At 41.7% G+C, this 72,089-nt stretch overlaps 1 protein-coding gene across 1 annotated transcript; it reads left to right on the forward strand.

Moving 5' to 3' along the window:
• The first annotated feature begins 11,505 nt into the window (after positions 1–11,505).
• On the forward strand, positions 11,506–38,848 carry MAL2 (mal, T cell differentiation protein 2). The gene is made up of 4 exons (XM_059995100.1): positions 11,506–11,707; positions 25,628–25,798; positions 33,819–33,974; positions 36,611–38,848. Exons 1-4 carry the CDS (start codon positions 11,576–11,578, stop codon positions 36,680–36,682), a joined length of 531 nt encoding a protein of 176 aa, XP_059851083.1. The 5' UTR covers positions 11,506–11,575; the 3' UTR covers positions 36,683–38,848.
• Positions 38,849–72,089: the final 33,241 nt, after the last annotated feature.

Genomic DNA, 72,089 nt, shown 5'->3' on the forward strand with positions numbered 1-72,089 from the left:
CAATGAGAGAAAGGCAGTTCCTTAAAAGCAAACTTAGGCTGCTGGTACCAGGAGGAGGGACAACGGATGCTGAATGGTCCCGCAAAGACCTAGGTAGTAAGGTGCTCAGGTAGAATCTGTCTCTGCCACAGCTGTCCGGGATCCCCATACCTAGGGTGATGTATGTAAAACAGTGCTGCACAACCTCTTCACAGCCTATTTTCAAACACTTCTGTTTGCATTGAAAGGATTAAAAGGCACAAACCAAGGTTAAAGTGTCCAGAAATCATTACGACGCAAACACTACGACAGGATCAGAGGTACCACACCCTTTCCTGGCCTGTCCCTCAGGCCCCGGCCCCCATCTGGGTGAGACTGTTTACTTCCCCGAGAGAGTGCCCTTTTATTCTCACAAGATAATGTTGACTTTTGTCCCAGTACAGAAACTTTTTGTGGGTTTCATCCTATGCTACACCTCCTCCCTCTTACGCACCGCTCTTCATCAAATCCCATGACCCTCTCAACCCAAGCTTCCATTTGGCAGAGTTGCTAAGACCAGGGAATGATTCCTTGTATTCCTTGTGTGTATTATGTGTAGGTGCTGCTCTAAGACTTCACGTGTATTATCTCATTTACCGCACAATGTGGGATTTTGTGCTGGTCAATTTTAGCTAAGCTGGAACTTCATTTCCTAGAGTCCTTTACTCATAGAGTTCCAGGCCAAGATTGGCCACAAGAAAGATCTGGGTGAGACTTGGTGAGGTCCAAGTGAAGCGGCAGCCACTGTGCTCTGTCATCATTGATTAGAGGTGATAAGGGGCAGAGGCAGAGGTGCTGGTGGATTCCAGTCTCTTCTTGATTTTTCCTCTTCCATGCCAGCTCTCCATCCCAACTGCTGGCCCTGTTGACCAAAAGGGACCACAGGCTAGGGTTGCCAGATTTAGCAACTAAAAATACAGGGAGGTTGAGCTAAATTTGGATTTCATACAAGCAGCCATTTATTAAAAAGGTTTAAGTATTGATATGTCCCATGCAATATTTGGGACATACTTATACCGAAAAATTATTTGTTGCTTACCTGAAATTCAAATTTAACTGGGCAACCTGCAGTTTATCTGGTAAACTGTCATAGGCCTACCTCAAGGGTCACTCCTAGAACTCACAGAGGCAGCAGCCACAAAGAGCCAACAACCTCCCATAGACTTTTACCAGCTGGAGGTGCCCAGCTTCTGGAAAATTCCTCCTCATTCACCCAAGCCGGGGAAGCTGGTTAACAACTTTTTTCTGATCTTTTCTGACCTTTATTCCCCTGATTCTTCCCACGGTGTGTAAGAGTTCCTGCAATGCAGTCTTTATTCCATAGCACTCACTGGTATCTACTCCCTGATTAAATGCTAACACTCGTTCTGACATTAGGAGGAAGGTGCTATTATTATTCCTTTTCAACAGGAAGAGAAACTGTGACATGACACAAAGAGGTAAAGGTACTTGCCCAAAGTCACACACCTGTTAAGCAGTGGAACTGCGATTTAAAGCCAGGCATTTTGATTGAATAGCTGCCTTAATTACCATAATTGATTATCATAGCAGAATTTATATATAGAGAGAAGTATTATATAATTTCCTTAAAGGTATATATATAGACAGATACAATATACATTATGTACATTTAGTATACATAATATATACATACAAAATATAGAATATATAGCCTATATGACAGATAGCATGCATTTCAAATCTTATATTTCACATGCATACAAACTATGTAACTAATTAGATATAGATACAGATATTCAGCTTATATATAGAATTTAGCTCCAAAACTTCATAGAAACTGATTTTTCAACTCTTTTCACTGGTGGATATCAAAATGCCACCTGCGTGCAATTGAAAACATTGAACCACCCACTTCTCTTGCCTCTTCCGGAATGGTGGGATAGAAGCAGTATTGTTCTGGAATCAGTGGTGTGCTGGGGCCAGCCTATACCTGCTCATCAGAGCTGACTGCCAATTTTTTAAGAAACTTGCAGGCTGCTTATTACATATAGCCATAATTAAAATTTAACTTATATAAACTTACAGGTAGATAAATTATGCTAGAAAAACAGGTAACAAATACTCAACAATTCCTAACTATTTTGCTATTTTTTATTATCTATGCTCTTGAGATTACCTCCACCTATCATACCTGTACAGGGAATATACAATGTGCTGCTGCACACCTCTTTATAACTCCATTTTCAGTGATTTCACATTGGTAATTTGAAGTTGACCCCGGCAGAAATATTTGCACCGTGGAAATCAGCATGGGCTACAAATCAGAGCTCCCCTCTGCCCTGGATGGTTGTTAAACACTTACCAGCACACTGGCTAGAGGCCATTCTGGGAACTAAGTCATGCTGAAAAAAGCCTGCTTTTGGAGGGTGGCACTCCGGTTGCTGTGTGGAGAGGAAGAAAGTGATAACAGGTGAGTCTGCAGAAGAAACCAGATGTGATCTAAATAGGTTGTCATTCTGCGGAAGCTAGGCAGAGAGAAATCGGAATCCTGGCTAGGAGCTGTTGAGATGAGAACTTAGAAAAGCAAAAAAAGCAAGAAGCTCTAAAGAACTGGGTGGGTGGTGAAACCACAGAGAAATGATTGAACTAAGTAGATTAGCAGGTTTTATAAGGTGGATCCTAGGCACAGACAGGGAAGAAGCATTAAAGGGCAGGGAACAGTGATCTCCACATTTACCCTACATCATTTGGAACAAAACCCTATTTTTCTGTAATTCTCTCTTCTTTCTCTATTCAAAGCTCTTAAACCTTTGGTGTTTGACCTCACATTAAAAAAGAAAGAAGCCAGATTAAAACAATTTACATGAAGGTGCAATTAACATTCTTTAATACTAGAGCAGACGTTACACACATACACTCATGCATACACACCTCTGTACTCACACACACCCCACATACAGGTCAGCTAGAAATCATTCACTGGGAAAAACTATTGGATATAGAATTAGTGGCCTATATGTGGGTTCCCAGTTGTTTATTCATTCCAACAAGCCCAGATATGACTCAGATGACCCTAAACCTTGAGCCGTGAACTTGTAAGCTGCATGAATAGCACTGGCTTTTATACATTTTTAACTTTTAAGCATTGATTCTTCCCTGGTATGTTTCCCCGCTGCAGTGGTGCAGAAACTTAGCTTCAACTGTATCCTGCCTGGTTAGTATTTATGGGGGGTGGGAAACAATCTCTGCTCTGGGTGCTGGGGTCCAGACCTTACAGTTCCAGGTATATGATACAGCAAACTAGCAGTAGGAGTTTCAACATCAGGTTTATGCCTGGGAAAACATCAGTCAGTCCTTCAGCCAAAGGTTGAAGCCCAAGCCTTGCATTTGACTAGGATTGCTCACCCTAAGAACTGAGGTGTCACCAGCTACTATGGAGTTTGCAGGGGGCCAGCTCCTTTCCTGGGAGGCTAGTCTGCAGAGTACTGTTCTTAGACTCATTTATCCTTATTTCTCGTTGCCATATAGCCTGGAATGTAAGAGATTCTGGGAATGTAAAAGATGAGTTCATCAACACATTAATGAGTCTCTATTATATGGAAATTCAAGGATTTTTTTTAAAGAAGAAAGGTCTTCTGCTGCCTATTTCCTAGTCATTTTAGAATATCTCATCCTCCTACCAGAACGATTCTTAGCAAATTAATACCCTTTTATGAACACCTAGAAAAAGAATAAAAGATTTTTTTCCCCAAGTGCCAACTTCTGATTTATCACTGATGTCTGTCATGGGTACCAGGTAGTAGGTAGTATAACACATGCCAAATATTTGTCATGTTACCTAACTTTTCTGTCAATTGTTTTTCCTCACTTCAAAAAAATGTATTTTTTAGGCATCTGTTTGTCTCCTTAAAAACCGCAAGCTACAGATTTCTACTATAATCTTTCAAAGGGCTATGCCTTCATACGTGCAATAATTAGAGGAAAATTAGCTTAATAGGCTATATCTATCCTTGGATAATTTTTTAGTAAGGTCAGATCTGATTATGTCTAAGATTTGAAGAACATTGATGGTACAAATTCCCTGGGGAAAGATTTCTTTCCCACTTCCGGTGTGCTGAGGTGCTCAATGCAAAACTGGCCGTTCAAAATGGTTTTATTGGGGTTTTTTTCTCTAAAATATTGGCAACCCTGCTCTCTCTTGTCTTTGTAAACATTAACCCATTTCTCTACTTTATGGACTGTAAAGTCATTTTCTATTGGAGAAATTTAAACAATTACCAAAATGAAGAACCAACATTTTATATATATATATATATATATATATATATATATTTCGGGAATAATTTCTATGATGCATATATTATTACTAACAATGTTTAGTACTTAATAGTGGCTTACTATATGTCCAGTACTACAATAAATGCTGTACGTATATCAGTCAATCTGCAGAATAATACTGCCTCCCTATAGAAGTGTAGTTAAAAACATAGAGACCAGGGACTAATGATAATAAATGACATTCTGTAAAATGTAAAATTAGAATATTTTCCCATAAGTTTAATAAATTTGTATACCCTCCACCATGCTTAGCAAAATAATTGAGCGCTCACTAAATATTTATTAGAACTTCATATTTGTAAGCATTCTACAGTTAGAAATCATATCTTCTATTTCATTTTACCTCACAATAACCTCAAAGGTAGATAAATACAGGAAAATCACCCACATTTTATGGATGAGGAATGAGCCTCAGGAAAGTTAATTGATTTGTCCAAGATAAGCAAGTCTTTTCACTCCAAAGTTCTCTAATTTTACTCCCTCACCCCACTGCTTGCCCATTTATTGTTGTATGGTTTCAACATTTGAGTGTCAATTTATTCTTCACTTAGAACCCTGAGTTATCTCTTTAAAGCTGTGCTTCATAAGTTTAGTCCTGTGCTCTAACCTTGGACTGTCCTTATAGAGTTATTAGGATAAAGTTCATAGACTTAAGCACGGCCTAGAAGGGCCTGGAAAGAAACCAGACCTTTCCCTAACTCCCTGGCTTCATCTCAAAGTCCGTGGATTTCACTCAGTTTCTGAACCCCAACCCCTTCTTCAAGGAGGGTCTTCACATATGCTCTTTCCTTTGTTTCTAACAACATTTTTCTCCTCCACCCATAGGTCAAGCCAGCTTTTATTCAGCTTTCAGGCTTATGATTGTGTCACTTGCTCATCAAAGATTTCCCCAACTTCCCACATTAGAAGACTCTGTAATTTACTTGCATACACTCAATACATAAAGAGAACATTTGTCAAGGTCTTTTGGGCTGTGCTGTAGATGAAGCAATTCCCTATTTGGTCAATTTCCTGAAGTATGAGTTATAGTGAGAGAGAGAGCCCACCTCCCACTATGGAACCCTCACGTTCTTAGATTTCCTTTCAGCTAGAGTGCAGATGAATGGACTAGGTTTAGCAAATTATATACACCTGCTTCCAGGTTCAAATGAGAAGCTAGTAACCCAAAGAAGCATTAACAAAAGAGGATTTATTCCAAAAATGGTGAGAGTGGCTATGCTGACATCCAGTTTTGAGGGATCACAGAGGCATCAAGAGCAGTGGTGCTGATGGTAGAATCCTTGATCCAGTTCTGCCAATGTAAGGCGTGCCAAGTCATGGATTCCAGCGATTAATGGATTCGCAAGTAGTGCCCTCACTGGACTGGGTCTGCAGCTTAATTTGGGGCATGGCTTTGTCTATGCATCCACCTTTATTCCAATCCACTTTCTGAGAGTGGTTTCCCAAACTTCCTGCCAGATCTATAAACTATCACATCTTTTCGATAAATTCTATTTCTGTGTAAGTCAGCCAGGTTCGTTTTCTGTTGCTTGCAACTTAGGACCCTGAAAAAACATTCTTGTTCTTTATAGCCTTATGATTTAAAATAAATACTTATTTCAGTGATGTCTGCCTCCTCCACTGAACTCTAAGTTTGAAGAAGACTTGTATTCCATCTATTGTATGTGCCACTGTATCTCTAGTGCCTAGCATGGGTTGGTCACATAGTAAATAGAAAATAAATTTGCTGAATGAAAGAGTGAATTAGCATGTGCAAAGCACTGTGCCTAAATGATAGAGAGGGTAGGAGACAGTAGGGCATACAAAGGAAAATCACAAACATGATCCTCAATAGGAAAGATTATATTTATAATGAATTAACGTGTGTGCATACACAGACATCTATCTATGAATGTGCGTGTGTGCATATGTATATGTATATGAACTAATGAATGACGATTACATAAGATAGAACATGAAAGATGTTGGAAAGATAGGTCAAAAGGAGAACTGAAGGCATTGTGAAAGAGCTGACTTTCAGGAAGAAGCTTGAAGCATAGATTCAAAGGTTGTAGGAGGGATTATTCAAGGGACTGGACAATCAGAGGTGTGAACAAAGGCACAGAGGTTGGAATATACAGAGTTATAAGCAATTTGCCATTTACCTAGAATTTGCATCACTTATTTTTAAAACTTTGTTATACGGTGCACAAATATTTAGGAGTTTTAAGTCCTCAAGATAAATTGACCCTTCTATCATTGTGAAATAACCCTCTTTAGTTCTGATAACTTTTTTGGCATTGAAACCTATTTAATCTGATATTAATATAGCCCCTCAGGTTTTCTTCTGATTACTCTTACAGTGGTGTGCTTATTATACAATATTATTGAAAAGCATTTTTACTGCAAATAGAATTTTAGGTTGACAGTGTTGTTTTTTTTCCCTCTTTTTTTTTCTTTTAGTAGCTTACGGGTGGTGTTCTACTCTCTTCTTGCTTGCATTGCTTCCAATGAGAAGTCTGTTTCCATTCTTTGTTTCTCTGTATGTCATGTGTCTTTTATGCTGGTTACTTTGAAGATTTTCTCTTTTTTAAAACAAATTTGTTTATTTTTATTTTATTTATTTTTGGCTGCGTTGGGTCTTCATTGTTGTGCTTGGGCTTTCTCTAGGTGCGGTGAACAGGGATACTGTTCGTTGCAGTGCGCAGGCTTCTCATTGCGGTGGCTTCTCTTGTTGCGGAGCATGGACTGTAGGCACGCAAACTTCAGTAGTTGCGGCACGCGTGCTCAGTAGCTGTGGCTCTCAGGCTCTAGAGTGCAGGCTCAGTGGTTGTGGTGCATGGGCTTAGTTGTTCTGCGGCATGTGGGATCTTCCCGGACCAGGGCTCGAACCTGTGTCCCCTGCATTGGTAGGTGGATTCTTAACCACTGTGCCACTAGGGAAGCCCTGAAGATTTTCTCTTTATTATTGTTTTTAAGAAATTTGATTTTTTTTTGTAGATTTTTTCATGTTTCTAATTCCTGGGGTTCACTGAATTTATTAGATTGAATTTATTAGATCTGAAACTAATTACAAATATATTAAAACATTTGAGAGTATCCCACTGCTCACTACGCTGTCCATTTTTTAGTCTTTTTTTTTACTCAGTGTGTTTCATTTTATGTTCTATTTCTATGTCTTCATATAAACTGATATTCCCTTCTCTGCCTAAACTGCTGCTAATCCTCTGCAAAGTATTTTTCATCGCAGACACTGTCGTTACCATATCTAGAAGTTCAGTTTGGGTCCTTTTTACATGACATGCTCAATCTCACTCTATTTTTTTAAATATGGAACACATTTATAATAACTGTCGTAATGTTCTTTCTACTAATATAATCATGTGTATCATTTCTTGGTCTGTTTATCATGGTTGATTCTTATCCTAGAATCTAGCTAAGGGGTATGAGACAAGTGAAAATATAATATCAATTTAGTGAAGCAAGTGTTCTACGTGGAGTGAGCACATCAGGTTAGGGAAACACGTTGGGTAGGAGGGAACCCTACATAATCTTCAGTAGCCAGAGAAATGCTGCCATAATGAGTTTGCCTTTAGGACCCAAAGGAATTATCCAGAAAATAGATATGGGGTAGGGTGGTAAGAAGAAAGCATGTTCCATTAGAGGGAAGACAATGTGTAATGGTCTGGAGGCAGGAGAGTTATTGGAACTGTAGGTGGATTAATAGGTCTGGTGGAGGTAAGAGAGTGCATCAGAAGCTATACCCCAGAAATACCTTGAATGCATTCCAGGGTGTTTGAAATAGATCCTGAGACAGTAGGGAATCCTAGAGGAGTTTTAAGTAGAGGTGTGACTGCAATCAACTTTGTGTTTAGAAATCATTCTGATAGCAGTGTAGAAAATACAAGAGAGGGAAACAAGACTGCTAAAGTATTCATCGTGAGAAGGAATAGCATCCTGAGATAGAGTGAGAACATGGGAATGGAGAGATCCCAATGGATATATCCTGGAGAATAAGATGGTAGGACTGCCAGACCTTATAACTGGTTAAATATGTGACTATCAAGGGAAACACCCAGATGTTTGTGTTAGATAACTGGATTGATGGTCCTGTTTTCAATGAAACAGGATCACTGTTAGATATCCTAAAACTCCTTGTAAAGTAAGTAGGGAAGGTTGGAATGGCTTAGATTTGCTTTCATACATTGAACTTCTTGTCTACTTGTGCCAAGCACAAAGACAGGCACAGTGAAAGAAGGTATGGGTTAATAAGTGAGAAAAATAGTGGGGAGAGGTGGTGGAGGAAATTGATACCTCAGAATCCCTAAGTCAAGATTAGATAACATGAATTAATAATGGAAACAAAAGTCTTAATTATGACATATTTTCAGGCAGTGTGAGAGTAGAATCAAAGAGCAGATGCAGATGATGGATTGAATCCATGCTGCAGAACATGGGGCAGTGTGGAGAAATTTATAGTAAAGTATAAAATGGGAGGCAATATCTGGGACTATTACAAGTATCTCTAAAATGCATTCTCATAAGCACGGGATGGATAGAAACCAGAAAAGCCAGAATGGGGCCAATGAGAGAATTAGGAGGGAATGAAAGGCTGGAGGCCCATGGACTGAGAAAGGAAGAAGAGTTAGATGGACAGAAGACGTCAGCATTCAAGGGAATAGTGCTGGTGAAGCGCCAGGCAATAAGGTGGGTCCAGATGTGATTTCAGCTCATTGAAGGTAGCAAGTGGTTGTAAGGCAAAATCGTTGAAAGTGTCATGAATAGGAATGATGACATTCCAAAAAATGGGGTCCAAAGGAAGTCTGTGAGCAAGGTAAATGTCATGTTGAAAGTCAGTAAACCATGGAAACAGGATGGGGAAAGAGCAGAAAAGTGAAGCTGTGAAGAGCTCACAGTCGACTGTGTGGAGGAGGAGAGAGATATGGGATGAGTGCTTTTCTTTCTTTGATTCCAGAGCTGTTGCCCTCCATTAGAAGGAAATTGGTATCATCAAGAGTAAACAGGTTTTGGGGGCTTCCCTGGTGGCGCAGTGGTTGAGAATCTGCCTGCCAATGCAGGGGACACGGGTTCGAGCCCTGGTCTGGGAAGATCCCACACGCCACGGAGCCACTGGGCCCATGAGCCACAACTACTGAGCCTGAGCGTCTGGAGCTTGTGCTCCACAACAAGAGAGGCCGTGATAGTGAGAGGACCATGCACCGCAATGAACAGTGGCCCCTGCTCGCTGCAACTAGAGAAAGCCCTCGCACAGAAATGAAGACCCAACACAGCTAAAAATAAGTTAAAAAAAAAAAAAAAAAGAGTAAACAGGTTTTGGTAGTGGTCATGAGAGTGGAAAATCATTCTAGAGAGGAATGCATTTTTATTATTGTAACATTTTAAAATAGTATGTTACAATAATAGGAGAGGCTTCAACGATATTTTTTTTTATTCCACTGGTCATTGTGGAAGCAGGTAGAAAGCAGGTAGAGTCGGGGATGGTGGGGGATGCATGGTGCAGCAAGGAGGGTGTTGGAATGGACACAGTGAAGTTTTCCCCTTGGTGGTAATTTTTAAGACAAGCACAGTTGAGGCTTTTCTGAGTCACTGAGCACTTCTGGGAACTTCAAAGTCATTGTAGGCTTATTCATTGAAATTCTGGGGGTCCATCACTATAGCTGCACATTTTCAGGGTAAAGAACTTGAAGAGGTCTTCCTTTTGGATGTACTTTGTTTATTGAGAGCTGTTGGGCAGAAAATAAAATAAAACAATCACGAAAGATCATTCCCTGACAATCTGGATCTAAACACAGAGAGGGTTCATTGATCAACAAATGAAATTTCCTATTAAATAAATACCACACATTGAATGTCAAGAAGTGATGATTTTTAGAGGTGGGGAAGACCAGAGATTTACACAAAACGTTTCACTCACACCCTGTTTTGTGGTATCTACCCTGATGCTACCACCACACCTACGAGTTTCGCTTATTAAAATAATAAAGAGGTAGAATGACTAAAATCTGATGACCAGCGCATACAGCTGAACACAGTTCCTCAAAGGCTAAACCTGACAGACAAGATTATTATTCAACTTGGAGAATGTCTGGTGATGTTGCCTAATCTTTTTTCCAACCTGCTCTACATGTGTATGCTGCTGTGTGTAGTTTTGCTTATTTTCAGCTGATCTTTGAGAAAATTAATCTCATCTCCTTTATTTCACTTATTAAATGTTGACGTTAAAACCAAATATAAAATGGGGATGAACTGGGGCAGGGAATGCAAACCATACACAGAATCCTTAAAAAAAAAAAAATCTGCCTTTTAAGCGTTTAAAAGACAACAGCAATTCATAAGTTTCAGACAGGTGCAATCAATAAGTTTTATGTGGAAAATATAACCTATGCAACATCATGTGTACACAACAGTGTGATGTGTGCATGTGTAAAAATCAGGAAAATAGTAGTCATCATATCAGCTACCATTTGAGGAGCACTTACTATGAGTTTCCTCTTTTTATGTTATATCATGTAATTCGGGTATCCATACGGAGTAGATAACCTCAGCCCCATTTCATAGATGAGCACACCACTGGCGCGCACAGCGTTTGGTTACCTGCCCGGCATACACTGCCAATAGATGTTGGAGCTGACCCATCTGACTTCAGTAGGCGACACTGTTCTAGTGGTGTTTTTAAAATCCCACAAGAGTCCCATTTTAAGCTGATCCACTCCACTTTTTAGGTGTGACTGATGACCTTGATTTCACCTTCTGAGTCACAGCTCCAAGACCAGTCTTGCAGTTAAATTGAGGGAAGTGGGGTAGGGGAGCTGTGAGAGTTGGGGGGAAGGACAGGTGGAAGAGAATAGGTGGAAACCAGGGGAGGGAAAGAAGGAAAAAATAAAGAGCGGAGCGGTGAGCCGGGCGTCGAGACGCTCCAGGAGCGCTGGCCGCTGGCCGGCAAAGGGCACCAGAAGAACAGAGCAGGAAGGACCGGGCCAGGTGGCCGCCGCACCTGTGCACGTGACCCGCGCGGGCGCCGGGGCGGAGGCGCGCTCACCTGGGCCCACGTGACGGGGCGGGGCCCCGCCTGGCCGAAGACAGCGCTGCCACGCCCCCCTCCCGGGCGGCGCGCCCGGAGCCCGCGGACCCGAGCAGCTGCGGCGGCGGCGGCGGCGGCGGCGGCGGCGGCGGCGGGAGCCCGGGAGGCGGAGGCAGGCGGAGGCGGGCGGAGGGAGGTGGCGGCGGCGCGCGGAGACGCAGTAGCGACAGCGGCAGCATGTCGGCCGGCGGAGCGCCAGTCCCGCCGCCCGCGAACCCCGCCGTGTCCTTCCCGGCGCCACGGGTCACCCTGCCCGTCGGCCCCGACATCCTGCGGACCTACTCGGGCGCCTTCGTCTGCCTGGAGATTGTAAGTGGGGCAGCCTGGGCGAGGGTCGCGCCCCGGGTGGCGAGAACTGGCAGCTGCATCCTGCCCCCCGGGCTGCGTCCTTCTGCGCGGCCCCCAGCTCCCGTCCCCCCGGCGTGGGCTTCTCCTGCGCCCCTCCCGGGGTCCTCCCGATGCCCAGCGCAGCCCGCACCCGGGCGACGGCGCCACCGCCCTGGCCCTCTCGCCTGGCACCTGTTACGCTGGCACCTGCTCCTCCGCTGGCGAAAGAAATGGTCCCGGGAGAGCGAGCAGGAGGCCCCGCGGGCCGAGGATTGGGGACTCTGAGAGGAGAAGGCTCTTTGGAGTTGGGGTACTGTCAGAGACCCCCGGCGGTTTGGCCGGGGGCCACGCTGGGCTGGAGCGGGTGCCGGCGCTCTGGGCCTCGCCTGATGCTACCTGCCATTTTGTTGGGTGCTGCAAGGTGGAGCCAACGACCGGGTGACCAGGAGGCCGCTAGGATGTGGAAGGAGGGGCAGGAGGTACCAGGAAGCGGAGGAGGAGGGCTAGAAGACGTGGGCTTTTTTTTTTTTTTCCTTTTACCATTATGAGCGCCCTTTGGATTGGGGAGAGCAGCGGGGCTCAGGAGGCAGGGCAGGGAAAAGGTGAAGCCCATACGGTGCCCTGGGCAGTGTCTAATCAAGTGGGCTGAGAATGGTAGGGTAAAAGTACAAACGTGGCTGTCAAGCTCCTCGCCGCCTGCGTTTGCGCCTTCTCCCTTCCGAGTCTACCTTTGCAACTCCAAACCCTCTCAGCGCACTTGGTTGGGCCTAGGTGACCGTCGGGGCACCCGGCCTGTCGTGCAGGCTTCTTGGGCTGCAGACGTGAACTTTTAAAAAGGCACTTTAATGGAGTTGGGAGGTTTTGAAGCTCGCTGGGGAAAATGTGCAAATATAAATTGGGCAACCTGAGGTTACATCATGTCCTGAGAATGGCAAATACAGAGTGAAACGTTTGCCAGTCAGTGCCTTTCCTGCCGGCTGGCTTTGTTTGCTCGGTTTGGAGTTTGCATATCGTCCCCCTCACCCACACCCACACCTTTGAGTTTGCATAACCTGGATTTGGGTCGCTTCGGTTTCACTTTTGTGCTTGTGGGGCTGGAACGCCTTGTGAGCATTGGTTTTCCGCCCTATTTTGCTAAGGCACCCTAAGTTAAGTTTAGCTCAGATTTGAATCTGAAAAAGGAGACAAGTGAGTTACCGGCTATGACATCAGTAATCGGATGGTGACTGCGAGGCTAGGAGAAACTGGTTTGAGTCTGAGCCCAGTTCGGAAGCATCTGAATGCTTGGGATGAGGTGCGGGCATCCAGGTGAGAAGAGCGGGGAGAGGGTGGCCTTGGGTGGGCAGCCCCACTGTGGGGAGGGGGACAGCCTGAGAGCAGTGAAGCCTGGGAAGAAGGATTTTATAGGCTCTGGGCTACTTTAGTTCCGTGTTCCTCAAACTCCAGTTGTTTGCCTGCCTCTGTTAGAAGTTTTTGCCTGCCACATTCACCTGTTCTAGAATTTACAGATTGTGCACTTCAAATGCATTCACTTTCTGAGCTTCAGTACCTTACCTTAGCCTCATCCTAAGCAATAAAAACATGAATTCTCAAATTTGCTATGCTGTCATATTTTTCGAATATTTATTCAAATAGATACTTATATGTTTACATATATATGTATATATGTAAAAACTGTGACATACATATATGTATATATATGCAAAGAAGGCCTAGCCATGTGCTATCAAATCAAATTCCATCTCAAGAGCCACTGGTGATCATGTGACACTTTTGGAAACTCCACCTAATTCTGGGAAAAAAAGTGGAAAGTGGTTTATTCTATTTCCTCCCCCCCACCCCCATATCTCTGTATTTATCTAGCCCATTGGTTAGTTCTCAACTCCTGCTATACTTAATTGCTTGGGCAGATTTTTAAAATACTGTCGCTAGGCCAGACTAATTAAATCGGACTCTCTGGGGGAGCTACCGAGTCCATTAGGTTTTTAAAAAGCTCCCGGGAGGTTCTAATGTACGGTCATGTCTGGGAACCACCAAGGGAGGCCTTTTCAGGGCTCTGTGGACAAGACAGCTCTCTCTTGCAAATGTGAATCCTCTCCTTCTGCTAGAACTTCTGCCACGCCCCATCCCAGGGGAAATCCCAGGCTCACAGAAGTATCCAATCCCTTCCTCTCGTCCCTTCATTTCCTCTGGCTTCTTAGCCCCAAAACGCTTCCAGGATCCTTATCTAGATAGAACAGCATCACTTCTGAAAGCCATTTCCGTTTAATTTTCACTTTTTTTGGCCAAATATCTCGATAGGTTTAAATCATAGGCCTCCATTACCTTTTACTTGATATCAACCTCCTTCCTCCCCAGCCCAACCTGGAAAAAATAAAAGGCCCAGAATATTCCGGTGAAACTGGTGACCTCAGAGAAACAAGAGACCACATTAGAGCCAAACTATAGCTCCTTCTTGGCCCTCATCCTGCTGTGCCACTTAGAGCTATTGGATCATGTGCTTTAAGAGAGCAGAGGTGGAGGCCACCTTGGTCCCCTCTCTCTACCTAGAACATCCACACCGGAGGAGATGCACAGATATAAGCAAAGTAGACACTTTCGAAGCGCTTTGGTCCCGGATTTCTGATCCCTTGAAATTGTTCAGTCTCCCATGGCTCCTCTTCAGAAATTTCTCTCTGTAAATTAAACGTGAGAATTCACCAGAAGCAGTTCTAAGCTCTGGGTGATGTCCTTTCTGGGGACCCCTTTGTTTTAGCCTCTGCCAGTGTTTCTGAATATGCCCAAACTCCTTAATTTTGACTTTCTATCGAATCCATTTGTCTTTGCAATTTCTTTATGTCCCGTTGCTGTCTAAAACTGAATACCTGAAACTGCATCTGACAAAGATGCTGGGCTATCTATAGTTGACTAAGCTAATGAAACCATGATCTTGGAATTCACTTCTCGCACTAACCAGTAACTTTGCTCAATGATTTAATTTCAATTTGCCTTGTTGTACCACATTCACAATCTCTCAAGTGTCAGGCATTTGTTGGGGAGATAATTCAAAAGATACAGATATTGCCAGCCTCCAAACACCAGGCAAAGTAGTTTATAGCACTGGCTTTATAGGTGGAGGTATTGCAACTTCACATGCATGGTGTGGTTTTCTTGAGATAGGTATGTTGTACTGCTAGGCACCTAAGTTGTCTACCTCTGGGTTTTTGCACTCAGCTATACCTACCAATGTGTGCTTGCTATGAAGAGTTTAATACTAAGTTAGTTTTGCAAAGTGAAACCTTTTAGTTTAAGATGGAAAACGTTGCCGTCCAAAGTTATCATTTTCAAAATCTAATGTTTTGATTCAGTGTTTCCTGAATTAATGTTTTGTAAATCATTCATCAGGTGTTTATTGAATACCTGTTGTGCGGCAGACACTATTCTGGGAACAAAGATATTTAAACTCTGCCTCACTTGAAAGAGCTTATAACCTAGTTGAGAGGATATGCCCCCCAAATAACTACCATTCAGGGAATAAAGACACAACAATGGAAAGTGAACTATAGCTAACGCACTTTCCAGGCAGGTGTATTATAAGAAAATGACATTGGAACATCTGTACTATTGGGCTAAACAAGCTATTTCTGGTCCTTTGTCCTCAGTGAGTATTATGCACAAGAAGATTGGAAGTAACAGTATTAAACATGGAAAAGAATAAAGGTCATTATTGAATTCAGTGTGTTTCACAGTTTCAGTATTTAGGAAACTGTTTACATTCCCCATGATATTCCTGAACATTTCTCTTTATGGGAGATGGTCTAGGACTCTTATTCACAGGCTTCTAACTGCAGTGTTTTGGATGCGATAATAATTTTCATTTTTTCAACAAGTAATTAATAACCTGCTATGCATCAGGCCTTATCTTATGCCCTGGAAATAGGATAATTAACATAACTCCTGCCCTTAAAAGAAAGTCCTATACAGTAAAGTATAAATCCAAGAAAGCATTACAGTGCTGCATTTGAAGTGATAAAATTGGTTTATGGGCTTCCCTGGTGGCGCAGTGGTTGAGAGTCCGCCTGCCGATGCAGGGGACACGGGTTCGTGCCCCGGTCCGGGAAGATCCCACATGCCATGGAGCGGCTGGGCCCGTGAGCCATGGCCACTGAGCCTGCGCGTCCGGAGCCTGTGCTCCGCAGTGGGAGAGGCCACAACAGTAAGAGGCCCGCGTATCGCCAAAAAAAAAAAAAAAAAAAAATTGGTTTATGAAAAGTACTATTGAAAAACAGGGTGGAGTACATCTGGCCACTGGGAAGGCCAGGACAGGCAGCTTTAATGGGATGGTGACATTTGAATTTAGCCTGAAATGATGAGTAGAGGTTCAGTAGACAAAAGTGGGAAAGAGAATTCCAGGTAGAAACAAGGGCATGTGCAAACCCCAGAGACAAGAAAGACCATGGCATGAAGTTCTGGCAATGGTTGGTGTTTTTCTGTGTGTGTTTTTCTACATGACTTATGGGGAGGTGGCAGGAGGAGGAAAAAGAGCAGGTAGGGTTCAAGGTGTGGTTTGCTGAGGAATGATAGGCCAAGGCATAGCATTTGTTTTTGTCTGTGATGGGGAGCTGCTGAAGGACAGGGCTAACTTGATCAGACTTGCAGAAATCTTTGAGTAATGAAGTTTGGTTATAAAGCAGAGAGATTGAAGGCAGGAAGGTCAGCTAAAGGGCTTATTGCAGTGGTTTGGATGAGGGGTGATGAGAACTAGAAGTAGGACAAAGAAAAGCAGAGAAGAGGCACAGATTTGATATTTACAAGGTCAACCACATAGGTAAAGTTTGTTTTGTTTTTTCTTGCGGTATGCGGGCCTCTCACTGTTGTGGCCTCTCCCGTTGTGGAGCACAGGCTCCGGACGCGCAGGCTCAGTGGCCATGGCTCACGGGACCAGCCGCTCCATGGCATGTGGGATCTTCCTGGACCGGGGCACGAACCCGTGTCCCCTGCATCGGCAGGTGGACTCTCAACCACTGCGCCACCGGGGAAGCCCCATGTAAAGTTTTGACATGGCCTGAAATGATCGTAGACCAAACTTAAGTATAAGATGTAACACAGAGGACTTACGCCAGAAAAATGAAATGTTAATGAAAGGATGATGGGGAAGGAGGGGCTGTGCAGCAGGCATGTGCAGTCATGCAGATAATTCTATGGAAGGAATTTCAGGTTATTTTCAACCTGCAGCTTTGACTGTAGATGGACTAACACATAAATGTTCAGCTGTATAGACTTCTCTCTTCTCACCCAGAAAATAGATTTCGGTTGCAAAGGGACATTGTGTGTCTGCAGTGGTGAAGGAGGGGCTACCTGTGGGCGTGTTTTCCCTGCTTTAAAGGGGTTTTAATTCTATAGGTAAAATTTTTACCTTGCGTCTGGGTTAAAAATCTCCATCCATGTGAAAAAAAGTCTTTAAAACTTCATAAGAAAAAAAAGTGCCCCTGCCAGAGATTATTTTCAGCAATCGTTTTCCCTGGCTGGCAGTTCTGTAAGAATTAGAACTGAAACATGGAAAACTTCAAACCAAGTTGCTGAAAACCTTGACCTTAAGCTCCAAAGGAAAAGGTTAAGGAGAGGAGATTTGTCTTGTGGTGCCTGATAGAAATGTCGTACCGGGTGGTAGGAGCCATGGGTGTGGCATATCCGCATAGCTATAGCTGAATAGGAAAGACTGTGTAATGACATGGGACAGGAACCAGGCAGGTGTAGCCAATACCACGCACGTTCAGTACTTGACAAATGCTGTGTGATTGTTCTGTAGGACAAACTGAACAGTGTGAAAATATTCTAGAGAAACTGACTGGAGCGGGGAAGAGCAGATTTGGAGTACGCCCTCTTATGTCTTGCCCGACTTTTTTTTTTTTTTTTTTTTTTTTTTTTTTTTGCGGTACGCGGGCCTCTCACTGTTGTGGCCTCTCCCGTTGCGGAGCACAGGCTCCGGATGCGCAGGCACAGCGGCCATGGCTCATGGGCCCAGCCGTCCCGCGGCACATGGGATCCTCCCGGACCGGGGCACGAACCCGTGTCCCCTGCATCGGCAGGCGGACTCTCAACCACTGCGCCACCAGGGAAGCCCTCAACTTTTTTTTTTCTTCTAGCATTTTATTTTATTTTTTAACTTGTTATTGAAATATAGTTGATTTGCAATGTTGTGTTAGTTTCACATGTACAGCACAGTTCATTCATTTACAGCAGATTCAATTATTCATATATATGTATATATATGTATTCTTTTTTTTACACTCTCTTCCATTATACGTTATTACATGATACTGAGTATAGTTCCCTCTGCTATACAGTAGGTCCTTGCTGGTTCTCTATTTTATATATAGTAGTGTATATATTTTAATCCCAAACTCCTAATTGATCCCTCTGCCCTTTCCCCTTTGGTAACCATAAGTTTATATTCTATGTCTGTGAGTCTATTTCTGTTTTGTAAATAAGTTCATTTGTATCATTTTTAGATTAGACGTATAAGCTGTATCATATAATATTTGTCTTTGTCTGGCTTAACCTCACTTAGTATGATAATCTCTGGGTCCATCCATGTTGCTGCAGATGGCATTATTTCATTCTTTTTTATGGCTGAGTAATATTCCATGTGTGTGTATACTACATCTTCTTTATCCATTCATCTGTCAGTGGACACAGGTGGCTTCCATGTCTTAGCTATTGTAAATAGTGCTGGTATGAACACTGGGGTGCATATATCTTTTCGAATTATGCATTATGTATTATGTATCTTTTCTCTGGATATATGCCCAGGAGTGGGATTGCTGGATTATATTGTAGCTCTATTTATTTTTTTAAGGAACCTCCATACTGTTCTCCATAGTGGTTATACCAATTTACATTCCCACCAACAGTGTAGGAGGGTTCCTTTTTCTCCACACCCTCTCCAGCATTTATTATTGCCCAACTTTTAAAATGTCATGACTCCTCTCCAGGAGTTTAAAGTTTGACCTGAATTTCCTCTGTCCTGTTTTATATGAAAAGGGCCATGCCCTTTCGTAGTCTCCATAGATGACATCCCTAACTTTCGTATAATAGCTTTCAGAAGAAGGAAGGTAAAAAGAAAGAAAAGAGGCAATGACTTGTACAGTCCTTGTTGATACTGAAGCATGGGCATGCGTGAACGTTTTTAACCTAGGTGATAACTAGTTACCTATAAACATGAAAAGACGATTTTAAAAATCAAGGGAAATTATAAATAAGAATAAAAGAGGGCCAGAGCATACTTCTCCCCTATCATATGGGCTTTCCATTTTAAGATTACTATCAGCTTGGTAGCCATGGAAGCACCAAGCGATGGCATCCAGCCAGAGAAGTCTTTCTGGAAGACATAGTATTGGAGTTTAGTTATCCAGCGAAAATTCTGATGGCAGCACGCTAAGCAGAAGCATGGACCAGTGTAATAGACGCTTTGTGTGCAGGGGATGAGGGACAGAGGCTGCAGTGCAGAGACAGGGTGGCAGGGAAAGGAGCATCGCAGGGGAGAGGGTGAGCTTGGAGAGGCAGGCAGGAGTATTCACCAGTGCTATAACCACCGGACTGCAGTCACATCATGAGTGACGTTACACTTTTATGGGCTGCCTTGTAAACACAGCTATCAGGTATTGTATCTGTTGACTGAAGTATGTTCCCACTTAAAAACATTCTTTGGAATACAAGTTGTGTGTAAAATGGAGTTATAGGTAATCTATTCACTAGAAGATAAATAGTCTGAGCATGTTTAACATCCTTTAATCCTCTTGTTTCATTTGTAGCGCCCATTGAAATTGGAGGGGTTATCAAGAAGATAAGGTATTCTGAACTTTTGGAGGGCCACAAACCACTTTGTGATTCTGATGAACATTGTAGACGGTGCCCTCAGAAAAGTGTATGTGCACTTATCTACCCAATTTGATATGATTTTGGAGAATCAACCCTGCCCCTGCCCCAAACCAATCCATGGCAAAGGTATAGAAACCCTGCTCTAGAATAAACACGAAACTTTGATGGGGGCGAACTAACATAATGTTAAGAGCATAAGCTCTGGTAGCCAGTTGCCGGGTTCAAATCCCAGGTCTAACATTTATTAACTGCATAACTTAGAACAATTTATTAATGACTCTCTACCTTGATTAACTTCTCTATAAAATGGTAATAATAATAGTACTTAGCTCTCAGTGTTTAATCTCTCAGTGTTAATCTCAGAGGATTAAACTGGTACAAATAAAACCCTTAGAATAGTGCTTGAACACAAGACCTAGATAAATGCTAGCTCGTATTTCTGTTACCCTCACCAGCTTCAACCTCTTACTCAGATTAACTCCGTAAGCCAGGCTGGGAGACATTTTTTCCTCTAGTCTTTCTGATTTGTTCATCCTCACTGATTTAAAGTGATGAAAAGCCCAGTATGTAAGCAGTAGGAGAACTGGAAAGAGAGGGTCATATGTTATTCACAGAAAGTTCTAAGTATTGAAATGTTTCTCCTTAGGGCAGTCTAACCAGTCCTTTATACCTTCAGCTTCACTTACCTTTCCCTGGTTTCATTCCAAACACTGACTGAAAATAGGTCAGAGTAGGAATTGGCCTGTTTACTTAGTGAATAATAAGAGTATACTAAGATGAAGGTGTCCAAGTGGTTTGAAAATTATTAGCCAAGATGTCGGAGGGCATGGTTTAAAAGCACGCTATTAGGAAATAAGTGACATTCGAAAAGAAAAAGGGTGTTTGCAAAAGGAATCCTTTGGGGACATAGGAAGACCGTCCAAATAGGACTCAATCTGGGAAGTCTGTAATCCACACAGCCAGAATCGCCGCTTGCTCAAGACCATGGTTTCCCGCGGGGTTATATATTCTTGCCAGTGCACAGTTCCTAGTGAAAACATGTTTTAGCTCCAGCTCTGAGGGTTCAGTTCGGTGTGGCGTGTGGATGAATAATACTTCCATGGCTTTCTTATGGGAAGGCTTCAGCCAAGGTACACCCTTCTGCCCTGCAGGAGCTAAACTGAAGGGATGAGCATACACTGCAGCCGGCCACAAAGGAGAGCCGTGGGTCTTGGAATGGGTAGCAACTTAATCACGGCAACTCGGGGTATATTTGAGCACTTGAAGTGTGTGCCAGATTCGCCTAAATTTGAGCTCAGGAGGTGAGGGGTCGCAGGGGAAGACCAATATCTACGTGAAGACGTGTTTGCCTGTGCATTACCTGGAAGTCGGGTTGTCTTTTTGTCAGAGCTTGAGATTCAGAGTCATGAGCCCTGACTTGGTTCCTTACAGAAATTTCAAAAGGTGGTGCATTTGGGAGTTTTGTGTATAATTCTCAGACGTTTTAGGACACCAGAGAGTGGTGGAAGGCCGTGATAGACAAGGGGTCAGAATGTGGATTCAGTTCCCCGTGGGTGAACAGGAATTCCAGCCGTCTTCAGGGTGTGCGCACTCTGCAGTTGCTACGAAACGTTATCAACTATTCTCCCTCAGATTTTAACCATTCCTGTGCTCTGCATTTCACTTCTAAAAACGGGCTACCTCCAGAGCCACCTCTACTGAACAGGAATGCTGATAATTAACAGGAGTGGTAAATACTCTGAGCTTCGTAATGTGCAGAATTAGGTGAAGGGAATATACTAAGCATTGGTAATGTTATTAAAAGCTCAGTTTTTAAAGTTGGAGCTAGATTGGGAAGCTCAGGAGAAAAGGTAGCTTTTGGCCAAAAGAAAAGGTAGCTTATCATGAAGTAAGGAGAAATAACTGTGTCAAGGCCCTAGGGACCCATTCACCAATGTGACAGTCTTACAACGAGGAAGGTGGATCTCCAGTGTGGGACTATTTCTCTTCTCTGGGCCATCCTCTATGTTCCAAAGCTCCTGTGGTAAGGATGACTTAAATCTGTATTTCACGGAATCTCTGATCTAGGGATGCAGTGTGTGTGTGTATATTTGGGACGGGGGAGGCATCCCTACACCTTCCAGCCTCCCCTGCCCCCTTTCCAGCCACACACACACCACAAATGGGGAGGCAAGTCTGTTCTCTTTTCATATACACACACAGTTCCCTTTCCAAGCCTTTGAGGTTTGGGAAGGGCTGTAGTTTTGAGTCCGACAAGAAGAGTTCATCTCTACTGTTTCACATTAGCATCCGCTGTCACAGCCCTCGTCTGCCTTGAGAGCCCGCTTCAAAAAAAAAAAAGGTCATGAAGAACCTAGGGGTAAGACGGGAATAAAGACACAGACCTACTAGAGAATGGACTTGAGGACACGGGGAGGGGGAAAGGTAAACTGCGACAAAGTGAGAGAGTGGCATGGACATATATACACTACCAAACGTAAAATAGATAGCTAGTGGGAAGTAGCCGCATAGCACAGGGAGATAAGCTTGGTGCTTTGTGACCACCTAGAAGGGTGGGATAGGGAGGGTGGGAGGGAGGGAGATGCAAGAGGGAAGAGATATGGGAACATATGTATATGTATAACTGATTCACTTCGTTATAAAGCAGAAACTAACACACCATTGTAAAGCAATTATACTCCAATAAAGATGTTAAAAAAAAAAAAAAAACCTGCCTCCCCTGCCTACTGTCTAGATTCCTCCCATTCTGTTTCTTCTTCCCTCTGGCAATCTCTGGGATCACACAGGGTTGAGCCCTTTTTATAGCACTGGCCACAATCTGCTCCTGAATCAGATTTGGTGGTGTCTATTTCTCCCTTATTAGAGCTCCTGGAGATTGAACCTTGCCTTTTTTTTTTTTTTCCTCAGTGTCCTTCTACAGTGCCTGGCAGCAGATTTGAGGCTGACCAGTTTGAGGTCCAGTCCAGGTTTATTACATGTTATGTTTAATTCCAAGGGATCGGATAGCCTCTTCTTCAGAGGTGTGAAATTATCATAATCTCGATATCATATAATTATGCTTATCTATCTGAGTCTGCCTGTCCCTAATAAACAGTGGCCAATTGTTCTTTATTATTCTTTATACCGGCACCTAGAGTTTCAATAAATGATTCTTGAATTAATAGATATGGAATAATGATGTATATTTCTTAAACAGTATTTAATGTAGCTTATTTGTGATGGGAGAGTAAGAAAAGTCTACCAAGAAGAGGCTGAGAAAAAAAGAAAAAATGGAAGATCTTATCACCTTCAAATATTTAGTAAACAGTATGAAAGAGTATAGAATCTTTTACCAGGGACACTGTTTCTTTCATAGCTACTAATAAGGTTGTGGTTACATTTTTTTAATATGCATGATTACCCATGACCTAGATTTACTTCCTGAAACTTTCTGGGTTGATTGTTCATATTTGATTTGGAATAAGGACTTGAGATATACCACCACTATTATCAATTTATTAGATTGGGACTTCTGTTATCATTGCTCAAGTGATAATTTATTAGGCTTTCCAAAATGTTTTTCAAAGTACTGATGAATTGTATGGGCCTTTTTTAAAGAAGCAATACTTGTATTTTTAACTTTTAGTGACTTACACAGTTTGGATATTATCTAGCAAGAGTCACATGATTATTGGTTTTTAATATTTGCTGCTCCAACTGTTCTCATATGGGAACTAGGAGTTTGTTTGCTCAGCAAATAGCTGAGAGCCTTCCGTATGCCAGGCGTACCTGCTTCTATGATATCGCCTATATTGTGTGGGGGGATGGGGGCCGGGGGGAATTGATTCCCATTTGCCTGTCGGTGTCTCCAGGCAGGTGTACCGTAGCCTAGGTTTTTGTGTTGCCAAATGTAGCACAGTGCCTGACTGAGAGTTAGGAAAGAATTATTATGTCGATTAATAAATGATATGGGATGCAAGCCATTATAAGGCAGCATGCCGCCAAGAAGATCTAACAGTACAGTTGGACTGAGAGCCAGGGGCATCAGTTACAATGTTTCCCATCAACGTAACAAATCCATAGTAGGGAGCTTGCCCAGAGGGCAGAGGGGGGCCTGAGCATGGGGTGGAACTCAGGAACGACCTTTAGGCTGATGTGCTCTTCAGGATGAGCTGTGCATGGGAGTTTCTCAGATACACATGGGGAGGGAATGACGTTCTGGGCCAGCATATGTCAGGCCACTCAGATGTGAAAGAGCTTTGTCTCTGGACTGTTCATTTCTTTTTCTGTAATGTGAGATGTGCGGGGTTTAGTGGCAAGAGACAAGTATGCAAAAGGCAGGTTTGCTCATAAAGGTCCTGGAATGCCATGCAGAGGGTGTGTAGCCTCTATCTCTAGTGGTAGTATGCACGAGGCTGTTGCTGTCAGGATCGTAAAACTGCCTGTCTTCACCCCTAACCACTTCTCCTCCTGTGTCTTCTCACTCCCTCCCAGCTGTCCCAGCCAGAAATCTGGGTATTTTCCTTATCTGTTCTTCTGCCGTCATGTCCCACATCTGATCAGCCACCAGCCACCCTCACATCTACTTCAGTTTCTCTCTGAGCCACTCACCTCTGTCTGTCCTCCGCTCCTTGAGTCTACTTTACACTCTGTTACCGTAACGGTCTCCGCTGTGGTCCCCCAGTCCTCCGCCTGTTCCCCTCCAGCCCATCGTCACACTCCAGCCGGAGAGAAACTCCTAAATACAAACCTGAGCACGCTCATTCCTGCTCAAGGTGATCTGGGGCTTCCCGTTGCCCTTGGGTGAAGTTCCTCTCCTTGACCTGACCTTCAGAACCCCCCACAGCTGCGTGTCCAGCTCACACCTCTGGCCATTCTGCACATGGTGCCCGCTGCTCCTGTCACCCTGAGCTCTGCCCTTCAGCTCTGCCAAGTGTTCCTCAGCTTCCCCAAACCATCTTAAGACTCAACTCACCCCCCTGCCCTGGAACAGCCTTCTCTGCCCTCTGCTACTCCCCCTGGCCCTGTCCTTTGGGTTGTTGCTTCTAGGGAGTGTTTCCTGACTTTTCAAATCTGGATTTAGAACCCTCATTGTGTGGACTTTGCCCAGTGTTTGCCCAGCATCTTAGTGACTTGCTTAATTTTCTCTTTTCTGTAAGAGACTGTGAATTACATGATGGTCGAGACCACTGTTTACCGTTTTATTCCTAGCACCTGGCACAATGCCCGACAGTAGGTAATCATTGAATGTTAGATCTGTGAATATCTCAAGTATCTATTCTCATGCCCAGCACCTAGAAGAGTGTCAGTGGAAGATTTTATTGTTTACTGTCATGTACAATAGCTGCTATGCTATATATAGGCAATGATCTCACCTGTACAAATCGGTCATGATAAGGACTGAAACGTGGCCATTAGAAGTGACAAGTTAGGAAGTCATGGCCGATCGTTGTTAATAGCCTCTCTGAGAAATGGTGAGAGCAGAAGCCAGTGGACAGTAGTTTGAAGAGTAACAGCGAGGAGAGAAGGTGGAGACCTAGCAAAGATGAATTTGTAACAATCGTGTACTGAAAAGGGAAATCCTCAGAGAGGGCAGTCGTTCGAGAGGCAGCAGGGTCAATGGAAAATACTTTCATTTATTTATTTTTTTAAATGTTTATTTTATATTAGAGCATAGTTGATTAACAATGTTGTGTTAGTTTCAGGTGTACAGCAAAGTGATTCAGTTATACATATACACGTATCTCTTCTTTTTCAAGTTCTTTTGAAGGAAAATACTTTTAGATGGTGAGAGAATACTGAGCCTGGTCATGGGCTGAGGATGAGGGCCCAACAGGAAGGCAGGTGCAGAAATAGGTGTGGAGTCAGATCGGGTCCCAGAGTAGAAGTGCTAGCCTACACCTGAGAGAAGAAAGCTCTCCAGTAATGATAGAGACGAGTCGCTGGCGGGGTTGCAGGGACACGTGCAGGAGTCTGGGGGGGAGCAAAGGCAGTGGTGAGCCTGACGCAGGCACGTTCAGTTCTATGGCCCAAACCTATTACCGTGTTTCGTTTTCCCTTTAGGTGCTTGGGGCACTCGTGTGGATCCTGGTCGCCTCCTCCAATGTTCCTCTACCTCTGCTGCAAGGATGGGTCATGTTCGTGTCCGTGACGGCTTTCATCTGTTCCCTCCTCTTCCTGGGCGTGTTCCTCTCTGGCGTGGTGACTCAGATTAATGCCAACTGGAACTTCCTGGTAAGGGATATTTAAGTCTCTTTCAGGAAAACGTGAGAAACTTATAAATATCTCATCCTGTCCTGAAATGCTGGTTGCCCTGTTCTATCTGTTGCCTCTAGCGGGAGAGAAAAGGTCGGAGCACAGAGGCTGCTATGCTGCCTGCCGTGTGGCCGGCCTTGCTGGACAGCAGGGTCCCAGCTTGCTCAGGTCCTGTGGTGACAGAGCTGAGCCATCTCTCTGTGATTCCCTTATGAGTTAGATGACCTTTCCGCAAAGACTGTTTTGTTTCATACAACAAATGAATCACGTTACAGTTATTGAACTATTGGAGAGACGGATGCTGTGCCATGTATCTTAAAATTTTCCATTGATTCCTGCTTCAGATATTAAATACGTATATTCTGTTCAGAAAACAAGTAGCTCTATATGTTACTCTCCAAATACTTAGAAAAGGAAAGGGGATATTTTATATTTATTTTCAACGCCTGTCCTAGACTGGCAAGAATTGATACGTTTTAAGAAATGCATTTCCCATCGACACCATTTTAAAAATTATGACGCCATTAAATTGGGTCAACTTACTTTCCCTTTTTCTCATATAATATAGGGAGCCTCTTTCATGTTTGTGGTTATTCATTCTCTGGGACTGTCTCAAAATGGGCCCCAGTGGAGCATGAATTCCAACGCATGGTGGACAGTGCTTTAATGAAGTTCATGAAGAACCGCCATTAGGTTTCCTTCACGCTTTGGTGCTTAGGAACTTCAATCAGACCTTTAGTCGGGCTTTATATATGTTCCTTTCCGGTGTGGTAGTATTTTATTCAGCAGCAAGGAAAATATTTGTTCTTGTCTTATTTATAGACCATAAAGAGAACCATCATCCCAGTTGTCATCAGCAGTGAAGTCTAAGCAAATGCGGCTGTCCATTCAGTCAGCCCGGGGCAGATGGCACGGGTTAGTATAAAGCTAAGGAGGAAGAGTGTAGTGTGGTGGTTATAGTAATGCACAGGCTTTGAGCTTAGTCTGGTTTGCTCACTAACCATGTAGCCTTGGGCAAAATATTGAACCTCATTTCTTCCTCTGTAAAAACACTAATAATAATACCGACCTCACCAGATGCTGTCAACGAATAATGGAACTCATGTAGTATACAGTGCTCAGCTTTGTGTCTGATTTATAGTAAGTGGTCAGTAATCACCATAAGTCCTTAAACACGCTGAGGCGTGCACTTTGAAACTTTGAAAGTCCTATTTCTTAGGTTCCTGATACAACGTATCTCTGCATTTTTGCCTTGATTTCTCATTAACGATGAGAAAATATTTCTAATCATTACTCAAGTGATGAAGATCAAAAATCCCTATTTAAGTTACAAATAGATGCTTAATCTCCTTTTTCTAAATGCCTGGCTTTCCTAAAATAATTCATGAATGAATCAGTCAATCCCTAATGTTGGTGAGTGCCACCAGGCTCTTTTAATATCAGGCTTGAAGATGGTATTTGGCCAGTATGTACCAGTAGTATAGCCCTACTGGTACTTTGGTACTGGTTAATACATAGCCATTTCCCCAATCTACTGCCTCTTCCTAAGTGCTGTGCTCCCTTTCACCCTGGCCCTTTCCTGGACCTCCTAGTAGCCCAGCAACTAAAGAGTTAATATCTGGAAAAGTAGTGAGTCTCCAGGATCCTGCAGTGCTCAACGTTCTGTCTAACTGGTTGATGCGCGCGCCTTACCAATGTTTACATATTTTTCCAATATCACTCCTGGTTTTATTAGACATAACGTCCATACCCTTTTCTTTCCTTTCTTTTATATTGAGTCTTATCTTCGGTATTGAGTATAAGCATGAATATTAGGTTTCCTAAATTTGTTAGGTTTAATTAGGTTTTCTAAATTTGTATTTCTTTCCAATTTGTAGCATTGTATCTGATGTTCAGATACAATAAAACGTTGGTTTTTTTTTTTTTTTTAATGAAACCACTTTATGGAAGGGACAATTGAAACTGCCAATCTGTTCCATAGGTCACCTGCAAAGTTTATCTTACGGCTTTCTAGCTGGAGTAGGCCACTCTTACTGAGGGGAAAATGGGGACAGCCACGCACAGGACACAGTGCAGCGGTTGTTAGTACACAGTCTTGTCATATGGTGGACATACTTTGTGATTTTCTACACACTTAGTCATTTTTGACCGCATGGCTACCTTTGATAGATTTTTAAATTTATCTTGTATACTCTCAGCCAGGTAAATTTTTGAGCCATGCATATCATGGAGTTGTCACCAGATGGTAACAGTTTTTAATTGCTGCATTCTGGAATTGTTAGACATTAATTGCTCAGAAAAGTATTGCTTCCCACCCACCCTGTGATAACAGTTTAATGTCGCCTGTATGCCATGCATGAAGGAAGAAGGCGTGTTGATAAAGAATTTATTTTCTAGAAGTATCCATTGTGAGATATTACCTACAGTATGTATAGCTTCTAGTTTTTATTGATCATGAGATTAAATTAATATTCATGGCTGATGTCCTCAGTATTTTTTCCCAAGCTTTCTAGTGTGGGTGTAAATGGTGAAATAAAAATATGATATGTAATAACATATATTAAGTGCTAAAAACTTGCCCCCTTCTAATTTGAGGAAAGCAGCAGATTTTAATTTTGAGATGCTTTTTCTTCATTGTTTTTATATGGACTGGCAGTAATACCATTTCACCTAACTTTAAACAGATGTCATATTTATTTTTCCCTTTTTGGAAGATGGAGTGTTAAGGAAAGATATATGTTAGAGAAATAAAAGATACCAAAAAAAAAAAGGCCTTGTACAATTAAACATGTTTCTTCCCTTTCTTCCCCCGAAATGTAGCTGGCACACGTGACCATCTGCCCAGTGTGGAAATCACTTAATATTTTTAAAATGTCCTGAGCTATGTTTTCTGTCCCCACATTCATTCCCCTATTTGACCTTACAGAAAATGATGGTTGTCCTTTTTTTTAAAGAAGATGTTGGGGGTAGGAGTTTAGTAATTAATTAATTTATTTTTGCCGGGTTGGGTCTTCGTTTCTGTGCGAGGGCTTTCTCTAGTTGCGGCAAGCGGGGGCCACTCTTCATCGCGGTGTGCGGGCCTCTCACTGTCGTGGCCTCTCTTGTTGCAGAGCACGGGCTCCAGACGCGCAGGGTCAGTAGTTGTGGCTCACGGGCCCAGTTGCTCCGCGGCATGTGGGATCCTCCCAGACCAGGGTTCGAACCCGTGTGCCCTGCATCAGCAGGTGGACTCTCAACCACTGCGCCACCAGGGAAGCCCTGTCCTCATTTTTACAAATGAGAAAACTACAGCTCAGATTGACTATTATCCCTTTTTCATGCTGCCATTGTGTAAAACAGGATCCCCCTATATACAGCGTGGCTTTTTTTTTTTTTTTTTTTTTAATAGTTAGTAAGTTTGACCTTGAGCTGAGAAGCAGAACATGGGCTGGAGATAAGAATGTGGGAAAGAGTTACCTGCTGCTGAAAATATTCAAGGCATGCTTGAGGCTGAGTTTACTTGAGGTGATGACAGGTGAGCTGCGCTCTGGGGTGCGTGAGTGTTGGGAAGATTGGCAGAAAAGCAAGAGCATGTGACGGAGACACAGAAACGGGATGGGGTCCTCTGCTAACGGGGGAGGGCCAAGGGCTTCGGACAGGTGGTCCATAAAGGGTGGTTCCCTGCCCTGCAGCCCCAGCATCGCCTGGGAACTTGTTAAGAATACAGATTCTCAGATTCCACCCAGACACACAGAGTCAAAAACTCTGGGGCTGGTGCCCAGTAGTCTGTGTTTTAACAAGCTCTTCAGGTGCTTCTGATACACGCTAACCTTTGAGAACCTCTGGCTTAGAGCAAATAATCTGTATTGTCCAAAACCATGAGTGAAATTGTGGGTGAGGAAGACCTTTGTGCACACATCCCACGCATAGCAGGAATTCGAATAAGATGTCCAGGGTGGCCAGACATAAATGTGGGTGTAGCTCTCCAGTGGTGGGGGATATTTAATGAGCACCTAGTATATGCTTGATCCTATGTTAAGACCTAGAAATACAATGGTGTACAAGACAGGCCTGGTAGTGGCTCTCAAAGAGTTTGTTGGAGTAGACAGTGGCAGTGAGGAAACGATTACACAACTGACAGAACAATTACAATTATGTTAATGGCCAAGAAGGGAATAAGAAGAGTGTACGTATCCTCTCTGGGCCACTGGGAGGCAGACTCTAAGATGGATTAGAAGTATAAGAGATTTTTTTTTTTTTTTTTTTTTGAGGGAAAGGGGAGGGGATAACACCTTCAAAAGAGGGAGGATGTAGGATAAAGCAGAAAGGTCTTAGAGAGTGATAAAGTCTTGGCCAAATTAGTGAGAAGCTCCAGAGCACAGCCTTCCCTTTACGACTGTTGTGTTGGGGGAAGGTGGCCAGGCACCAGTATCTGCTCTGGGCCATCATTGGCTGAGGGTGGCCCAGGAAGAATGTGACCTTAGTTCACACACAGCAGCAGATCTCAAATCCACTGAAGCCCAAGCTGTCCGCTAACTGTGCTCCTCACAGCAGAACGTCAGGTTCTTTCTGGAAGGGACACGTGTTCAGCGCGTGCCGTGGGTGATCCAGACCTTTTCTTGCACCATGTGGTTCCACTTCTCCATGCGTGTTTGGGGCCCCGCTCCTCCGGGGTTCCAGTGTGCCTCTCTTCCTGAAGCAGAACTTAAAAGAGAGAGGGTAGAGGGCCAACCTGCAGCCCCTCTGACTGGAGTTGGTCTCAGAGCCACAGCTGGTCTTGGTCACCTCCCCCCTCCACTGACCATTTTAAACTCCCCTTGTTCAGCACTCATGTCTGCTGCTCTCCGAGGTTTAGCTGGTGGTGGGATGCAAACCCTCCCTGGTAACTTTATCCTTTCAGGCCAGTATTGCTGCAGTTCTCCATTTTAGTCACAGTTGGGCAAGAGAGTTCTAACAGGGCCCCAAGTAGATCACCCGAGTTCCACATAGACTCCTTCCTGCCCTCCTGTGTGTCAGCAACCCTACCTTCTCTTGTCAAGATGGTGATTCCTCCTCTTGCCTTTTGATCCCTGAGCACAAAGAATCCAAAGTACACAGGCAGCAGCCGTAGCTCATAGTGCAATGGGATGCTTGCTGTATCCTCTAGCGAGAGTACATGCCCTGGGGACCAGGACCTCTGATCATGCAGAGCCCAGAGTTGTGGGGACAGCAGTCTCAGTCTTTCATCAGGTAAGTGGGAGCGACGATGGTAAGAGGAGAAACTCCTTCCCTGCTTGGTTCTCACTCTTCCAATGAGGACACAACACCGTATTGAAAACTCTTTTTCACCGTGTCTATCGCGTCCCGAAAGATGGCCACACATCCTCACAGGGTAGTGCCTCCAGGTGTGCCTTCAGCCAGCCATCCTGTCGTGCTCTCAGGCCAGCAAGTTCTAGATGGTGCAGCGTACAAGACAACTCACGGTCGTGGGCCCATTCCCACTCCTCTGCTGAGAAGTTGGTCCCTTGGTCAGATGCTGTGTTGAGTAGACGCCTATAAATCAGGCATTCTCTAAGTCCCTGGATAGTCTTGGAGGCTGAGGTTCTGCAGGGAAGAAAAGCAAATCCATACTCAGAATGAGTGTCTGTTTTGTGAGAATGAACCATGTGTCTCCCAGGGAGGTAGGAACTGAGTTTCGTCAATTTGGTGCCAGGTACGAATAGCGCCATATCAGGGTCTCAGTCAGTCTCTGTTGCTGGCAGGTTCCGCCTTAAGAAAAGGCGGTAGCTGGGTCAGCTTTGGCAGTTGGGAGTCCATGCTCTTGGGCCTTGACATAGCCTCCTCCTCCCAGCCGTGGCGACTCTGTTCTTGTACCCACAATGCCTCTACCCGGGTAACTGGTGACAAAGGCTGGTTGCGTCAGCTGGCCGGGTCATTTTCTATACGCGCCATCCCATGGTGGGTGCTTCTGGTGGGCGTGACCACGTAACAGAAAGGTCACACTTCACACTGTATGCTTCATCCCATATGTCCGTCTTCCTGCTCCACACTTTCTTGTCTCTAAACCTGTAGCCTTTTTATTCTCCACGGCCCCGACTACCCTGCCAGACCCTTCACCACTGACCACAAGTCTCTGTATGTTCTCACCTTGGGCCGCTTTGCTTTCTTAACAGAGTGTGTGACATGCTGCACCACTCATCGTTGCAGCCGTTCGGAAAATATCCCCTAACCTCTGTCTTTCCTAGCCAGCCCCGAGTGCGGCTATAATGCACGTGCAATGCAGCTGCTGTCCCTTTTCACCTTGCAACAGCGTAGCGTGCCATTAGAAACAAGCACAGGTGTTTTCTTTCTCCTTCGTCTGGACCCAAGGGCTCCCCTCCCCCACGTGGCCATAGGTGTGGGCTGAGGAAGGAGGGCAGTCCCGTCCTGGTGGGTGACATGGGGGCCTGCGCTACCTGCTCACGCAGCAGACTTGTGCCCTGTAGCCCAGCTCAGCTTGATCGCTGATGCGCCCTTCCCATCTGAAGAAGCAGTGCTATGACTTTAGGAGTTGGTGGCTTTGATAGAACTCCATTCTTCATGAGCAGTTCCAGATACTTAGTCACTTGGTGTCTCAAGATCAAGTGTTTCTTCTCTCCGATGGCCCAGGATGACACCGGGAGCTGCTTTTCCAAGACGTGTAATTCCCCAGTACAACTTACATGCCTGACTTTAGAACCCTAGGAGCCTATGTCGTGATTTTGTCACCACCATTGCCATGAGTTCCTTACTACGTCTTTTCCTCCATCACTCTAGAGTGCGTAGGACCCTAAGGCCAGTACGGATAGCTGGATAGTATGACCCAAGCCATACAGAGTTGGGCGTGTAAGAAGTTTATCGGATGGTAACACCTATGAAAGCTGAAGGGGGAGGAAACAGGACTGGACAGGGAAAGCCTTCAGCACAACTCAGTTCTGATACTCCTGTATGATACTCCTGTAAAGGAGGAAGGAGGCAAAATTAAGCAGGAGTAGAAAGGTGGTATTATTGGGGGGAACGGTGTGGAGGGCTGGGGGACAGGCGCAAGTAATTGGTTGTGGGAAGACTCTTTCCGGTCAGAGACGCTACCATGCGTAAAGAGCATCAACCCTGAGGTATAGAGTGATTCCTAGGGACCAAGATGAGACCAGAGTAGCTGATGTTCAAAGAGGAAAGAGGGTGGCATCGGATGAGGCTGGTGAAGGAAGCATATCGTACCAAGAGTCGCAGGCCATGTCATCAAACGTTTCCCGTTCCTTTTAAGATGAAAACTTCAAATGGAAATAACAAATGGTGATTGTCAGGTGTATAATAATAAATGGTAAGTACCTGCTGTAGGAACTGTTAACAAAAATACACAGCGATGTGTTGATGGTGTATTAACTCACCTAAGACGACGTGAATTTTAAGAGCTGTGTGTCACATCAATGCAGCGAGAGATAAATAACTTAATCACAGCTGAGTTTTGTATGAAAATTTCCTCTGCTTTTTTGTAGAAGTATATGTTTGTTTTGTTTTTTAGAATATCGGGAGATAGGGTATTGAATTCAGTGATTTCATAGGCCCATAGTGTATGGGATGACAATCTAATGGATAAAAATAATAATTGCTCAAAAATAAAATGATTATAGAATGTGTATATAATTATATAACGATATAATATACACTAATAAAATAGATTTATATAATAACCCTAACAGGAGGTAATTTAAATGCTGTTTTACTTGAATTTTAAGGATAGGAATGCTACGGAACCTTAATCGAAACTGAAATTATATATTTCATTCTAAAATTCAGTGGATCTGAAGGTTTGCCACTGGGCCAATTGCAACGGGTCAGTTGATTTTCACTGGGATTCTGACAGCTTGACATTGCTGAGGGAGCCAAAAGAAATGGCAAATGCAGTTAAAGACTGTCTCAGTGTTCTAATTTTCCTGCACGTAAACTTCATTTGAAATAAGGAACGGAAGAAAAAATCTCTTCTTTTTCATTGTAGCTGTCTCCCTTTTCCACCCTCTTTCAGGATCTCGCTTACCATTTTACAGTGTTCGTCTTCTACTTTGGAGCCTTTTTGCTGGAAGCAGCTGCCACATCGCTGCACGATCTACGTTGCAATCGAACCATGGCTGTGCAGCCGCTCTTGAACGATAACCAGTATAACATCAACGTGGCAGCCACAGTAAGTGTTTGATGAATACAGTTTACCAGCACTTCCCCTCCCCTGTCAAGGTCTCCAAGAAAGTCCTTCGGCAACAATAGTTTTCTTTACTAATAACCGTCAGCATTAGACATATAATAGCTGTTTATCTGTACAGTAGCCTTATGAGCCAAGTTGTTACCCCAGTGCTGTGGTTGATGAAACTGAAGCACCAGGAGGCTGACTTCATGTAAGATCATACCTGTCAGCGGTAGTAGCTGACCTTGCACCACAAAGTCTACTTTGTGAAAAGAACTAATTGTGCTTTCTACCTGGTGTAACTTCAGACATGGTTAGGGAGGTTTGTCCTTCCCTTTCTCTCTCTAAGTGAAGCTGCCCTAGTAAACCTCTACATGCTTCAAGTTCTACATTAATCCCCATTTCATCCATACCCTCCAGTAGACGTAAATCTTTAGTTTCTGAGTTTTAATGACAGAAGCTAAATGCATGAGCCATTCGTTTGTGACATTCCACTGAGTCCCTCACTTTTGTTTTTATTTCAATATACCTTAGAGAGAGGAAAACTCCTTTTCCCTAGTAAGAGGTATCAAAAGTGGTCATTCATGCAGGGGCCAGGTAGCCCAGTGTGAGTGAGTGAAATCAGCTGAGCTGACTCACAACAGGGGAACAACCTCGCTGATCAGATCATTGGATGAACAAAAGCATAAGCGAATTCCTAGTCAAAACAGAAACTCTCTCCTTTCAGGTGTATCCTCAACATAATTAAAAATGCACCAGGCTTTCTTTTTCTTTTTTTGATGGGAGTCATTAGAGGTAGAATTTATCAGAATTCCTGTGCTTATAAGGCACAAACAAGAGCAGTACTATAAACAGAACTGGGGGGAGCCACGTGTATGCAGCCCCACAGGATTCTGAGATCAATGAGGATAACATAAATTCATAACCTGCCACTGCAAAGAGGACATGGAGGACAATTGTAACTACATGTGAGCAACTCAGAGTGTAGTTAAGATTTACACTTTGAGATTTATCATTTAAGAGTATCATTACTGGGCTTCCCTGGTGGTGCAGTGGTTGAGAGTCCGCCTGCCGATGCAGGGGACACGGGTTCGAGCCCTGGTCCGGGAAGATCCCACATGCCGCGGAGCAAGTAGGCCCGTGAGCCACAACTACTGAGCCTGCGCGTCTGGAGCCTGTGCTCCGCAACAAGAGAGGCCATGATAGTGAGAGGCCCGCACGCCGCTATGAAGAGTGGCCCCCGCTTGCCACAACTAGAGAAAGCCCTCGCACAGAAACAAAGATGCAACACAGCCAAAAATAAATAAATTTTTTTAAAAAAAGTAACAAATGCTCAAGTACAATTGGTGTCTTTAAAAAAAACAAAAAGAGTATCATTGCTCAAGAAATTTTGAAATGTCCTGAAATTTTATAAATCGTTTATGAAATGTGATAGAGGGTTTCCCAAATTTGACAAACCTACAGTTTGCATGTCATTACAAATACGGTATAAAACTGAAATAAACTTTTCTAAGTTATTGAAATCAAACAAATTTTGATCAACCATGGAAGAGGAAATACTAGATTTTCTCCAAGATTACAAAATCTCTCTAATGCCGTTGTCTTATGAAGAGCACACTGTCTTGTGAAAAGGATATCAAAGAAAGTGGGTTTCCAAAAATAAGATGTATCAGGCAGGTAATAAAACAAGAATATTGTTGTTTTAGGTTTGGGAATATTTGTGACATTTGTCAGCTTTTCAGAATCCATGGTGGTTGTGATTTCTTGTTCTAATTAAACTTTCACATTTGTACTTTAAAATAAAGTGGTCATTCTCATTCAACAGAAAATGCCTAGATCAGAGATGTATCAGAGAGACAACCAGCAGAAGAAGGGTGGGGATAATAGCAGAATGGTAATTATGCTGTAAAAATGTTCTGTAGGTGGATCTGATATTCCTTCTCAGAGCTCTGGTTTCCTTGTAAAGGATTCCTGTACTACATATAATGTTTTAACATATTTAACTGCTTTGGTAGTTTTCTATGAATCATAAACCCCAAAAGGGTGAGGACAGTACCTATTATCTGTTTATATGTACCAAATGTACTGATGTATACATAGCTGGTGCTAAAGAAATCCTTGCTGAATGCAAAGAACAGTGATTCAGAGCTAAGTACAGACTTGAGGACTATCTCCCACGCCAATCTGATGATTCATTTCTGTGGGTTTTCTCTCTTCAGCTCTAAGGTCACTTTCCATTGTCACAGAAATGATTTGCTGCATCCTCAAGTCCTGATAGCTGCACTTTGCTTGGCTGTGAGATCACTGTGCAAATAGACATCTCCTCGTGAAGTTTTGAATATGTACCATGTTAGGGGTTTCACCACTGCTTAACAAGTGAGTCCAGTACGTGAAAAAAGGCTCACCCTAAGGCTGTCCACAAATGAGAAAATTATTAGGGGCCAGAACGTTGAAAAGAAAGGTTAATGGTGTGAGGGGATAAAATCATCAAGAAAAGAGAGGAATGTAAACGATTCTCATTAGCGTTGAAGTATCTTTAAGTAGGCTGGTCAGTCTTCAGACAGTTGCTCCTTTGGACAAATGTTTTCTTAAAGTCGGGGTTATGAATCTGATGTGAATTGTTGTTTCTTTTTCCTTAGATTTTTGCCTTTGTGACGACAGCTTGTTACGGTTGCAGTTTGGGTCTGGCCTTACGACGATGGCGACCGTAACACCCCTTACAAACTCGCTGCCTGTGTGTTAGTTTCATTTGTGTACTTTTTATGTCTCATCAATTTGGATACCATTTTGTCCAGATATAACAACATCCCCAAAGTAATTTGTTTAGTATATGGAGAGAATCTTAAGTATGAGTTCTGGTTCATTTCATGGGTGGAATTTTAATTTCAGTATGATGTTAAACCGAGAAATAGCCTTTCGTTTTACATCTGTCTCTTTCTCTTTTTCTTATTTTAAAGAAAATTTCCCTTTACATCCATAAAATACACAGATATTGTTCATGAGAAAAAGGGGTATCTCTTGTGTTTAGTTACTGAGTCACCTGAACCTTAATTTTAATAGGTAACTAAAACTTCTGAAGAAAAACACATTTCAAATAAACTTCCCACTGAACTCTGTGTGTTAGTGTAAAACAGAGATCGACACTCTTTAAAGGTCCGGATGGTAAATGTTTTAGGCTTTGTGGGCCATTCAGTCTCTGTCACAACTACTCACCTCTATGGGTGCATGAAAGCAGCCATAGACAGTAAGTAAATGAGTGAGTGTAGCTGTGTTCCAATAAATTTTTATTTACAAAAACGGCAGCAGGCTGGATTTGGCCTGCGGGCTGCAGGCTGTCGTTTGCGGACCTCTGGTGTAAAACCTTGGTTATGGGTTCTGTATTTTATTGAACTGATCCTGAAAGGTATAAAGCGAATTAGAGAAGCCACATAGTATTCAGTCTCATGCAGTAATTACATTGCCTTTAGGTTAATGGTCAAATACTTACCCTTGAAGGGGCTATAGTTTCTCAAGCTAATTCAAGCAGAGTCTTGGGTACAGGAAAAATGAAATGAACCCTAGTTGCTTAATCCACCTAAGTGTTTCCTAACAACTGAGCAAAATGCTCATCTGGCGTCCTTAAAATGAGAGCCCCAGAGACCACTAACCACTCCTGGAACTGGTATCTAGCTCCTGATGTCTTCCTGTGGGTTTATTTATGCTTCAAATGCAGCTGTTTACCCTGTGCATGAATATACAGATATTTATGTGTGGATATGTGAGGCTTTACCCAGTAGAGCTCTCCAAAGGGTGAACTTTTTACTTCTAATTCTTTTACATGACTCTGAGTTAAATTTGAACAGAGTACGAAATATAACTTCAAGTTGTAGATCCTCACGTGTTTAGAGAACAGTCCTGACATCTATTGAATATGAATAGCACAGAAAAGTATTTTAACCCTCCTCAGAGACCCTGGTCGTGGTAACATGCCAAAAATGGCTTGAAGGGGAGAACAAGTCAGAGTTAGGCCCCCAGCTCACACCACCCGTCCAGACAAGATACTTATCTCTTGCCTCAAGAGGGCTATACCTCTGGGAAAAGAGGGCTTTTGAATATTTTATACTTTCAACCCTTTGCTTTTTGGCTAAATCATCCACTACAAGTGCCATGTATAAGCTGGGCTGTTAGATTTCATGGAACGTAGAACAATCCTGAATGAGTAGCATAATCAATGCTCAATGATCAAATCCTGTTTATGTGATAATCCCTTAGAAAGAAGAATCTGATTAGGGTTTGGTTTGTGAGGTAACTACAGAGATAAAAGGTATATTTACTATGCGGCAAGAGGATATCAGTCTTGTGACTTTATACTGATGTCATAGCTTTTCTGTAATATCCGACTTCCCTGGTTTTTCTAGCTCCATGCCACACTCTTAACCCTGAATTACGAATTGTATATTACAGAGTCATATATGTGCCATAAGGATATATTGTCCATTCCGACTAGAATTGTTAAAAGTTAGTCTGCTAGATTTAGTTGTGAGATTGTATTTTTGTTTCCAAGGTATAACAGGTCCATGCTTGGTGGCATTAAATTAAATGATCTCATGAAACTGCTTTGGTGACACTTTTGTAAATGGATTGCTTCTAGAACATTAAGAACCAAGCGTAAAACTCATCTAACTGTGAATACTTAGAATTGTAAATTAATCACGATCTAGATTTGTGAGTTGACTGACAAAGCACTTGAACAAAAATTACGGCATTTGAGAATTTCTTTATATATCTTAGCTGTAAAAATGAGGAAGCGTTGGTTGGTTTTAAAATCTGGTAACTCCATGATGAAAAGAAATTTATTTTATAAGTGTTATGACTCTAATAAAGTATTCATTTGATAATCTTTTGGGGTCATCTTTTTTTATACAATTTACTTTGAAATTCAGTTAAAGGTTTGATATAAACTTGACGTGTGGAGCTTCTAGACTCATAATATATAAGAGTTCTGCTTTAAACATTTCTATGTAAAAGACAGTCTCTCAGGAAATGCCAGTAAATCTTTTTTCTTTGGTGAAGGTTCAGGAGGTGAGTCTTTGGAGGTAATATTATAAAGGAAGTTTAAATTTACTCTATTTTATTTAAAAAGCATTTGTATAGGTATAATATATGCCAGGCAGTGTTCTAAGCGTTTTTTCAAATATTAACTCATTTAATCGTCATCGTGACAACTCTATGGAATAGATATTATTGTTGCATTTTAAAGACGAGGGAACCAAAACAGAGACCTTAAGAACACCCAGGGTCATGTACCTAGCAAGTAGGAAAGCTGGGATTTAGACCTCAGCAGTCTGGCTGCAAAGTCCAGGCTCTTCATGGTCGTGTATCACTCAGTTCTCCCGGATTTTACATATTTTATATATCCAAAAATATGACCCTTTTCTCCCAAAGAAGTTTTTAGAAGAATGTTGACTACACAAAACTGTTTCTGACAGATGTCATCTTTTAGAACTTCTTTTTTGTCACGACCAAGGGCTCATGAGTTTAGCTGTAAGAACTTAGGCGAAACCTGCATGATAGGGAAAAAGTTAGGCCGCTTTGGTCTGCAAAGTTCTCCAGAGCGCTTAGCTGCCTGAATGATTTCTCTGGTCCGTTAATTCTGGTTATGGACTATGTGGCTTCCGTCTGCTCCATTGCCTTGCGTCCAGTCAGTCCTTTCCTGAATGAGCTTGGCTTTCTGCTCACCCCCCGGAACTGACATCAGAAGGTTCTCTAGTCTGAGATATACCATTAGACCTTTACACATAGAGTGTGAATTTACACCTCTTCATATGTCAGAATCTGGAATTCTGGGTCATAATCACAAAGGTTCTATCCTCAACATCATGTTTCAAGTTTGTGACTAAGTGAACCAGTGTCTTAGGTGGCAACTTAATGTATTCATGGGGGAGGGGTCCAGGGTTTTGGAGAGAGGTGATCATCTTTAGAACATACGTGTGTGTGTGTGTGTGTGTGTGTGTGTGTGTGTATTTTAATGTTTTGAAAGGTCAGCTTTTTAGAGTGAGCATGTATTAAGCTGTGCCCCGAGCAATAGGTCAATACAAGTTCCTCTCTCCAGAGCCCTGTTTTCTCGAGTTTTTCATGGCTTGCTTCCCCACCCTGTTTGGGTCTCAAGTCAGTTGTCACCGTTGTAGGGAGGCCCTCCCTGAGAACTGAGTTTAAACTTGAATCTCACACCAGCACTCCCTGTTCTTATTTTCTGCACTTTCTCCATGGCACTTGTATATTTTCAATATAGCATATATAGCATATATATTTTGTTTATTTTGTTTGTCCTCTTCTCCACTGGAGTGTAAGACTTATAGACAGGAATTATTTGTTTCGTTTACAGCTTTATCCTCAGTGCCTAGAACACAGCATGGCAAATAGCAGGTACTCAGTAATTATATATTGAATCAGAGAATGAATGAATATTAATGACAATACCTTACTCTTGTGTTCCAATCAATATATTCTATAAAAATTGATCTTATCAGCACTTGAAAAGTTCTGGTATAAAATGGCTAGGTGTTTTTCACCTAGCTCTGAATCTATTTCAAGTGAATCTTAACCTTATAGGTTGTCTACTAATTAAATATGTGTATCAATATATTACAAAAATGTTATATAATCAGTCTTCTATAGCAGAGAAAATAATAACATAAAAATTAAACATTCCATATAAACTTATTAGGTCTTTATTCAAACATTTTCAAAGATGTCACTGTGCACTCAACTGACTTAGATAATACTGAAAGCATCATCAGAACTAAAAACTAATTGTCAAAGACTGTCATTTTTCTATAATTATGACGGGGGTGGAGGGCTGTGGCTAGTGGTTTTCGCCAGAAATTATGATAGTTACTGTTGTAAACCTAACAAGAGGTGGAGGTATCTGTATAATGTGGCATTTTGATTTTTCATGTCTCCCAACCCCAAGCTTTATCCTTGGATATGTATGTATGAGAGATATTCTAGATGAAGGCCATTGTTGAATTCCCTGTATATAGTTTAATGTGCCATTCTAAATAGCCCTGATGTCCTGAGTCAATGTACAGTTTAGCTGAAGCAATGACATTCTGATGCATCAGTATACTGGGCCGCATTGCTTTTTCATGAAATTATGCATGTTATTGATCGTTAAATATGCCATCTTGCTGAATACATTAAAACTTCTGTGTGGAAATTTTTTGAAGTGTGAGTAAATTCATTTATTTATATACATAAGCATATAAAATATTTAACAGTGGATGAATAAAGATTTGTTACTTTTAGGCAATTTATTTTAACAGTTGTCTCAATTTTTGAACATAATACCCTATTTATGTGTACGAAATGTATGAACTAGTGTCAACCTATATTAAATATTAGTAAAGCATTTTAATTTTAAAACATAGTCAGAATATTTTCTTCATCATTCTGTGTAAGATGTTATCTTCAATATTTCTTAAGGCGCATATGCTCATTTTAGAGGCCACAGAAATGGATCATTGATTTGGAGGTCAGGAAAGTGGATTTATCTCCTTTCCTAGTTTGACAGACGTGTTAAATAAATGTCTTATTTAGACACTTATTTAGATAAGAGAGAGAAGGTATGTATTTTAGGGTCTGGCAGTCATAGGCATTGACTTTTATCAATACCTTTGCTTGGGTTCCTGGTGAGATGATAGCTACTCCATTTCTTCTGAGTGGAAAAGTTGTCTAAATATATTTTATGTCTAAAAATAAAGTTTTATGGGGCAAATAAATTCTCGGCACATGGATATGCTACATTCTCTCCCAATGCTAGTTGAGTATGAGTTGCCGCAGACAGTTTTTTTTTAAAGTTATGCTTTCAGTGTTCATTAGGAAAGTATAATTGGCACAGCAAAGGCATAGTTTCATGGATATTATTCAGCATGAAACTAAATAAACATTCAAATAGGAAAAAATATTCCATTAAGAGCTGTATGGTTTGAGGTGAGTCCATTTATCCAAGCCTACATTCTCATCGATCAATGGGGAGCATATTTACAGACCTATGCGGTAGGTCCTTTGGGAAGAAGAACCCAGGACAGAGCCAAAAGTATAAGCAATTCGTTGGAAGTAATGCCTATGAAAGATAAAGAGGGAAGGGAAAAGGAAGTAATAGTAGGCAGGAGGAGTTCCAGACTGGGTTCCAGCTCTGAGAAAGTCTCAACCAAACGCACTACGGAGCTCCAGCACCAAGGTTGCCCATAGAGGAATCCCACACTAGCTAGAAGAGATAAGCCCTTGTACCTACTCCAGGCATGGGCTGTGGATTGCCCAGAAAGAGCAGGACCTCAGATCACTGCCTTAAAAGCTAAAGGAAGATTGAAGGCACCTGCAACTGGAGGCTGTCAGATACCTGCACTCCCTGTGGATGGCTCTTTGTTGGAATTCTGAACAGCACCCTTGGTGACTGCCACTTTCCATTCCTTGTGCCAAATAAATCCACCTCTCCATGCATGTCACAGGAGCCACTTCTCCAGGGTTCCTGTGGGCCTCTTGTCCTAAGGGAAGAATTAGAACAAGGAAGTCAGACAAACTACTAACCCCAGCACTGCAGGTGGTCTTAGGACCGTAACCGATGCTCGTAATCTCTCTGTGATTATCCACCTTGAATTCCCCCAGCAGCTATCACCTTCCTCTCCAGGTCTTGGTCATCTCTCCACTATTGGGACCCAAATCCTCATCCCTGAGGGGTCTGCACCATCCCCTGGGGTTAAGGGATTCTTTCTTATCCAGTCTTATGTTCTTTTCTTGATCAAGCATCCTTCAAATCCAGTGCCATTGGTACACTGGCTCCTGCTAACACACGCTAGTTAAGTTTTGCGACTGCTTTGGGGTAAAATCTCTTTATTCTTTATCAAACCCAACATGAATTCAGCTGGGCTACCCTGAGGGAGATGTCCAGGAGAAAGGTGGGGACACATCCTCGGCCAGAGGTCTCTGCGGGGGAAAGTACTAACTCTAAATAAGGAGGGATGAGTCACCTCTGCAGCTCCAAGTATTTCAGGGAATTCCAGAGGACCACAGTCTTTGACAGTATCTGTTCAAACATGCCCATCCCATGTTCCGTGTCCCAGGCTTTCCTCACCAGGATGCTGTCCTTAGTGTTACAGATTTGCCCTAGTGGAGCCTCCTCTGAAGTTCAGTAAACCTGTCAGATCTTGAGTGTGTGCTTTTAGCTGTGTTTTTCTCCCGTTGTTTCATTCCATGTGTTATTTCCTCTGTGTTTTCAAAGGCCTGAATTATCATATCGCCCAGTGTATTCCTCTCCATTGGGACATTCTCCTATGTTAGGGAGATTGTATTTACCCAATAAGATATTTGTGATTTCTATTTTATCAGCACCACTGACTGTTCTTACAGAATTGAATATAAATGTATAATTTGCTTGCTACTAATCCAAAAAAGCACTATTTCACTCGGGAATCATTGCTAAATTGGCTAAGATTCCAATAACTAAACATAACATGTTTTTAGTCCAGAGATTTGAGTAGATTTGGTTTCCAAACATAGAAAAGAAATCCAGATGACTTGCTAAAACAGAGTTGAGGAAAGATGTGAGGGCTTCCCCAAATTAGCATCAACCTCCTTCAGGCAATTCTGTGTCACCTGAAACCATTCACTTTTAAATCTACTTATGGTATTTGTTCATTTTGTTTTGATAGTGAACACTCTCACCTTGATAAATTATAAAAGGTCTCCTCCTGCCTCTTTCTTCTCTCGTTTCTTTCTCCTCTTCCACTTTTGAATCTATTGGTTTTTTCAGGTAAGTCTGACAAGGGTATTTAAATTGTTTAAATATTTTATGGTGGTTAATTCAGCAGAATGCTAATAAATTGTTAGCATATTGGATGCATTCAGTAGCTTTTTAAAAGCTAACCTAGTTTGGTCATTTACGTCATTGACACTGGATTTCTTTTTTGTCATGTGTGTCAATGGGAAAAGTAGCAGACTGACTTAAGAGACTATTCATTCAGCCACTTATTCAACACATGTTTATTGAATTCCTTTACGTGTCAGCTATGGTTCTAGATGCTACAGAGACAGGGGAGAAAGCAATGTCCCTGTCCTCATGGGGTTTACATTTTATTTATTTATTTATTTTCTTTTAAAAAATTTTTTTAATGTAATTTAATTTATTTTTTTATACAGCACATTTTAATGTGAGGAGAGAGACAATAAACAAATGCAAAGCACATATATGAAATATTAAGATATTCATGAGTGCTACGGAGATAAACAAAACAAGGTAAAGAGTGTAGGAGGGTCAGAGGAAGCAGAGTTATCATTTAATAAATAAGTTGGGTAGGGAAAGCCTAGCTTAGAGGCGATGAGCAGAATCCTGGTGCTAGGGGAGGGATACAAGCAGGTGTCTAAGGGAAAAGGCCTTAGAGATTTGAACAGTCCTTCCAAAGGACTGAGTTCAGGGCATGTCTGGTGTGATCCAGACTCAGCGAGGAGGGTAGTGGGTCCAGAGAGAAGTGAACAGGAGGAGTGGGGTGAGATGAGGCAGGAAGCAGTGCTGGAGGATGCAGCTTATATAGGGTCTTGTATTCAAATGAAAGGACTCTACCTTTTTCTGTGTTGGTCGCGAAGCCACTGAAAGGTCATGAGCAGAAGGGTGGCATGATCTGACTGAAGTTTTAACAGGATCACGCTGGCTGCTGGGCTGAGAATGGGCTCTACAGGAACAAGGGTGGAAGCAGGGACACTCCTTAAGGGACTATTGCAATAAACCAGGTGAGAGAGATGCTGACGGTCAGACCAGAGTGGCAGCAGTGGAGGTGGGGATAAGTGGTTGGACTCTAGGCACGCTGTGAAGGGAAAGGCAGCAGAGTGTGGTGATGGATGGGGTTTGGAGTGTGAGCAAGAGAGGAAACAAAACTGAGATCAAGGATGAAGTTGCCATCTTCTGCTTTACAAGAGACTATGGGAGCAAGTGGTTTGGAAGAGAATGAAATGTTAGGTTTGGGCCACTGTATTAGTTTTCTAAGACTGCTGTATTAGAGTGCCACAGACTGGTGGCTTAAGACAGCAGAAATGTATTCACTCACATTCTGGAGGCTAGAAGCTTGAAATCAAGGCGTTGGCAGGACCCTGCCCTCTCTCAGACTCTGACAGAGTTCTTTCTTGCCTCTTCCTAGCATCTGGTGGTGACTGGCAATCTTGAGGTTCCTTGGCTTGCAATTGCATCGCTCCAATCTCTACCTCTGTCATCTCAAGGCATTCTCTCTGTATGTTTGTCTCTTCTTCTTAAAAAGACACAGTCACATACATACATGACCAAATGTAAAATAGATAGCTAGTGGGAAACAGCCGCATAGCACAGGGAGATCAGCTCTGTGCTTTGTGACCACCTAGAGGGGTGGGATAGGGAGGGTGGGAGGGAGACGCAAGAGGGAGGGGATATGGGGATATATGTATACGTATAACTGATTCAGTTTGTTATACAGCAGAAACTAACACAACATTGTAAAGCAATTATACTCAAATAAAGATGTCAAAAAAAAAGACACAGTCACATTGGATTAGGACCCACGTTAATGGCCTCGCTTCACTTGACTGCATCTGCAAAGACTCTGTTTCCAAATAAGGTCACATTCACAGGTATACTGGAGGTTACAACTTCAGCATAATTTTTTTCAGAGGGGAGGGACACAATTTAACCCATACAGACATGTCAAGTTTGTTTTTAAGTTTGAGATTCCTTAGGTATCCATGTTGAGAAGTGGTTGGATATACACATCTGGAGTTCAGATGCAAGATCCAAGTTAGAAATGGCAAAGGGTGTCAACTCTGGCACCCACTCGTTTACAGAATAAGTCTGGGAAAACTATAAAGCAATCATGATTTCCTCCTCTATAAGATTGGAAAATACAATCCCTGCCTGTAAAGGGCTATTGTGGGAGTCTAATAGGACAGTGAATGTGAAGCCCTCTAAGACGTTTCAAGTACCACCGAGCAAATGAATCAAAGCCCCTCTTATTTTGTGGATAGCTCTGTATGCAGCTCTCATCAGTTGGAACGAGTATTTTCAGAGTATAACGTGCTTTAGTATATCACTGGTTGTATTGAAAGCTAAAATGTCAGCTTGCTTCAGGGCAGCTGTTGTATACAAATAATGATAAATTATACATTGGTGGAGATTCTTAAAAATAGAAGAAGAATTCTAGAGCAGTTGTTGACGTCAGGGCTTTTAAAGTGTTGACATTTCCTTAAGCAATGCCCAAAGGGTGACCTCACCACTAAGGTAAAATCAACCACAAAGTGAACCTCTCAAGTAGAAATTCTGGATTATTCCTAAGGAAAGTAAGAGAGTCTTTTCAACCATTCAAGATATACATTGAGAACCTATTTTAGGACAGGCATTGTACAAGAGATGAAACTATGATGATGAATAAGACCCAGCAACTGTCCATAAGGAGGAGAGTCTATAAATAAATGTGCAATAGAGATAGAAAAAGCTAATTTTAGAGATAAACACGGGATGCTATGGAAGCACGAGAGAAGGCTAACTAACCTGGTTATAGAGGGGAGAGGTGTTAGAATGCTTCTTGGTGGAAGTGATATGCAAGGTGTCTGAAAAATGAATTGAGGTAGTCGAGAAAGTATCGAGAGAATAAGGAGAGGGGCATTCCAGGCAGAAGGACCTGAAGCCAAATATAGCTTCTGTACCCTGAAACCGAATTAAATCTTGGAGACAAGAGTTTTGGGTGAAGTAGAAAAGAATAGCTTTAATTGCTTTGCCAGGCAAAGGGGGCCCCAGCAGGCTAATGTCCTCAAAAACTGTCTGTCCCAACCTGGAGGGCGTAGTGAGTTTTATAGTAAGGGTTCAAAGAGGGTGTGATCAGCTTGTGGACAGTCTTCTGATTGGTTGATGGTGAGGTAAGTGGAAGTCAGCATCATCAACCTTCTGGTTCCACCAGGTCTGGGGTCTACACACTGGTGAGCACCATACCCTTAATTTCTCCCGCCTGGTGGAGGTTTCAGTACCTGCAAAACAGCTCAAAGATATCGCTCTGTATATCCCTTGAGGGGGAACCAGGACCCTGACCCAAGGCTGCACTATTGTTTCTTTTGACTGTTCCTCCCCTTTTCTCTGCGTCTTCTCCCTTCCCTAGTTAGTGTCTGTTTGAACCTGCCCTTGGAACTCATGGAAGGTCATGGAGGCTGAACGAAACCTATTTCCTGTAATCGAGAAATGGGGGATGGAGAAAGGCTTTTGTGCCCTGGAGCCCCACAGGGTCCTGCTTGGTATCAGACTCACTTGCGTAGAGGTCCAACAGAAAAAGAGATGCTGTGTTCCGGAAGCAAAGTGGTTCGGTGTGGAGGCAGCTTGGAATGTGAGATAGTGACGGATGCAGGGATGATGCTGGAGCTGTTAGCAGGCTCCCATTATGAAGGTCCTGCCGTGTCATGCTAAGGAGTTTGGGCTTTGCCCCAAGAGGCTTAAGCCCACTCTAAACCAAATTGCACCTGCCCAGCTAACTTGTCGTAAAATTCTCTTTCTTCACACATAGAACTTTCTTCTGCCTCAAGCGAGTGTTGAGATTTTCCCGGTTGCCCTGGACGTTTGTCCAAAAGTCTTGGCTGTACCACGTTAGTCTGAGAATTTTAGTGCTTCATTTCGGGAACATACAGCAGTGCATCCTCTGGCAATCAGAGATAGCAGGTCCTATTTTTGAAGTCCATCTTCCTTTCTCTTTCTACTAACTCACTCTCCTAATCCCCTGGTCAGCTGCCAGCTGTCCGGTGTCCCGGTATTCTAACATGGCAACCTCACCTAGCACACAGCTATCCTTTTTTTTGTTTCTGAAATGAAGAATGGCCAGAAATCCCTCTCCCTTTTCAATGTTTGCTAACAGATTCGAGAGCAGACGTGCACATCTGATATGTGGTATAGTCACGTGCCAAGTCTTCTTTAGTTTAAACGACTGGAATGATGCTAAGATGAAAGGCAAGCACATATGGGGCCAACTTCCTGTCCATGTGTATAAGTGAAGCCCTCGAGGGGTACTTATCATTGCCTGGCCATTTTTTTAAACGTTTTATTTTATACTGGCATATGGCCAATGAACAATGTTGTGATAGTTTCAGGTGCACAGGAAAGGGACTCCGCCGTACGTATACATGTGTCCATTCTCCCCCAAACTCTGCTCCCATCCAGGTTGCCACATAACATTGAACAGAGTTCCCTGTGCTATACAGTAGGTCCTTGTTGGTTATCCATTTTTAATATAGCAGTGTGTACATGTCGATTCCTAACTCCCTAACTATCCCTTTCCCCCATCCTTCCCCTCTGGTAACCATAAGTTCGTTCTCTAAGTCTGTGAGCCTGTTTCTGTTTTGTAAATAAGTTCATTTGTATCATTTCTTTTTAGATTCTGTGTATAAGGGATATCATACAATATTTCTCTTTGTCTGACTTACTTCACTCAGTATGACAATCTCTAGGTCCATCCATGTTGCTGCAAATGGCATTATTTCATTCTTTTTAATGGCTGAGTAATATTCCATTGTGTGTGTGTGTGTGTGTATGTGTGTGTGTGTGTGTGTGTGTGTGTATTTATATATATATATACATACCACATCTTCTTTATCCATTCCTCTGTTGCTGAACACTTAGATTGTTTCCATGTCTTGGCTATTGTAAAGAGTGCTGCAATGAACATTGGGGTGCATGTATCATTTCGGACCATGTTTTTCTCCGGATATATGCCCAGGAGTGGTATTGCTGGGTCATATGGTAATTCTATTTTTAGTTTTTTAAGGAACCTCCATACTGTTCTTCATAGTGGCTGTACCAATTTGAATGTGCATTTTTCTTGTTTTTGCTCTCTGAATATTAGACACGTTCATGTCAGGGAATGATTTTATGGCTCCTCTGTGAATGAAGCTTTTAGCAGAAGTTCCCTCTCTTTTGACTGTAGAATAATATTAGCAGCTAACATTTATTGAACATTTACTATGTGCTAGTCACTGATCCAAGAATATTGGCTGTATACTTAACCCTCCAAATAACCCAAGACATACCCTTATGATCACCATTTTCCAGATGTGGAAACTGAGTTCGCTGAAACTTGGGGACTTGTGTAAAGGCATGCAGTTAGGAGCACAGCCACACCTCCAATCCAAACGATATGGTCCAAGAAGCCAGGAAGTACTGGTACCTAAGACAGATTACAATTCTGAATCTAGTGCAATGAGTTGAGTAAATCTATACTTTTTAGATTTTATCACGGCCATGAATTTGGTAGATAAACACTGGAGAAATGCGAGAGCATTTTACAGTGAAACACATAACATTTTCCATGGATCTTCAGCTACCTCTGTTTTTGCCCTCTAGCCCGATACCAATCTTTTCATCTGCCACCAGGGTTCAATAAAGGGCACCAGGCTATGAAGTGAACAAATGAATGAAAACAAATGCAACATTGTTGTCCCGAGGCTCCATTGCCTCCTGTCCTACAGTTTAGGGGACCTGAGACAAATCTACTCAGAACTCAAATGAGCTCTGGTCACTCACAGTCGATAGCTGTGGGACAACATTACTGATCAAATGACCCTAAAGCAAGACTTCAGTTCAACATTGGGATGCTTTTTCATGCAATTTGTTGAGTCCGGGTTTATATTTACACTGCAAAGTGACGAGTGAGAATTCTTTTTCTGTCCTATTGTTTTTCTGTCTTGACCACTTGGTAGTTTCCATTTCTATTAAATTCAGATTAATCAAAGAGCATTCAATGCTGAAACCAATGTTCATCACTTTTCTTTTCGCTGTTCTCCCATCCAACCAGCAGAGGGCAGTCCGAGTACATTTTAGAGACGATAGGCAGTTGCTTAAGGGTGGGAAACTTCAGAAAGATTTTCCATTTTAATACGACATACTCTTGAGTCCCTTGCCTCAAGGTAACGTGTAACCCCACAGTTTCAGGCCATATGTAACATGCAGTTCTAAGTAAGGGCTGAGAGTTAACGGCTCCTTTTAAGTCATTAAGCCAAAACTTAATCATTAAAAACATAGATAGCAATAAATGTCATCATAATGCCCGTTTCCACTTGGTGGGGGTAGGGGTGTGAGGGGAGACGCTAAAAACATCAGTGCCTTTCATGTCCTTGAGACACGCACTATATTACAATTACAAATCATCTTTTTCAACACCTTTCAATATTTTTCGCGGTTAATCAAAATACGATTTGGGACCATAGTCACTGGGCTCCCCGTTTGCAAATCTTGGTCATTCCTCCTACTGAGGATGGGCATTGCTCTGTCAGCCTTCACTTACAGCCTTAGCGGTGGTTGAATTATTAATAACACATTTGAGGCCAGCACGCATGTTATGTAATAAGCAAAGTAAAACGAAAAAGTGCTGCATCTTGTAGTAACCCTCTACTTTTGTCTTTGTCCTCTGGATTGAAGTCACGGTTATTTTCACAACCAGCTTGGTTGCGTGGTACCATGGAAGGAACACAGAGCTGGGAGCCAGGTAGAACTTGTTTCATATTTTGGCTCAGTCGTGAGATTTGGGGCCAGTCTCGTCATTTCTGGGTCAGGTTCGTCTGCAGTCTGGAAGATGAGCAGTGCTCTGATTTTATTGAGCAGTAAGAATTGAAGCAGGGGCTGCTGTTTTTGCCACTGTTATTCGACCAGACTAGCTGGGTAAAGACCTGCGACGTCCCTCCAAGGGGTAGTGCAGCCTTTGCATTGTTCTGGTAGCACAGACATTAGCCCCAATAAATCTGTTTTTTATCAAACAAGTCAGTTTTCAATATAAAGGAGAAAAATTCAAATTTGTTTTCATGCACCCCAAAATAGTCATATCTCTCAAATTACCTCTTCTCTATAAAATCCTTTTCTTCCGTGTGCCTTCCTTCCCTTCAGGAATACCAACAGCAAAAGCAACAAGGAATAATAATGAAAAACCTTCTCCATACTTACTTGCAGTTGACTCTGAGCGTAATGGTTACTTACATCTTAGAAAGGAACCTAATTTGGTTTCGAAGAAACAATGTTTTCAGCAAATACCACAAATATAAAGAAAATCTTTCTAACATGCTTTGCATATTACACTATGTTTTGTTTTGGTTTGGTTTTTTTGCGGTACGCGGGCCTCTCACTGTTGTGGCCTCTCCCGTTGCAGAGCACAGGCTCCGGACACGCAGGCTCAGTGGCCATGGCTCACGGGCCCAGCCGCTCCGCGGCATGTGGGATCTTCCCGGACGGGGGCACGAACCCGTGTCCCCTGCATCGGCGGACTCTCAACCACTGCACCACCAGAAAAGCCCGACACTATGTTTTATATGTGCAAATTGCAGACAGAAATCAAATGATCAGTTTAAACAAGACATTTTCACAAGTGTAATTTATTTACAATAGTATTCTAAGAAGACAGGTATTATTCACATTCTACCAAGAAATAAACGGATGCTAATGGATCACACCATTAGCTCTTAAATAGGTCTCAGAAGACAGATTTTCAGATTCCTAGTCCAGTAGTCTTGCTTCAGTACAGCATTGTTTTTATAGCCTGATTTCAGGCAATTTAAATAAAGGTACATTTATAAACAATGAACAAGCATCCCGCCCCTGTTCTCAGCAAGTGCACCAGTGTGACATCCTTGATCACCTTAATACTACACAGCATATCCAGCAATCCCACTCCTGGGCATATATCTGGAAAAGACAAAAACTCTAACTTGCAAAGATACATGTTCATAGCAGCAATATTTACAATAGCCAAGACATGGAAGCAACCTAAGTGTACCTCGACAGATGAATGCATAAAGAAGATGTGGTATAACTTCCCTGGCGGTCCAGTGGTTAAGACTCCGAGCTTCCACTACAGGGAGCACGGGTTTGATCCCTGGTCAGGAAACTAAGATCTGCACGCTGAGAGGTAAGAAAAGAAAATTATGATGTCGCTTATATGTGGAATCTAAAAAAAGGGTACAAATGAACTTATCTATGAAAAGAAATAGAGTTACAGATGTAGAAAACAAACTTATGGTTACCAAGGGGTAAGGGGGGGATAAATTGGGAGATTGGGATTCACATATACATACTACTATATATAAAATAGATAACTAATAAGGACCTACTGTATACCATGGGGAACTCTACTCAACACTCTGTAATGGTGTATATAGGAAAAGAATCTAAAAAAGAGTGGATATATGTATATGTATACATATATGTATAACTGATTCACTTTGCCATACACCTGAAACTCACATAACATTGTAAATCAACTATACTCCAATAAAAATTTTTAAAAATGTGCAGCTGCAGGTATGAAATAAATGTTAGCCATCCACCAAAAATAAGAATATGTGGTTATATATATATATATATATATATATATATATATATAATGGAATATTACTCAGCCATAAAAAATAATGAAATAATGCTATTTGCAGCAACATGGATGGACCTAGAGGTGATCATCCTAAGTGAAGTAAGTCAGACAAAGATAAATATCATATGATATCACTTATATGTGGAGTCTAATAAAATGATGCAAATGAACTAATTTACAAAACAGAAATAGACTTACAGACATAGCAAACAAATTTATGGCTACTAAAGTGGGAAGGGGGGTAGGGATAAATTAGGAGTTTTGTATGAACAGATAAATACCCTATATATAAAATAGATAAACAACAAGGTCCTACTGTATAGCACAGGGGGTGACTATGTTCAATATCTTGTAATAACCTATAATGGATAAGAATCTAAAAAAGAATATATATGTGTATATATACATATATGTATGTATAACTCAATCACTTTTCTGTACACCTGAAACATTGTAAATCAGCTATACTTCTATTTAAAAAAAGTACTAGGGGCTTCCCTGGTGGTGCGGTGGTTGGGAGTCCGCCTGCCGATGCAGGGGACACGGGTTCGTGCCCCGGTCCGGGAAGATCCCACATGCCGCGGAGCGGCTGGGCCCGTGAGCCATGGCCGCTGAGCCTGCGCGTCCGGAGCCTGTGCTCGGCAACGGGAGAGGCCACAACAGTGAGAGGCCCGCGTACCAAAAAATAAAATAAAATAAAATACTACACAGCATAGTGGATTTATAACACTCCATCCCTGGAACCTAAACAAGGCAAATTCTTTGATCTTCAAAATAATAGTAACTGAGGGCTGCTTAACTTTTGGCGGTCACAGCGAAGCTCCACAAGACGGAGGACTATATCGTGCACGCCCTCATTTGAAAGATGAGACCTAGAATGATTACCACAAAGAACTAAGTTAGAACGATTTAGTTTTTCAGTATGACTGATGGGCGTGTGTGTGTTTGTTACAATGTTCTTTATGCTCAGGGTATCCTAATGAGTGAGGGATGCCACTGGCACACTACACAGGCACTGATCATTAAAAAGAGATTGCTAATGAGAGTGTCATAAAGGTGTCATATGTATTTTTAACCACGTGCTACAATAACATCAGGAGCCCAACCGTATGTCAGGGCAGTGTGCTAGGGGCTTTTCATATATTGTTTCCTTCAATCTTAATGACAACCCTAAGAGATAAGGACTATCATTATTAAGCCAGGACAGATAAGACACAGAAGACTCAAGGAGGACCCCTGGGCATGAGCCAAAGGCTTTCACAGGGAGATAATGAGAAAATGAGGTCACAGTGGAGGTCAGGGACAAATGATAACAGGTCTTGGATACTAAGCTACAGCTTTAATATTTTATTCTGTAAACTCTGGAGAAACACTGACACGCAGGATTATTCTAGCTGTAACGTGTAGAGATGGATTGAGGGAGGAGACACGGGATAGCCAGCAAGCTAGTGCTGTAATCCAGACCCGCAGAGGTGATGGTTAGGGTGATGGGAGCAGGGAGAGGGAGGAAGGAAGGATTCAGATGATGGGGTGTGTGGTGGTCCCGGAAGGGATAGATTGGGAGTTTGGGATCCACATGTACACACTGCTATATATAAAATAGGTAACCGACAGGGACCTACTGTATAGCACAGGGAACTCTGCTCAATATTCTGTAATAACCTAAATGCGAAAAGAATTTGAAAAAGAAGAGATATATGTATAACTGAATCACTTTGCTGTATACCCGAAACTAACACAACATTGTTAATCAACTCTACTCCAATATAAAATAAAAATTAAGATACAAAAACAAAACAAAACAAAAAGATGTAAAAGCTGAGAGAATCAGGGCTTCTGATGCTGATGTAGAAGAAGTTGAATAAAATAAATTTATATTGATCTGGAAGTTGCTTTTTTTAAAAAAATCAACATGTGATATTAAACTGTGTGCTTTTCCTCATAAATCTGAAGTTCTAAGTGTGGAAAAAACAAACTAAATGTCTTCATATCTAAAATTCTGCTGGTCCTCACGTACTCGAGATGTTTCACCATTTGGGCACATGGTGGGCTTGTGCTGCTTAAGACCCAGGTGGCCTCAAAGATTCCAGACTACTTTTTTTTTTTTATGATTTCACTGATTATATTTAATTTGAAAACAAGTAAATCTAGTGATATGATGACGGATCAGAACAGGAGATGCCTCCCGGGGGTAAGAAACTGTCTTGAAAGAGACATGAGAGAACTTTTGGGGGTAATGTAGGTAATGTAAATGTTCTATTTCTTGTTTTGTGTAGTGGGCTAATGCAATTATACAACTTGCAAAATGGGGTATACAACTGTCATTGACCTGTAATTTTTGTAAGTAAATTATATTCCATTTTTTAAAGCCCTATGCAAAAGTGTTACGAATCAAAGCAAAACTTATTCAGAGGTACAGCAGTCTGTATGCTTAACTGTAGCTTCTGAAATGTTAGACAAAAAATAGAAACCCTTCTCAGACAATACACAGAAGAATGCTGAGTCATAAAAACTCAAGTGTTAATATTAAGTGAAAAAGTAAAATTGAAAATTACACGTATACTGTGATTATAATTATATTAAGTATAACTGATTCACAAGCAGTGTAGTAGTTTGGGTTTTCAAAATTTCTTGATATCTATGGATTTCTGTACTCTTATTTGCTTTTTACTGCAGAATAACGCACCTACCCTGAACGATATACTAGTCGTTTGAGTCATGAAAAATCAAAAAAACATTTCCTAGATTTAATGGGCCAATATTTTACATTTTAGGAAAGTAAAAGGACATATTGAATGCCTTAGAGGAGCCTTAATATGTGGGGTGTGAGTGTGTGTGTGTATATGTGTGTGTATGTGTTCATTCATTCCTTCAACAAAACTTTATTGAGGGATATCATGGGTCAGGCACTTTTCTACGTAATAGGATATGAACTTCTTAGCCGCTGCTCACAAAAAGCTAACAATCCCGTGAAAAACTATAGACGTTATAAAGTATGTTGTAATAAGGTCATAAACAGAATGCTATAGGTGTGCAGAGGAGGACCCTGATCCCAGCTGGGCATGATCAGAACAGCTTCCTGGAGGAGCAGCTGTCTGAACTGAGTCTGAATCACAAATGTAAGTTAATCAGGCATTTGAGGGGATGAGCCACTTAGAAAGTGAGGATATGCTGGACAAAGGAACAAGGCAAGATGGCTTGAGCATGTTGGAAGAACTACAAACAGTTCCTAGGATTGGGGCAAAATGTAGGAAACAGAAGTGAGTCTAGATATTAGAGGCTAGTTCATTTGGAGTATTTTCCATATAAAGAAGTTTGGGCTTGATCTTGAGGGTGAGGAAAGCCACATGATTTGAAACAGGAGTGGTGGCTTGATAAGATTTTTGCTTGAGAAGGATTTCTCTCATACTGATGGAAGTGGTAACTGGAAACAGGGAAGTGAGTTAAGAGACCCCTGAGTCATCTAGGCAGGAGATGATGAAGTTCAGAATTAAGACAGTGGCAGAGTAAATGACGGAGAAAAAGAAATATATAGGGAAGATATGAACTAGGTACACTTGATAACTTAATAGCTCTCAGGATTCTGTCTCACGTACCTGAATGGATGGTGGTCCTTCACTAAAGCAAGTTGCGTGCATGGAGGATAAGGGGAGGCAAGGTTCCTGCTGAAACTCATCCGCACATTTGAATTTGGAAATGCCTTCTCAACTACTGGTTCTGATCTCAGAAGAACCACAGGAACTAGAGACACAGCTTTGGAGATGTGAGCATCCAAGTGGTGGGCGATGCCTTGGGTAGGTGATCTATTAGCGCACCGTTGAGAAATTCACGAAGAAAAAGAAAGAGAAACACCAGTATGTAAGGGTGGGTGGAAAAAAAATAGCCCAAGAAAGAAATCAAGGAGGATGAACCAGAATTTAGATACAGTGTGGCTTGACACAAGTCAGTGAAAGACAGAGCCAGGAAAAGTGATCAACTTGTCAAATGCTGTAAGGGCATGAATCTGATGTGGTCCATTCAGCGGAGAAGTTGACGTAATGGTAAGAACACAGCCAGTGAATGGAAAGTATACATTTCACAAAGAGTTACTGAACACCTACAAGAGACTAGGCACAGATGAAAAAGACAAGGATGTAAATTCTATGTCCCTTGATTTTAATAAGGGAAAACAATTCAATTTACTCACTAATACTCCAGATTCCATCTCTTTTCTTTATCTTTTCCAAAATGATCTCAATCAACTCCAGTACTTACAGGTCCATAGTTAGCCATAACTCCAAAATCCAAAAAACTCTGAAAACAGGTTTTGTTTCTTTTTTCAGAAATCTGACCTGACCTATTAAGAGACTATTTTTAGTCTTTATTTATCTCTCAATGTGAACATTGATGTGTTTTACTGCAGAAATATTGATATAGATGATTACAGATGATTACAGAGATGATTACAGATGATTACAGATACACTATATCCCTCTTTTGGTAATATATGGTACATGTTCTGTAATTGTTTTTCAAAAAAAAAAATTGGATTCCAAAACACATATGACTTCAAGGATTTTATATGAGAAATTGTGAACATCTAGAATCATAGCACTTTATTAAAACACTTCCAAAAATATACATTTTTTTTTCCTTTCCGGATTAGGAACTGCTGATGGGAGCCATATATAATATTTATTCTGAGTGTGAAACTTTCTGGCGGAAACCGAGTTATTGCACCAAACAACAGTCTATTTATCCCTTTCTATGGCAACTATCACCGCTGCTCCAGTGCACTCACCCCCAGAGTACTCAGCAGAGACTGGAGGGTGCCCCTCAGCTTGCAGAGAGATGTCCTGTCCCACAGTTGACCCTGCTCCCCCGGGCATTCTCTTTGCTTCATTCATTCTATGGCCCAGGGTCTGCTGGCTTTTTTCTGCCCTGCACCTGGGCCTGCTTCCGTTTTCTTTTCCATGAAATCGTAGGCCAGAAGAATCTTCCCATTCTCATTTGGCAAGCTTGGGATCATTACCATTTCAGAGTTGGAAGAAAACTCAGAGAGAACATAAAGTTCAATCCCTTCCTTTTAGAAACGAGGATACCGAGGTGCAGAGAAGTGAAGGGACTTGGCACCATCAGCAAGTAGTTTATGGCAAAGCCAGGACTTCGATCCAGGCTGCTATTCCACTTTCCCCGTTCAAGGGATTCAAACATCAGATGAATGGGTGCAGAAGGTTCTAGGGTGGACATTTTTGTTTGGCTTTGTTTGTTGGAGTATTTGTTTTACTATCCAACTTTCCTCTGGAATAGCACCTCCCCATCTCTATCTCTGTGGTTCAAGCAAAATTCACTCAAATCCCTAGTTGCACATAACCGGAGCCAGGCCAATCAGAGAATCACACCCTTCAAGCACAGTGACTGGCTCAGAAATGAACTCCTGACCCAATCAGAGATCTGGGGGGTCTGGAAACTATTGCCAAAAAGTTTGTTAGGGTTTTTCCATAAGGTGTTACTGAAAAACCCAAACGAATTTTTTTTTTTTTTTTCGCCGTACGCGGGCCTCTCACTGTTGTGGCCTCTCCCATGGCGGAGCACAGGCTCCGGAAGCGCAGGCTCAGCGGCCATGGCTCACGGGCCCAGCCGCTCCGCGGCATGTGGGATCTTCCCGGACGGGGGCATGAACCCGTGTCCCCTGCATCGGCAGGAGGACTCTCAATCACTGCGCCACCAGGGAAGCCCCCAAAAGAATTTTTTGGCCAACCCAATATAACTGAGAAAGGGGCATGTGTGTGTCTCTTTAATCCCCCATTGGACATCAGTGGAACCTAGGAACACGTGGCTTCAAGCTACTTAAAGCCAGCTCGCTATCACAAGAAGCCAAGAGAGGAAGCCGAAGCTTAGAGGTGGAAGGACACAGAGTTCTGATGACATTGCTTGTCTCTAAATTCTCCCCTGCCTGAAACCCCCTTTACCTCTGACTTTTTCAGTTGTATAAGCTAATTAATTTCTTCTTCTGTTTAAGCCCAGTCTGGGTAGATTATCTGTCACTTGCAACGTAGAATGCCTTAACCAATAAAATGACCTTTTACAAAGTCTCTCCAAACACTGTCAGTTTATGATTTGATAATTTTTTTCTAAAGGTCTGGTATTTCTGGAATCTCTGAAATTCAATAACTCACTGAACTGAGGTAAAGTGAGAAAATATGCAGAGTGAAACTCTTGCATCTCGATAACATGTTATAGTTTTCTACTCTACGTAAAAGACACCATTGCTCATTTTACCAAAGTCTGATTTTCTCATTAAACCATGAATGTGTGAATCTATTTGCCTAATTTGAAACTTACACAAGCACCATCACTTTTTATGTTGCAAACTGAACTCTAGCAACAGGCTTTTCTCTTTGTTTATAAAAATCGTAATTTCCTGTTCTTAAGAACAAAGAGAGCTAAAAGGGCTTTTAAAAGTTAAATAGTTGTTTTTCAAAATACATGTCTCAAGAGGTTTCTTAAACTTCAAACCACTGTAAAAGAATGCTATGCTAAATGTAAATGAATCAGAACCTTCCAGATTAAATTTGCCTTCAACTCCATATGAGTTTATAAGCCAAAGAGAAACATTTTGATTTCTAAGAAACCCCATGGGAAGATGGATAAAATGTAACTTGTTTGTCTACACTACATTAGGACATTTTTATTGAATAATTATCTTAATTGCATATGGAAAGTGTCTCCCCGTGGCCTCCCAAACAGGAGTTTTCCTGAGTAAAATCAACAGAGGAAGGTCTGAATTAGAGAAGACAACTCATATACCACTGCTCAGATGGGGTGAGCCAAAGGTTATAAGGCAGTTTCAGGTTTAGGAGAAAAGGACATGGGTTACTTAAAGACATCAATAGTAACTGAAGAAAAGGGACTTCACCCCTCTCATTCAGTTGCCTGCTCATTTCTATTGTCACTCCTGGTTTTGGCCACTTGCTTCTCCAACTTTACTCCATGCCACTCTCTGATTTTTAGTCCTATTTAGCTATATATTATCCCCCTTTCTGTATCTTGAACTTGTCAAGCTCTTTCATACCTCAGAGCTTTGCATTAGCCATTCCTGCTGCCCAAAAGACTCTTTCCATGTCTCTTTGCAAACTTGTCCATATGCTATTCTCAGAATGACCTCTGCTCATCCCATCTCACATAGCTCATACCCCGTGATTCTCTCTCATATCATCCTGTTAACATTCTACGTAGCTGTTATAACGATTATACGTACCTTATTTATTTGTTTGTTTTACTGTCTCTACTTTTAGAGTATAAACACCTAAAATGCAGACATAATTTTCTTTTTGTTCACTTCTGTATCTCCAAAGCCTTGAATAGTGCCTGCCACGTAATGTACAAACAGTAAATATTTGTGGAGCAAGTAACAGGGTAAAGGAATGAAGGATGAAACTGAACAAATATGCCTCTTTTCCATCTTTCTCCAACAACATTTCCCGTTCACCTAAAGAATTGTTTGTAGAGGGGAAGGGTTACTGTACTTAAACATTAGCTAACATAGATAGGTTAGAAGGAAGAAGACTTTTCTTTACCTGTTTAGCTTCCATTAAGTTCCATTAAGAAACGCAGCATGTACCATGATCTCTTTTCTCACAGCCTAATCTAAAAAGATTAAAACATCATAGTGAATTATTCCACCAATGACCACGTACTGTCCAATTACCTCTACAAATTAGGAAAAATCAAATATCTAGAGTTCTAGTCTACTAGAACGAGTTCTGTGATTTTCCCCCTGGACTTTCACTTAGGGATGAACCAGTTGTAAGTTTGCGCCTACGTTTGAGGACAAATAACAGTGGCCCAGAGGAACAGTGACTCAGTAGCAATGGAAAACAGGAAAGATATCATGCTGGATATTGTCCATGATAAGGTCAATCATTTTTAAAACATATTAACTGACTTTTCCATCTATGTGCCCTCACAAAATAAATTCAGCATAAACCACAATACATTGTTTCATTTGACTTTGTGATAACTCGAAGGACAAATGTAATAGTATTTCATATGCCCATTTTCCATAGGAGAAACTAACCTCTCCTAGGGTCCCAAGCCGGGAATCCTGATGACTTACAACAAGGTTCCTACTAAGAGACCAGAACACTAATGATATCTGGAAGCCAAATGAAAAGAAAAGCCTAAAAGAAAGAGATAATAAGGAGCTATTCTTTCTATTTCTCATATATTAATTAAAAATCTAGGGCTTCCCTGGTGGCGCAGTGGTTGAGAGTCCGCCTGCTGATGCAGGGGACGCGGGTTCGTGCCCCGGTCCAGGAAGATCCCACATGCCGCGGAACGGCTGGGCCCGTGGGCCATGGCCGCTGAGCCTGCGCGTCGGGAAACCTGTGCTCCGCAACGGGAGAAGCCGCAACAGTGAGAGGCCCGCATACTGCAAAAAAAACACAAATCTATAACTTACTGTGTGTAAAGTTTATGCCAGCTTTGGTGGGTGATATAAGAGCATGTAAGACAAAAATTTCCTGACCAGGAGCTGTCAGCCTAGTTGGTAAGATCAGGCAGACAGGCATGCATAAAAAATTTGCTAACACTACAGAGCCTAATTGTATACTGTAGAAAGAGTCAGATCATCGGTGTTAAAGGAATTGGGAGGAGGTGAGAAAGAAGGGTGCCAACTCCAGACTAGAGTAGAAAATGAAAGCACTTCATGGAGAAGGAGGATATTCGCTCAGTAGAATCAACTCAGACACAAAACTTTGATGGGTAAAGTCTCAGCATAAAACACAGTGACAAGGGGAAATTGTGCCATGCTTCAGGAGAGGAACTGACTTGGACAAAAGTCCACCTTGGTGGAGAGGAACTGGGTTATAAAGGACATTGAAGCCAAACGACAGAGGTCAAGGTTCCTGAGGGGTGAGCTTAGAGGAAAACGTGTATACAGCAGAGGAAGGGGAAAGTGAGAAAAAGGAAAAGCCATTGACAAGAAAGGAAGGAAGGAGAGAAGGGGTGGAAAAAAGGAGAAGGGAAAAGGAAGGCAGGTTTATGATGGAGGGTGAAGCTGATTTTTAGAAACCGCCATCTTTCTTCCAAGACACCATGGACAGGTGACTGAACTGTTCTAAACCAAAACCAAAAACACGGGGACAGGTGACAACTGTTTTAGGAAACCCTGAGTGCACAGCTACCATGTTCATAGGTCACACTTCTTAAGTGTGTAGCCTTCAAGGCATATGATTTTAGGTTAGAGCCTGGTGGAGTTTTTGTTGTTGTCATTGTTCTAATCGATACATGCATTCTTCAAGCAACTATAAATCTTAAACATATTTTCCAGTAAATCAGGCTGTTCTTGGAGACATCTACTTGTATGTATCTCGGCATTAAAGGAATGCAAAGTGGGGGTAGAGGCACCAGCAAACTGGGAATAGGATTAGAACCACCTAATTTGGAAAAATGGAGAGCTGACCATAGGAGGAGGACCTGGGCAGTGTGCTCTGGAGATGAAGGGATTGGTTACCAGGGAAAGGGAAATCAGTTATTGAGGGCCTCACAGGATGAGTGCTGGGTGAACTTGTTCAAGATCACATGTGAAGTGGTAAGTCCAGTCTAAGCCTTAGTATTTGAGGAATCCATTCCTTCCTGCTCACTCCCACCGCCATCATCTTGTTCAACTCACGATCAGCTCTTGCCAGGATTTCTACAACTTTTCACCAAACAGTATTCCTGACTCCAGTCCTGTCGCTCTTCAATCTGTTCTCTATTCTGCAGCCAGAGTGAAATTGTCAAACCAGAAATCAGATCACTTCACTGTTCTTCTGAAACCCTTTAAGGACAACGTGTCTTTCACTGACCAAAAGGGCAGACTTCTTGGCATTAGCTAGAAGTGGGCCAATCATACAATGTATTACCCAACCATAACATATATCATTTTTGAGAGTGAAAGGAGAGTCTATTAAAATTCATCTGGGGCAACAGGCGTGAGCCAGGTTTGCCCCAGGTGAATTGTCACATGGAGTCACTCCACTATAGAGCTTTTCATGACATATTCTTTTTTTTTTTTTTTTTTTTTTTTTTGCAGTACGCAGGCCTCTCACTGTTGCGGCTTCTCCCGTTGCGGAGCACAGGCTCCGGACGCGCAGGCTCAGCGGCCATGGCTCACGGGCCCAGCCGCTCCACGGCATGTGGGATCCTCCCAGACCAGGGCACGAACCCGCATCCCCTGCATCGGCAGGCGGACGCTCAACCACTGCGCCACCAGGGAAGCCCCATGACAGATTCTTAATTCTCCAGTCTTACCCTTCACCAATTTCCTCATGGCCTTCTTGTATTCCTGCTGTATTAAGCTACTGGAAATCTCTCCATCATGTTCTTTTTACTTCTGGGGTCTTGGCATACACTTTTTCATCATCTCATACCTCTTTACCAATTTTTCTTCACCCATTTAATTGCTACTGTCCTTTAAAACCCAAGTCAGAATTTACTTCCTCTGAGCAATTTTCCCCAACTCCTCAAGGCTGGATTCAGTGCTGGTTTTTACGGGTTCCATTTCACCATGTGCATACCCCTAACATTACGTTTAATAGACTACAGCAAAATCGCCTATTTTCTTGCACATCTTCTCTAATTGGATGCCCTTTTAGACCGTGATTATATATTACTGTAATTATACACCTGTCACATAGTTCTATTGCTAACATACAGTAGATGTATATAGAGGGAGATTTAATCAACGTACATTGAATGGACAGATGGGTGGATAGATAAATGAAAAGATGAATAAATAAAAGATATTTTCCAAACTTATAAACCTCTAGTATGATTCGGGCTTTGTATCCTTCAAGGCAATGCTTTCCTAGCCTGGCAATGCATCACTGAATTGGGGTATCAAATATTGGGGCTAAAGGATCTGTATTTTTAGCAAGATTGCTGGGTGATTCTTATGCAACCTTGGTCCAGTTGGTCTGGATTTAAGAAACTACATCTCTGCAATGAGCATCTCATAGATTTTATTCATTCCTAAGCCCTTTGTTTTGATGGAAGGAAATTTTAACCTTTAATTTGAAAATTAGAAGGAATTTGCCTTAAAGTTATTAGGTTGCAACATCTGTAGTCTCAGAGTCCTTGGTACACTAACGTAGTTTTCTTAGAAGAGTTTGGTGTACCCAATTGACATAAAATGAACAAAGGTAGGTCTATTCAGATACATATCCTAGGGTTCCCACTCTGAATATTCATCTCTTCAATCTGGAGCTAGGTCCTACTGGCTTACTCCTAAGGTCAACATTTTTTAAGATAAGAAAGATTCCTTAGAATAAGTCAGCAGCTAAGAGTGGGAAGAAGGTAAGGGTTCTCCTTGGGGAATACACTAGCTGAATTTTTTAAAATCACCGTATTTCCTATCTATAGCATTTGAAAAATATTGACTGTACTAAAAAGCTTTAAATTTATGGCAGGTTACTAGGGATTTGTCAGCGTAGCCTGATCCAACTATTCCCTTTGAAATAGTGCCTATAATACAGTGCACTTCACCAAAGAAAAGAAAAATAGTTTGTCTCCTTGAGAACAAGAACAAACAGCTTCAAACATGAATGGAAAGCCTACTTTCTGAGTAGAGGTACTGAGCTGTACAGAGCAAGTGACCAGCAAATCCATAACCTATCTCCGTCTCTCATTCAACGGCAGCTGGGAGACAAGGTGGGCCAAGATGTCTCTGCTGACTACTCAGAATCATGAGTCTCTGGTTTATCAACCTACAGATAAGAAATCTCAAAAAAGGGAGAGTGGGTGGAACTCTTAATGACGGCAGGAAAATGAAGGTCAGAGGACAGACTACACCTCTCTGGCTGCCAGTTTGTTGTAAGTGTCGGATGAAACACTCGAGTTCTGGGCTCAGTATTTTATCCCTTCATAAAAATAAGCCTTACAATACTTGCCCAACACGCCAGGCCTAATTACCAGAATTCAATGCCATAAAATGCTTTGCATTCCTTGGTGAAAGTGCTATATCAAAGCTCAAGATACCAGCCTGGGTTTGTTTTGTTCTTGGGATTCAAATTTTGAGATTAAGAATCTGACATGATTATTTTTAAAAAACCTCTCATACAAGGCTAAAGATAGAGAAATAACCATCTGAGGCTTTGGTGATTTCACCCATAAGCACTTGGGTGTATCATGAGCAAGGATAATGACAGGCTTTGTGTCTCCATGTAGCAGGAGATTTGTTGTGTATAAATCAAAAGGGTCTCTCTGTAGAGTATAAATTAGAGGGCAACTGAAACATGAGAAGCTGTACGTCAGAGGAAGAAGCATGGGTGGAAGTTAGAAAAAGCAGATGAGTGCATTTAAGTGGAAATTCTAGGCTAGAAAAGGGGAAAATGCTGATGTAGAGAATCTGAAAGAGACTATAGGTATTTAAAGATGTTAGGCAAAAGACCTTATTCATCGGTCTAATTAAAAAGACTTACTAAGCAGGTATCTTTTTCTTTCTCTTTTGAAACAATTTTAGACGTACAGAATAGTTACAAAAATAGTAGAGCAAATTCTCATATACCTGTCACCCAGCTTCTTCTAATGCTAATATCTTTCATAACTATAGTACAATTATTGAAACCAGGAAATTAACACTGCTACCATACTATTAACTAACCTACAGACTTTATTTAAATGTCCTTGGTTTTCCCACAGTGTCCTTTTTCTGCTGTAGGATCCAATTTAGGATCTTATATTGAAATTCACTGTCAATCTCCTTCTCTAATCTATGACAGTCTTTCTTTCCTTTCATTACCTTGTCACCTTCAAAGAGTACTGGTCATTTATTTTGTAGAATACTCTTCAATTTGAGTTTGTCTAATATTTCCCCATGTTAGACATGAAAGATAGAGAGTATTCATTTTGGGCAAGGATGTCACAGAAGTGATGCTGTGTCCTTCTCAATGCGTCAGATGGGGTACATTATACTGATATGTCTGACTACTGGTGATATATAAACTTTGATGAATTGGTTACCATGGTGTCTTTCAGGTCTGTAAAGTTACTCTTTTCCCCACTGTAATTAATGAATCGATTATGAAGAAAGACTGTGAGATAACGCAAATATCCTTTTCTTTAAAAAAAAAACAACAACTTTGCGTTTTTAGAGCTGCTTTAGGCTCACAGCAAAACAGAGATTTCCCATCTACCCCCCCACACACACACATGCATAGTCTCTCCCACTGTCCACATCTCCATTAGAGTGGGATTTTTGTTACCGTCAATGAACCTACATTGACACATCTTAATCACCCCAAATCTATTTGGGTTCACTCTTGGTGTTGTACATTCAATGGGTTATGATGAACATATAATGACATGTATCTAACATTGTAGTATTACACAGACTATTTTCACTGCCCTAAACTTCCAGCATGCTCCACCGATTCATCCTTCCTCCACCTACCCCCTGACAACCACTGATCTTTTTACTGTCTCCGTAGTCTTGCCTTCTGCAGAATATAGTTGGAATCATATAGTGTGTAATCTTTTCAGACTGGCTTCTTTCACTTATTAATATGCAGTTAATGTTCCTCCTTGTCTTTTCATGGCTTGATAGCTTATTTCTTCTTAGTACTGAATAATATTACATTGTCTTGATCTACCATAGATTATTTATCTAGTCACCTACTGAAGGACATCTTGGTTGTTTCCAAGTTTGGGCAATTGTGAATAAAGCTGCTATAAACATTAGCGTGTAGGGTTTTGTATGGACATGAGTTTTCAACTTCTTTGGGTAAATACCAAGGAGGGTGATTACTGGATCATACGGTAATAATATGGTTAGTTTCATAAGAAACTTCAGGACTGTCTTCCAAAATAGCTCTACCATTCTGCATTCCTACCAGCAGCGAATGAGAGTTTCTGTTTCTCAACATCATCACCATCATTTGGTGTTGTTAGTGTTCCAGATTTGGGGCATTTTAATAGATATGCAGAGATATCTCACTGTTGTTTTAATATACATGTTCCTGATTACATATGTTGTAGAGTATCTTTTCATAGAAATATCTTTTTCATTATATACGTTTGCCTACTAATTTTAGCATTTATCAAGGGTTCCTATCTGCAAAATTATTGCTATTATTGTCTAAAGATAATTTTTCTATTTCCCTCATTTCTTCTACTTTAATAACTGGTGTCATACTCTGAGGAAGAGTATACTATTATTTCAGTGAAGCTTAATGAAAGGACTTTCTGAGACAAAGACCTTGTACTGTACAGCAAGAGCCTTATTCTGCCCCATGGTAAGAAGCTCCACATTCTTATTTGAGTTCTTTTCACCAAAAATGGAATTTTCAAACTCTCTTAATACTTGGAATACATAGGATTCACTATGCCCATTGAGAAGTTAAGTGGAATTTTCATTTAAATGGGCACATGGGACACTGCCTGAAAATAACAACTTGAGGATAAAATTTTAATTCTCATAATTTTAGGCCCTTCTTTATTTAAAAATTCAGCAGTTAATCTTGAATTCCATAGTCAGTGCTACGTACTATACAGAGCACTGGAGATACAGTAAAGACCAAGACACACATGCTCTGAAACTTCATGGAGTTTTCAGTCTAGCAGAAAAGGCAATTAATATAATTAATTGAAATTACAATCAGTTCATAAATAGAGAATAGAGGAACACTCTTAAGATCAATCAAAACTACCTAACCTAGTCTGAATTGGGTAACTGGTCTGATCTATAATGGTGTCTCAGGCAAGAAAGAGTTGAAATGATGCTAGTATATAAAGGTAAATCAGGGTGTCAGGAACTGAGAAATCATGAGGGGGAAAATCTTACAGGTCACTTGGGACATATTAGAACTGTCCAGAGAAGCAACGCAAAGTCACTTCAGGGCTTTTAACAGGGGGTAACACATTCATATTTGTAATTTCTAGAAACTACAATGGCAGGCTGTGCACAGACTGGGTTACAACTGGGGCAATAGAGAATATGAAAGACTATTTGGGAAATTATTGAAGCAGGTCAGGCAAAAGATGAAAGTATTTTTGATTTGAATAATTGTAGTAAAACTGGAGAAAAGAGAAGCTTGGGAGATACTACAAGGTAGAATCAATCTGGACTTGGTCATTGATTGGATGTGAAAGGTGAGAGAAACGGATGTGTAAAAGATTCTTCCCAGGATTCTCGCTTGGACAACTGAGTACAGGATGGAGTATTCACTGAGATAGAGCAAGTAGAGAAGGAATTTTGTGAAGGAAGCTCGTGACTTTCATTTTATTCATAAACAATTTGGGAAAAAGCAAGTGTAAGGGTTAAATGGGGACTTGGATATACTGTCTGCAGATCAGGAAAAAGTTGATGCTGAAGTTGTGAATTATTATAAACATATAGGTTCTGTTTCAAAGTCTAGAAGAGGTGGGGCTGCCTATCATGAGAGTGTAGGCCTAAAAGAAGAGACAGTGATCTGTGACCCGTGGAGTGTCTCCTGGCAATGTTAGGGGAAGATGGGAGGAAAGGACAATGAGACAGAGTGTTGGAAGTAGGGACAGAAACAAGAGAAGGTGATTCATAGGAAAGACAGTGTTTCTTTCTTCTCTCCCACCAGTGTAGTTCTTGTTCCCACTGTTCTTTCCCCGCTTGTCTACATCTGTTTCTCCATTTCTTTATGTTATGTAGTAAAATTGAATGAGCACTTCTTGTCAGTCTCCATCTAAAGTGGATTTTCAACAGCCTTCTATAAAATTAGCATCTCCCTCATTTCCAGTTATTGATTGCTATGTAACAAAGTACCCCAAAACATACTGACACAAGTTATTGTCAACAACGTATTGTCTCTCATCGTTCTGGATTGACTGGGCTTATCTAGATGTTTCTTGCTTACAGTCTCTTATGCAGATGCCATCAGAAGTCTGCTGGGGCTACAATCATCTGAAGGCTTAAATGGGATGAACAAACAAAATGGATCGTTTCCATGGTGGGTAGTGTATGCTGTCTGTCAGCTGGGGCTATCTACTGGAGGGTCTACATGGGGCCTCTTGTGCCAGGTATCGACTTGTTGTCACTCAGCTCCAGATCTACCCTTCTCTGCCTGGCTTTGGTATACTACAACTGGAACTTGTGAACAACTCTCCATTGCCAGCTGGTGAAATGTTGGCCTTTTCATAGATGGCATTAGGGTGACATTCGTACCACTGGGGTGAGAGCAGCAGGAATACATTTCCTTTCAGGGTTGGGATCGTCCATTGCTAACATTCATCATGGGAGGTCCACCTGGTGACCCTTGTGGACAAGTTCCGGCTGCACCCTCAGACCACATTCCACCCACTGGTGACCACTTGAGTACCTGCCACAGGCAGCACCTGCCATAGCTCTGGCTGTACCCCCAGACCACACACTCCCCGCCAAGGCCTATTCTGAGCAGTCCCAGCACCCTTCCACCTCTCCTCCATCACCTGTTAGCTACTTGCAAGCTCTATATTCCGGTAGTGGTTTCAACCTCTTCAAAAATGTCTAAATCTCAGCACTGGGAGAAGGGACCCTCTCCTAGCTCTAAATTCCTTCTCTTAGCCTACAGGTGGTAGTTTGTACCTGCTACTTCTGGAACTCTTAAAATCTTCTTTCCCCCCTTTTAGTGGCTAACCACCTCTACTACATAACAATTATATATAATTATTATATATATACATATATATATATAGTACATTTTCCCTGTTCAAATAACTGGTGTGGTTTCTGTCTCCTGGCTAGACTAGTTGATTTACCTCTGCACGTGGTGTGGCCCAGACTTCTCACAAGATGCGTTCCTAGAGAGAATGACTCAGGACTCATTCCTAGCTTAGTTTGTCTTCCCTGTATACGTCTATCCTTCAGTTATCTCATCCAGGACCGTGGTTTAAAATACCATTCATATGCTCATTCCCAAATTGCACCCCGGACTCATGCCCTACTGATCTTCAACTCATCATCTCCACCTAATAGATTTTTCAAACAAAGCTCTTCATTTCCCACATCCAAAAATAAATTATTTAAAGAAGGCACCACTAGTTGTTGAAGCTGAAGGAAGAGAAGTCATTCCTCGCTGTTCTCTTTTCCTTCATTTGCCCTCCCCTGATTCCAGCTCATAACCAAATTGGTTCCCTTTTCCCTCCAAAGTGCATTGCGAAGCCACCCACTTTCCTCCGTTTCAAGTGCCACCACCCTAATCTAAGTGATAATCATCTCTCATCTGACACCCCAGTATTCTTAACCACCTCTAATGTTTTCTTTATAGACCAGTCAGAATAAACATTTAAAAACCTAAATCAGATCATGGCGCATCCTGCTTAAAACCCCTCAACGATGTTCTATCGCAACTAGAATAATTCCAAATCCTTTAGCCCAGGCTTCAAGAACCCAAAGCATCTGATTCATAGCTACTCCTTTAAACTCATCTGATGCTTCTTCTCATCACTCTGCTCCAAGCACACCACCCCTCTTTTAAATTCCTAAAACACCTAAAGTCCTTTCTTTCCTCTGGATTTCCAGAGGTTTTCCCTGCCTGTGATGCTCTTTCTCTGCCAGAGCACATGGTTCAGGTCTCCTTCAGATGTCACTCCCTCCAATCTCCCTAAATACGTTTTCACTTTGCTCTGTGTTTCCTCCTTAGCAGGATTAATCACAGTTTTCAATTAACTCAGTTTTGAGAATCTACTTACTCATTTATGGAATGTGAGCACCATTTATCAATTCCACAAATACTTCCTAAGTTCTTACTATGTTTCTGATATTTTTCTGGGCGCTAGAATACAATGATCAATGCCCTGCCTCCTTGGAGACTGCATTTGATGTAGATAGTCAACCAATATCAGAGTGTAACAAGGAAAATCCAATTTTATTTAATTCCAAGTAAAAACAAATAGCGGGGCCTAAATCTGAAAGGAAAGTGTCCATCTTGCTTAGATTGCTAAGGCTCTTTGATAAGTTTTAACTTTGAGCAATAACTGAAGGGGCTCTGGTAGACAGAGAATCATCCATGTGAAAGACTGAACTTTTGTCTCTTATGCAGATGCCATCAGAAATCTCCTTCTATTTGCCTAAAAAGATTGTATTATAGGCTGTTTTTGTATGCAAAAAAATGTATCTTTTCTCACTTAGATTAACATTCTTTTCTTGGTTCCTAAGGTAACCCTCCTACATTCTTGGTGGGAATGTAAATTGGTACCACCACGAAGGAGAACAATATGGAGACTCCTCAAAAAACTAAGAATAGAACTACCATATGATCCAGCAATCCCATTCCTGGGCATATATACAGAGAAAACCATAATTCAAAAAGATACATGCACCCCAATGTTCACTGCAGCACTATTTGCAATAGCCAGGACATGGAAGTAACCTAAATGTCCATCGACAGAAGAATGGATAAAGAAGATGTGGTACATATAACAATGGAATAGTACTCGGCTATAAAAAAGAATGAAATAATGCCATTTGTAGCAACATGGATGGACCTAGAGATTATCATACTAAGTGATGTAAGTCAGACAAAGAAAGGCAAATATCATATGATATCACTTATTCATGGAATCTTAAAAAATGATGTAAATGTATTTGTTTACAAAACAGTAACAGACTCACAAACTTTGAAAACAATTTCATGGTTACCAAAGGGGAAACATAGGGAGGAGGAGTAAATTAGGAGTTTGGGATTAACATATACACACTACTATGTATAAAATAGATAATCAACAAGGACCTACTGCATAGCACAAGGAACTCTACTCAATATTCTGTAATAACCTGTATAGGAAAAAAATCTGAAAAAGAATGGATATATGTATATGAATAACTGAATCACATTGCTATACACCTGAAACTAACACAACATTGTAAATCAACTATACTCCAAAATAAAATAAAAATTAAATTTAAAAGAAACAAACAAAAAAAAACACAAAACAAAATAAAACAAACAAAAAATGTGACTTAGAGTAAAAAATAATCTCCTTATATGCTTTATATGTTGCAATTTTGTCCAGAAGGAAAGCTCAATGACTTGGGGATTATTTCACCATATGAAGCACTTACAATGGCAAAGCTCAAAAGAGAATAGCTTCCTCTTTCTTTGACCTGAATTGAAAGTGAGAATCTATTTAGTGTTGCAAAGGCTGAACGTATCAACCTTAGCTGCGAGGTCTAAGAAACTGCTGTCATGTACAGTAAGTCAAACTTTTAAAATTTGACCACTGGTACTTTGAATGATAAAATTAAATTTGGAAATTTTAATATTTATTCTTGTGTCCTGGAAATTCAGTCCATTAGTCTTCAGCTTCAGTTCTGGCCAAACATGGATTTTAACCCTTGGTCACTTAGCATTCAGCCAAAATGTGTATTTGGGGACCCTATCCCATGTGTTTCATGGGCTTATCCAGGAGGGTCTGCCATGTAATATGGTTTGCACTGTGGTGAATAATCAGGAAAGAGCAAGATTCTTGACAAGAAAGTTCATGTATTTAATTAGCATAATAATCACTCTATGATATCTGAAATATGTCTAAGAAAACCATCTGGGGAAGAAAAAACACAGAGAAAGCCCCTGTGTCGAGCTGAGGTTCGAGTCGATTCTACTCACAGATAGATGGAAGGGGGCGCTGACTAATAGAGGGCCCTGGAGGAGGGTTTGGCCTTGGCTAAGAGACAGGTCACTTCCCTCCAGTTACTGAGAGGACAGAGTGATGGACTAGCTCTTGTTTTATCATGTTTTGTTCGGTTTCCATTTTGAGACTGAAT

The sequence above is a fragment of the Delphinus delphis genome, chromosome 17 (genome assembly GCF_949987515.2).
Source record: "Delphinus delphis chromosome 17, mDelDel1.2, whole genome shotgun sequence".
In the NCBI taxonomy this organism is placed as follows: Eukaryota; Metazoa; Chordata; class Mammalia; order Artiodactyla; family Delphinidae; genus Delphinus; species Delphinus delphis.

What these genes read in the sequence shown, in the direction of transcription:
- MAL2 (XM_059995100.1), top strand. Translation starts at nt 11,576, where the DNA reads ATGTCGGCCGGCGGAGCGCCAGTCCCGCCGCCCGCGAACCCCGCCGTG. An exon ending in CCTTCGTCTGCCTGGAGATT is followed by an intron (nt 11,708 to 25,627) that starts GTAAGTGGGGCA and finishes TTTTCCCTTTAG; the next exon opens with GTGCTTGGGGCACTCGTGTG. An exon ending in ACATCAACGTGGCAGCCACA is followed by an intron (nt 33,975 to 36,610) that starts GTAAGTGTTTGA and finishes CTTTTTCCTTAG; the next exon opens with ATTTTTGCCTTTGTGACGAC.